Genomic DNA, 72,089 nt, shown 5'->3' on the forward strand with positions numbered 1-72,089 from the left:
GTTTAATCTCTAACACTGCACACACGCGCGCTCCCCGGCTCCTAAGGAGTCCTCGGGGAGCCATGGCAGGCGCCTCATGCTCTTCCCTCTTGAGGCAGGATCGGCGGAGCCGTCCGGCGTCGGGCGGGAGCCGGCAGGGCAGTCCTGCGCACGCGCGCACTCCCCAGCTGTTAAGGAGCACTCAGCAGCCAGGGAGTGCGCGCGTGTGCAGGACTGCCCTGCCGGCTCCCGCCTGACGCCGGACGGCTCTGTCAATGCTGCTTCAAGAGGGAAGAGCGTGAGGCGCCTGCCATGGCTCCCCGAGGACTCCTTAGGAGCCGGGGAGCGCGCGTGTGCGCAGGACTGCCCTGCCAGCTCCCGCCAGACGCCAGCCTGCCCTGCTTCCTCCACAGTGAGAGGGGAGGGCGTGCCTTTCCGGGCTCACTGACTTGCAGCCAAGCCGAAGCCGAAAGGGGCTTTTCCTTCCACCCACCCTTTGGAATAGACGCAAGAGCGCCCGGGGTCTGGCATTTGCAAGGGGGAGGGGAAGGGGCTGAGAGGCTCTTGGGGGTGGGAAGGGAGATTCACGTTGGAGGGGGGACTGGACTAAGGAGGCTTGAAGTTGCTTTGCAAGAACGGGGGCGCTCAATTGATTCATGTACTATTTTCCGGCGTATAAGACGACTGGGCATATAAGACGACCCCCAAACTTTTGAGATGATTTTCATGGGTTAAAAAGTCGTCTTATACGCCGGAAAATATGGTACCATGGTTAAAGGTATCAAAAAACCACTAGGATATCAAGGGCTACAAGGATGGCTGCACCATCCCCACGTCAGCACAGGTACCAGAGAACTAAGAAAGTATCATTGCCATCTCTTGGTTGATCATATAACATTTTGTAAGCCAAATACAATAGCCTCACCTTAATGATTATCACAAACACATTGTATAGATACTTTTCATAATTAATCCAGTTGATTATCTTCCTGCTTTACACAGCCAGCTCAATGTGGTTTAGATCTGCGGCATGTTACAGTGATTGAGTTGGTTGGGGTTTATCCAGCACAACTGGGAAGAATAGGATTAAGACTGATGCCTCCTGCCTTGGCTGTACAACTCAGGTAAATTAACACAAACTCTAAATTTCCTCTGGCTGTTTGCCTTTAATGTCTCGATTATGTTTTTAGAGCAGGATTTGAGATTTTTTTTATTCAAGAGGACTCCTAAATTGAACACCTTGTTTAAATATTTTACCCAAATTTGACAAATAAAATAAAGTAAAATTTAATGATCCCCACATTCTAGTAAAATTAACATGTTCTTTAAAATATATTCTTCGCTTCATTAATTTGTGACAAATTGTTATATTCTGTTCACTGCACAGAGTATGATTGCCTGCTGAACTGTGCATGAGCATACGTCTCTCTTCCCTGCGTTGCCAAGCAGCCATGGGAAATACTAATAGTCTAAGTTTAGGTACTTTTCAATATTTGCTGCTATAAATTGTTCACCTGATTGAATTTCTTTTAGTTAAATGTCATATTTCAAGGTCATAATGTGAAAACCCTTAACATTATGGATTGATCCTAGTGAAAAGCAAACAGCTTCCTTAAACTGTAAAACACCAACAACTTTTCCTATTTTGTAGTACAGAGTTATATTTCAGCATAAGGGCAACACAGGATTTGTTTTAAAAATGTTCTCTGACCTTTAGTTACATGAGTGTACAGCTATCCTGGTAATGTATACCAGTTAAGAGTACCAGAGGCATGGAGTGTCTGTGCAATGAAATGCTTTCTAAAGCAAGAATAAAGTGAGCATGCTTACTGTCTAAAGACAAGATGGAACTTTGCTACATTCCTTGGAATTTTAAACGTACTAGATCAGACATGTCAAACACAAGGCCCGGGGGCCAGATCCGGCCCGTGAAGTGGTTTCATGTGGCCCGCGAAGCCATCCTGGAAACAGTGAGGGAATGGCCCCCACTGCCTTGGCCCTGGCCCAGAGACCCTCCTCCTGCCAGAGACCCTCAGATCTGTCCCACTCCTGCCCAGGCCCCCATAGGCACCCTTGATGCGAACGATGTAGAGCTGGCCATGCCCACCCAGTAGGCCATACGCACTCCAGCCACGCCCACCCAGTAGGCCACGCCCACCCAGACCATACCCACCCGGCCCCCTGAGGGCAACCGCAATGCTGATGCGGCCCTCAATGAAATTGAGTTTGACACCCCTGTTAGATATTCAAGGTATTTATTGCAGTACTAAGTACTTTAAATTTATTTCTCCGTTGGAGGTTTTGGCCACAGCAAGAAAATACATATGGTCAAAAATGCAGTGTGAGAACTGGATTACCTTTGTTTGATATTTAACAATTATATCTGGAATGAGGATTATTTTCCTTTTCAGATGTGGACTAAATATTGTATTCTCTAATCAAAAGGGAATATTACTGCACATAGGAATGAAGATCAATTTCACCCATACATTGACTGGAGAAGCAGCTACAGCAGGGGTGTCAAACTCAATTTCATTGAGGGCCGCATCAGCATTGCAGTTGCCCTCAGGGGGCTTGGTGGGTATGGCCAGGGTGGGCGTGGCCTACTGGGTGGGCATGGCTAGAGTGCGTATGGCCTACTGGGTGGGTGTGGCCAGCTCTACATCGTTCGCATCAAGGGTGCCTATGGGGGCCTGGGCAGGAGTGGGACAGATCTGAGGGTCTCTGGCAGAAGGAAGGTCTCTGGGCCAGGGCCAGGGCCAAGGCAGTGAGGGCCGTTCTCTCACTGTTTCCAGGATGGCTTCGCGGGCCACATGAAACCACTTTGCGGGCCGGATCCAGCCCCCGGGCCTTGTGTTTGACATGTCTGAGCTACAGGAAGCTTGTTTAGTCACTCCTTTCCAAATAATGGTCAGCTCTGTTGATGATTGGTTTGGGTAGAAGAGAAAAATATTGGGGTCTCCTGCATCAGCGAGAAACCAAGGGCAACTAAGGGAATTGCAGAAGGAAGGAGGTGCACATGAAGGACTGTTCTTTTTTCCTGTCCCACCCTTTTCTTTGCCTGCCTTACATGTTTAGTTTGTAAGCTCCAGATATGGACTGATACATGCTGCTTTGGGATACTTTTGTCTAGAAACAGATGTTCTTGAGAGATCCTTGAATGGCCATGAACATGGGCAGGAGTACTAATCAGGAGTGTTAAGGTAACTGTTTAGTGAAAGACAAAGGAGGTTGTTAACAAACTTGTCTCTTTTCATACCTTCAGGTTGTTACTTCGTATCCCTCACTACAACTTTTATATGGTAGTAGTTGATAAACACGGTGTGGACAAAGAACGATATCCCTTTCCAGCAACCCCTGCTGAGCTCTTTGCACTCATTGACACTTTCCCTTTGAGAAAAGAAGAGATGAAATTGCAAGCTGAAATTGGCCGGTCTTGTCCCTGATTTCAGACTATAGACGTTCAGATGCCAGCATTTTCGCTGCCTAAATTTTTCTGGTGCTACACAAAGCGTGAGATTATGAAAGTCACTGCTGTACAGAAGCCTTTTTCTTGTATGTGTGTGTTTAGGCTATGAATGTTGCAAAACCTCTCATTTAACCTATAAATGATGCCTCTTTATCTTGTCAAAGATGTGAAAGGTTCTTGTAAAGATATTGAATTGCTTTGGTTGACCCTCCCATGTAAATGTTTTCTTTCACAGATCTTTTATTAATAAAACATTTTTGCATTTTACAGGTTTAGTATTTATATTAACACCATGTTACAAAGCTGGTTGTTTTTTTCATTCAGCAAAAAGGCTCCAGACTACTCTAAGTTTAAAGGAGTCTCACTGATTTCAGTCAGACCAAACATGACTGAATAGGGATTCATCGTTAGGCAGCCCACAGAATTTTCTCTTCTGGTTGTATGGCCACATTGAGATACAGGCAGTCCTCAACTTACAGCCATTCATTCAAAATTACAATGGTACTGAACAAAGACTTTCTACTTGTGCCTAAACTTACAGCTGTTTCAGCGCACCCACAGTTACACCAGGCCTTCTTACCAAGACTTGACTTGCACTGTTCCCCAAGCTTTGCACGATTTGGAGAATTCCAAAGCCGCCAGAGTCACCTCGCAGCTGGATAGGCGGCAAACAAATTTAATAAATAAACAAAGCATCACAAGAGCAGGCTCCACTCTCATGGTTGTTTGGAAGCCTCATTCTTCCGAGTGTGGAATTTGGAGAAGGAGGTTTCCAAAGGATCATGAGAAAGGCGTCCACTTGGAGAATGGTGCAAGGCGGCCTTGGCAAGCAGGCCTAGTGTGGCCAGCAGCTACCTTGCATATGTAAGCAGCTGAAGAAAAATGGTGAAGTGGGATGCAGCAGATCCTGTGCAGCTGAGGCTTGGCAGAATTCTGCTAGCCTGTCAGGATGCAGTGTGGGGCTTGTGGGGCTTGAGGCAGCATAGATCAGGGTTGGAGAGACAGGCAAATGGCAGTTGGCCAGGTCAGTGGCTCAGACATCCTGGGCTGTGGCAGCTCTGCGTGCATTGGTGGGCTGAATGGTTGGCTGAAGTTTCCAGGGGCAGCTGCAGGACAGACAGACACAGACACACACAGACACACAAACATTCTTAATAACCGCTTTGTTCAACAACTGACATTCTGGTTCCAATAGCGGTCATAAGTTGGAGCTTTAATATAAAGGATGAGTTTTTGTCTAAAACTTGTGGCAAGTCATTTGAAAATTATATTACAGCATATACTTGCAAGTCAGTTTTCAATAATAAATAGACCTAAAATTCTAATATTCTAATCTGGATGAAATAATTAACGCTATAGAATATTTGAAGATGATGTGGCTAAGAATATTAGATACTTTTAGGCTCACTTGTATGATTCCTGGAAAAAGTCATTCTTTGTAAGACATGAGATGCTTGGTTAAATACTCTATAATTAGGGTTATTATGAGTAATGACCCTTATAAACAAGGTAGAGTGGACTTACTCCAAAACACAATACCATTTTGTGGTATACATATGACAAGTGCCTTTTTAGTTCTGGCTATTCAGATGTGTCTTAGAGATCAGAATTTTTTCAGTTAAAGTATCTTGACCATGAATTAAAATATACATGATGAATTTTTAACTGCATATAAAACAAGACTTTACTATAGCTACACATAACAACCCAACTTTCCATAATTCATGTATCTCAGTGTATAAATAAAAGAAGTGCAATATAAAACATAGATGGAAAAACAGTTTAGTGTGTTTCAAAATTATTATTTAGTTATTTATCATAGGATTTCTTCAAAACTGCAAAACATCAAGCCATTTATCTTAATATGGAACCTGACTATTGCTTTATAAACAGAAAAATAATATTGTGAAAATATATTTACTATCCCATATCTTAAACTTTAATGAGATTCAGGAGCTTATGTATAATGGCAGATTATAAATGAAGTTTATGTTAAGAAAACATAGTCTGTTTTGATGTTTATTTGTGGATGTAGTAAGCCAGTGGTGGCGAACCTATGGCACGCATGCCAGAGGCGGCACTCAGAGCCCTCTCTGTTGGCATGCGTGCCACTGTCTCCAGCAGCAGGTCCATCAGGCCACCACCACCGCCCAGAGCAGGAGCCCCACCCAGCACAAAGGAGGCGAAGCGGCCGACTAACAAGCTCGAGCGGTGGTAGAGCAGAGGTCACCAACCACTGTTAATTGGTGGACTGGAAGAAAAGGGAGGGGGAAGCATTTTGCATGCATGCATGCGTGCACGGGGCCGTAAGCATGCACGTGCTGCAAATGGAGTGGGGCTAGTGCCTGCGTGATACTCACTAGCCCTGCCCCGTTCTTCCATGGTGCAGTGCCTTGTATCTGTACCCTGTGGCGTGGCAGAGGCCGTTTTTGTGCCTTGCAGCATGGTGGCCCATTTTTGCACCCCCGGTTTTTGCATACCAGAGGCAGCACTCAGAAGCGCCTTCCTGCCCCACCCCCCGGGCACCACAATGTTGATGCAGACTTGGCACTTGGCGATAAATGTGAGTTTTGGGTTGCGGTTTGGGCACTCGGTCACTAAAAGGTTCGCCATCACTGTAGTATGCACTGAAAATTCACTTTCACAAAAGTATGTTGATACAATCAGTAATAAGATTCTTAATTTTGATTTAAAGCTTATTAAGTGAGAACATCCATCTAAGTCTTCAGCTTCACTGAATACATTCAAGCTATTCAGAATATTGGTGTTTCATGAAACATAATTTAAAGATTATTTATATACACTGTTCATACCCAACATAAATATTTCCAAATGATGCAATTATAATAGAAATGAATAATATAGGAAAACATCTGACTGCTTTAACGCAAAAAAGTTTTTGTAAAAAAACCAAAAGCTTTCTTCCAATACCATTTGATGAATACTAACAGAATCAAATTCTGCAGGGTAATAGGTAAAACAAGCAGTGAATGTAATTTATTGCTACGGTTGAATTATACTAATGAATTTGTTTAAGAATTATGTATGAAAAATAAAGAGTCCCTGATTTATTTAGAAGCTGTATTGTTACAGGATACATGGCAATTATTCCATATTCTTCAAGACAGCTACAGTAGTCCAAAGACAGTAAGCCAGTAGGCCAGGGGGTGTCAAACTGCTGGCCCGGGGCTGGAGCGTCAGAGAAACCGCGCCCATCCCTTTGCCGGCAATAGGAAAAAGTTCCAATACGTCGCACGACATCGCGGGTTTGACATGTCTGCAGTAGGCAGTTGGTTCAAGTTAAACAGTGTCTATATAGCAAAATGCTCTGGAGATTCTGCATTTGAGAGATGGAAGAAGGTTTCGTCACTTTCCCCATGTGCTCTCTCTTGCACTTCTGTTGTCTTTGTCTCACCATTGCCCTTCCCCAAGGCAAGCAAACTTGAAATATCTATACACTGTGCACTTTAAGCAGAATGAAACAGTTGTTCCAGACCACAAACTGTATGCCCCACATTCTGGTCTATTCTTTGAAACTACTATCCTTAGTCAGGTAAAATGACTAACATTCCATCTATATATACTATGTGTGGTTTAGAAGATCTACCGCTGTTAACTCCTCAACTTACATTTTATTGTTTTAAAATGGATGTACATATCAGAAAGAGCAGAGTACATGTTAAGTTGGTTACAGAGTAAATGATCATAGCCTTCATTTAAATTTTTTTCCTCAGCATTTCTGTGAATCACTACACAGAAATAGACTTGCTTTAAAGTCCATTTAAAGTGTGCTGTAGCTGCTGAAAAAGCTAGTGCAGTTCTAGGCTGCATTAACAGGGTAGAATCAAGATCACATGAAGTGTTAATACCACTTTATAATGCCTTGGTAAGACCATACTCCAGTTTTGGTTGCCACAGTATAAAAAAGATGTTGAGATTCTAGAAAGAGTGCAAAGAACAACAATAAAGATGATCAGGGTACTGGAGGTTGCAGGAATTGGGTATGTCTAATTTAATGAAAAGAAGGACTAAAGGTGCCTTCATAGTGTTCCAATATCTGAGGGGCTGCCACAAAGAAGAGGGAGCCAAGCTAATCTCCAAAGCACCTGAAGGCAGGACAAGCAGCAATGGATGGAAACTAATCAAGGACGGATCCAATCTAGAACGAAGGAAAAATTTCCTGACAGTTAGAACAATCAGTGGAACAACCTGCCTCCAGAAGTTGTGAATGCTTCAACACTGGAAGTTTTCAAGAAGAGAGTGGACAGCCATTTGTCTGAAATGGTATAGGGCAGGGGTGGCAACGTCACGTGATGTGTCGCGACGTATTGCGACTTTTGCCATTGCCGGCAATGCGGTGGGCACGGTTTCGTTATGATGCATCCGGCCCATGGGCCAGCAGTTTGACAACCTTGGTATAGAGTTTCCTGCCTGAACAGGGGATTGGACTAGACAACCTCCAAGATCCCTTCCAAATCTGTTATTCTGTTAAAGAGTTTATAATTTTAGAAATATTACCTGATGTCAAGATTTTAAAAACAAAATATACATTAAATCTATAAACAGGAGGAAATGAAATAGTTGCAGTAAATATCAGTAAAATGGTTGACTGCCTGTGTAACAATATGCAGAGAAAAACAGGAAAAGAAATATCTTAAAGCTACCAGCTTTATTCAACAATAGCTCGTAGCTTCTATGAATTAAATTCTAGCAAAGCTGACTAACTAAACTAGTCTTTCTTAGCCTTCTCACCTTCGTATAAGTTGAAAATAATAGTACTTTTTAATCTTATTTTGAATTAAAATACAAATAGCAATCTGAAGACTATATAAAATGGAAACAGGCAAACAAATCAGAATAATTTGAAAAAAGTAAAAATAATTCATTGTTTTACATATTTGTTTAAAATACAACATTTGTGAAATAAAATCATTTCTTCACTCTGTAGGTTGGTGCTAATATAAATCTATGCTCACTCACTCAGCCCAGCTTTTTGGGTGAAAGCTGGTGTTTCACAGTATTTTCATAAAACATCCAAGACATTTCATGGGGAAAAAACAATAAATTTCAAATATACTGTATATTAATACAGTTCCATGCTAAAAAAATATGACTCAGAAGTCATTTTTGTAGATTTACAGTTTTAGATTACTGAAATATGAGTTGAATCTAAATTATGATTTAATCAAGCCAGATTTATAAATAATATTAAGCCAAAAACAAATCAGTTTATTGGCAATTTATATGTTAACCACATTTTTTTCTTCCTAGCTTTTTTTTTTTTTTTTTTGATCAACCAAGTCATTGGGTCAGGTATTGACTGACTGGCTTGTTACCCAAACCTGACATCATGGACTATGAGACAGTAATTGACGTAAAATCATCCCGCTGGCTTTCATGCCTAAGGTAGGACTAGAACTCACCGTCTCCTGGTTTCTAACTTGGTGACTTATCCAGCAGACTAAATTGGATCTCACTTATGTGTTAACCACACATAATCTATTACATGTGGCTTTAAGATTGTTTTTAAGATCCATTGGTTTCCTTGTGAATTATAGTACAATATAGTATAATTTGTATGCTATGGTGGTATGGCATGGTATAATTCATTCTTGATGCCGTCCGTTTAGCCATGGAAAGTTTAAATATATAGTCTTTCCAATATCTAATATTATTTCAAAAATATTATTATACATAATGTCGCATCACTGATTGAACTTTAAAAATTCTTACAAGCTGGGGGGGGGGGAGGGAATGAGTCCCTTTGCAAAACGAACCAAACAGGATCATGAAACCTGGTTGATTGCTTACTTTTCTGTAGAACTAAGACAGCAACAGGACAATGAGATGCCACCTGAATAATTTAGGTAGCACACTTTTTAAAGATAATCCTTATAGTAGTGACAAGGGGTTTTTGTATAAGTGCACAATAATAAAAAAATCCCGAATAGAATCAATAGTTATACACAAGAAGTTTCCCTACCTGGAGAGACAATGTCTCTATGACTCTGGACACACAGAAGCAACAAAGCATTTGTGTCTTTAATGTCTGTACTCACTGCAGAAATATTTGTACTAGCCTTATCTCCCCATTACTGGATAAGTATCCAGGGCACATAGGTCAATTCTACACTCCCTGTTGCTTTCAGATACCAGCTATAAAAGGTTGCTATGACCTGTACTACAAAGTAGACTTAATGATAGATTTATGACATACTGAAATGCTCTGTCATTTCATACAGTCTTCCATATACTAACTTTTATGTTCCCCTACACCCATTTAATGGTTGACCTCTTTTATATTCTTGTTTTTTTATATATACTTTGTTGTAATGTATTTTTATATCTTCTAGCTTTTCATCATTACTAGACTGGTGTATTTTTTGTGCTTTTTAATTGACTACTCCATCCTCCTTATGCTGGTTTTTGACCACAATAAAGATTTAATTATTTTAATTTTAATTTGTAACTGGAGCCAAAGCTATATTTGAAAACCTGCTCGTGTCTCTGCCTGTAAAGGTAAAAAAGGTCAAGGGAGCCAGCATTGTCCAAAGACATTTTCTGTGGTCATGGGACCAGCATGGCTGTATGCCAAAGGCACATGGATTGCTGTTACCTTCCCATCGCAGTGGCACCTATTAATCTACTCGGATTTGCAGGTGGGCAGGAACTGCTGAGCCATCACACCCCTCATAGCAATGTACTGTTCATGAAAATAAAAAAAAAGGCTGAAGGATCTAGGTCTGCACTACAGAAGGAACAGATGGGGTATTATGAATAGTAATATCAACATTGACAAGTGCTTAAACAGGTTTCGGCTATATACTCAATAATTTCTGACAGGGAGGTAGTTTTACATTGAAATATTAGAAGTGATCCTAACTGAATTACAGTGCAATTAGCTAGTGAGGTTGTGGAAACTCCCTCTTAGAGACTCATAAAGCTAGGATGTCACTACTAATACCTTTTTCAGAACCGAAGTCAGATTCTGTGCTTTTCTATTTTGCAATCTTTCACATAATGTTGTATAATCTTGGTCAAAACAAAACAAAAACATTGAAGAATCTGTACAGTACAGCATCAAATATGACATCACCTATTCCTTTTGAGTGGCTATTTAATACTTTTATGCCTTCACTTTTGTAGAAAGTGCTGAAATGCAAAAGGCGCAACTCCATAGAGATTATTATTAGCAATACTACCAATACAATACCTCTTACAATACCATTCTGTTTATGAGCAGGTAACTTGAGAGTCTCTAACTCTTTATTATAAAATCTATTAGGAACCATTTGTGGATATCAGCCTGAGAAAAGTAGGAATATAATTACTCCTAGAGCATGCCTTCAATCCTGGCGCTCACTTCCCAAGCTCATTAGGCTTATTTGAAATGGGATTATAATGAACTAGCCTCAATGACTTTTCATTAATTTATCAATCACTGATATATCTCTTCTGAGAAAATATATTGAAATAATAAAGGAAATCTTTCAGACATATTCTGTAGAGGGTATTATGTGACCTCACTCTAACAACTCAGCAAATCTTGTTTTGGAGACGACTATACTGATTTAGCCTGGGTAAATTAATACAAGAGCTACAGTATGGATTTAGGAAAGTGCCGAATGCATCCATAATCCATTTCAGAAAATTTAAATTCAGAGTAAAAGTAAACTTCCTTATGTTTACATGTGCAAATCATGACAGGAGACCAGTCTCCATTACATCTTATTACAATTTAAAATCACACTACTGTAGTGTCAGTCTTATGCAAACCATACTCCTCAGAGTCTGCGTTTCCCCATGCTGGATCTCAGCATTAATACACCTTCTACAAAATCTCCAGGACAATCAATCATTCTCTGCCAAAGAAGTCGCTCTTCTCCTTGAGAATCCATCCAGTCAACTTCTTTGCCATTGCTTATACCTGGAAAATTGCAAAGCGCAGTGGTCAGCTGATCTTTTTTTTTCCAATCAGAAAAAAATCATTCCACCATTCATTCTATTCAATATTTCAGAAAAGTCTATTTCACAACATCTGCAAAGATTCTATTAGAGGTTCATAACGCACGGTACTCCAGATTCACGAGAACTATAGCAACTCTTATCAAACTGTCACCTGTAGCTCTGATTTCCACCATTGGTACAGTGTAAAATTTTGTTTCATTTAAAATGAGCAATGTTTACATTTAGACTGGGATGTTGTGTTTAGCTCTAATCACAGCAACCACATATGAAAGACTTAATATCTTAATAACATCTATGTTACAAACTGGAAGCTGTTGCCCTTAAAAAAATAATTCCTAGGCTGAATTCTTACAAGAATAGTGGTATGGAGGATGAAATACTTTGAAAAATAAATCTAAAAACTCCCATTTGACTCTGGCCATCTTATTTTTGTATTAATTATAGGACAAGATCTTAGCCGTCCTTTTTATTGGGAATTCTACTCAGATTTACTTGCTTCTTTTATTAATTTTATTCTTACTATTTATTCTTTTTAGCTTTGCCTTTTAGGCAAACATCAGAATGGGTTATCATAAATACTTTTAAATCAAAGGCAGACAACATTTTCTGGATCAGCCATCAGCCATCAGCCATCAGCCAAGATTTGTTGTTTGCAAAAGGCCTGAGGGCAATGATAAAGACTAATTTTTCCTACCTGTTTTTCATATCATTTAAGAAACCATATTGACATATTTATTATTAGATTTCTAGCCTGTCTTTCATTCAGAAGCTCGAGGCAGCATATATAGGAAGCTTTCACCTTATTTTCCTCCACAATAGAGGTCGGCCGAGAGTAACTGAGTGGTCCAAAGTCAACCTCCATGACCAAGCAAGGGTCTAAAACCTGAGTCTTCTCCCTCCCAATCCAGCACCTTATGCATGGATGAGTGCGTTTACATTCCCAGAAGCTCTGCATTTCCATTTCCCATATTTTTACAATATCTTTTCTGGAAGATATGGAAGGTTTTCCCTATGAGCTGCAAGAAAAAGAGCTAAATGGGCCTCTCAAGGGCTGCTGTCCATATCTAAATATAAAGAGTATTCTAGATGTTCCATTTGTTAGTCTTCCTTTCAATTCCCTTCTATCAAAGGGTAGATCTATCCACACGTACCACTTCCAATACTCAAGCGAACACCTCCCAGGAAAATATTGCTGGCGAGAGACTCCTTGTCCCAAACAGTGAGTTCTACACAGACATTGTGTATATCTCTAGGGTTCAAGCCACTAAAAGTGAATGTATGATTCCAGTGGGGATTCACACTTTTTTTTATTACATGGGTTTTATGCTTCGAAGATTTGTTGTTGTCAGGAAGCAAATATCTAAGAGACAAAAGGAAGGGGGGGAGTAAGAATGTGGAGGTTTGTTAAGAATGTCATAATAATTATAATCTGATTAAACTATCTTAACCCAACCCATTTTTAAAATGTGGCCACAGGCACATCACTAAACAGCTATGTGTGATCCATAGCCCTTCCCTCAAAGGAAAAAAACAACTATAAAAAACTTTTGTCATAAGAGTTGGGCACTGCAACATTCATTGAGCCCTTTTTCTAGAAGGAAAGATTATTTGGAATATTTTTACTTTCTTAAAATGAAACTCTGACATGGAGCGATATTGAGATTTACAAATAATACATAGCCATATAAGCTTATTTTGAGATTGTGGTATTAGCATGTAGTAGGAGGTGAATTATGAATTAGATCTGGACAGCAAATGCAAGATTACATCAGATAACTGAGATTAAGAGATACAATACAATCCTGATATATGAACCGGTTGCCTACTATTATTTTTCCGTTTAAAATATTCAAAATAAGGTGGAAGGAAGTAAAGTTTCCAAAATTCTAAATCTTGCCACCTGATGTTCACGGGACAGTTTTGAGGAAATGAATAGATGATCATATAAGCGATCACCAGGGCAACTGGGATCGAGAATTCCATTGCTAAGCAATGTGATCATAAAGGGTGACATCACACATTACTGGCTCACTTAGCAACCGCAATTCTTGCTGTCTCAATTGCTATCACTGAACAGCAATCTTGTTAAGCAAGGCCCTCATATGATTCCCTGCCAGCTTTCCCATTGACTTTGCTGGTGGGAACATCAGAAATCACAGTCACGTGTCTTCAAAGATGCTGTGACAGCCAGAAACTCTTGGGGACCTATCATAAATCCCTCCTTATTTAGTATCATAATTTTGAACAGTCACTGAACCAATGGTCATAATGCAAGGACTACCTGTATTCAATACAGAAATACTGAACGTCTATTAGCATACATAACCAAAGACAGAATGGGGCAAATCACCCTTTCACAAACGTATCTGAAGTGCCTCCTGATTTCACCGCCATTAAATTCTTGGCTTCTTTGATGACAATTTCCAATATGCCTCCTGATGGTATTTGGGAGGTTGCCTTCTTTTCTTTCTTTGAACTCTTCTTTCCTTTAGAATAAGGGAAACAAGAATGGAGGAATATCTGGATATATGAAGCTTCCATATTTTGCACTGTAGCCTATCCTAAGGTTAATAATGAATATACATCAAACCATGCCTCTTAACCTAGCCACAAATATCTCTGTCCTTTAGAAGAGTATCTTCGAGTGGATTTATGTTCCAGATGCAACTTCAACATATATTTATGGCCGAAGACCAATCACAATAAAAAAACAGCAGTATATAATCTAATAAACATAAAAGGAAATTTTAAAATTGCAAACAAATCATAAAACAATTAGCCACAGTTAATAGCATGAAGGAGGAACAGCATGAAACATAAAAATAGCTATGGCTATTGATGAAATTTTCAACCTTCTTAGAGGTTTTTGAAGAATGGTTACCTAGGAGAAGGATTATAGCCTCCTGGTCACAATGGCAATTAGAGTTGTTAATAGTTGGCCCTATTAAACTTGAGATATAAGTGATGAGGAAAATGATGCTTTTCTGTTTTTACAACATTTATGTTCATTATATTTTAACTCTGGGTGGGTGTCATAAAAAATAATAAAAAGCAAAAAGGTCCACAATAAATCCTAGAGTGATTATTTAAAAATTGGTCAGCACACCCCAAACTCTCTAACTTATCCAAGCATCATTTTTTCTCCTTCCATTCAACCATGTCTGATTTGCAGAAACTGCCTGGACAGTTTTCTTGGCAAGGTTCTTCAGAAGTCATTTATATTGATTGATTGATTTATATTGGGCAATCTCTAAATTTATATATATTTATAAATTTATATACATAAATTTAGAGATTGCCCAATTCACTCACAGAGCGACTGGGTGGAGTACAACTAAAAATATGAAAATCTATGTTTATGGTTTGCCACTGCCACCCTTCCTAGGGTTGAGAGAAAGTGACTGGCCCAAAGCCACCCAGTGAGCTTTGAGCCTAAAGCAGAATTCATGATTTCCCAGTTTCTAGCCTAATGCTTTAACCACTACACCAAACTGCCTCTCAAACACCAATTACTCCATCATTAAAAATAGTTTTCTGGTGGACAGGAGTCTTGAAAAGTAGATTGCCTTTCAATCTCAGAAACCTTCTGCCGGTTTCTCAAGCCTCGGCTGAATTTGGGTGGGCACAGCTGACCGACTTATCAGTTGTTCCCAGGATTCAGACAATCAAACCAACCTTGGTCACCCCAATATATGCAGACACAAAGGAATTTTGAGTAGAAATAATTGGCAGGCTTTTGCAGGACTTTGCATACAATGAAAATGTCAAGTCTTGTTACCCAACAAGATGACATTATAAGAAAATGCTGTTGAATTAGGGAGCTAATGAATTTACAGCTAACAAATCCTGCCCTGGCTTCCAAAAGATATAGTGCTGAAGACAAATAATATAGGGAGATGAAATGATTTGTGGTTTCAAATTCTTTTAGAAAGGAGTAAACCAACTGAACAGCAACAATTTCAGTGTTTTGTAGTGCTGGATTTTTGTTCCTAGTGTCTAAAGAAGACCATGAATTAAAACAATTCAAGGGAAACATTTCTGGATGCATCAAAGGGTTTTTTTTTTTTTTACCTTGAATCTCTCCCAGGGGAAGTGTTAGGTTCCTCTCAGGTGGAGTGTACTGTAAAGCAACAATTAATTCTCCTTTGTACTGCAGCCCAACATCAGTGGCAATCTCCATCTAAAACAAGAAAGTAAAATAGAAGCCTTGTTTAATAAATATTCACTTTTAAGAGCATGTTGCACATTATTTTGAGGTATACATAAAGAGAAGTATACAGATGAAGATGAGTTTCAAATGACCAAACCTCTACTTCCTACACTCTATAAGCTTCCAGCAAGGAAGTAGGAGGGGGTTTTCTTTAAAATCTCCTTTTTGTCTCTCTCTTAAGACAGCCTGAACCACCACAAAGCTTCTTCCAAACTGCCCAACAAATGCCCTCTGTTTGCCTACTAGATAGAGGACAAAAGCGACCAACTTTTCCTCTGCAATGTGGCGGGCGCTGGTGAGACAGGCTTTCTTTTTTGGTGGCCATAGGAATGCAAGTTTAATAAAGAGCTTGGATCACTGACAGGTAAAAGTGGAGCTTTCCTGCAAACCCACTGCTAGTTCTTTAATAGGGACAGAAATGGGAAAAGGGGTCTTACGATGTTCAGCATTGTTCTAATATTTATGTAATTGACAGTAAACCTTGTCACTACAATTCCCATTTAACTCTAAGCTTTATGTAGACTTCAATAATATCATGATGGCTTTGCTATTCCTGTTTTTCTATCAAATTTATCACATTAACATATTTTCAAATTTCAACAAAACAAAATAAATCAGAAATAACTCAAGCATTAGGGTGGGGAGGAAAACAAGAAAAGGAACAAAGGTGAATACATATTAGAACAATTAAATATACAATGGTATCAAGTTTTAAAAAAATGAAACCACGACCACATGGAGACACATACGTTTGGAGAAGGCCAGATGTTTCAAGAAAGAGCCGTAACTCACTATGGTATTTATCTGACCTGAGTGGCTAAAATTCTTCATGAATCCAGGTGCTAAAAACTTGTTAGGATTATTACTTTGACAATATCGGGAGAGTGATAAGTGAGTTAGAGGGCTTCCCCCGAAATAGATATACTTGTCTTCACGTGTAGATGCCTCTTCTCAACAGTAACAAGGAAAAATATGTGATACAGGAATAATCCATTCCTTTTTGGACTACAGAAGCACAGAAGGTAAAAAGAACAGATTTCACATATTAGATCTGTCCAAGCTACAGGAAAACACATTGGCATCTAGAGTTTGAGAGCCACTTGTGATACAGCCTTTGTGGGACATACAATTCTTCCTCAGTAGTTTTACTGTTGTGATGGCTTTAACTTCAAAACTCAAAGAACACTATACAGTGGAATAGACCCATCTTTCAGCTAAGTTGCCTTCAACCTAGTGGATAATTTGGTTGCAATATAAATTTGCATGCCACTTCTCTAAACCAACAGGACCTTCTCACCTTCGGCTGAAGCGTGAACCATTCATCAGCTTGATTTTCAAAGTTCCATGAGTCCAAGGGAATCTCTACTTCTCCCAGAAAGCTGTTACGCCCAAATCTGTCATAATGCCAGACAGAAAGTTGCAGAGTGCGAGTCTCAAGCTGCGTGTGGCTAATAACATACTATGGGGTGATAGAAAAGGAGCATATTTTTAAGGGAAATATTTTTAGGACCCAGTAAATGTGAGTGTATAACTTCTAAGTATATCCAAAGGTATTAACAGGTAATAAATGATGTAATATTGATTGATTGATTGATTGATTGATTGATTGAACTTATATGCCGCCCTATCTCCCGAAGGACTCAGGGTGGCTCACAACAATAAAACAGCTATAAAAAACAGTAATACAAATATTAAAAAAGAATTAAATTACAAAGCCCCATAATTAATTACTAAAACCAATAAATTAAAACAATATTAAAAAAACTCCATCCTCAGTCCAGGTCGGCCAGTTGGAAAAGATACGTCTTTTCCCATCCTACTAGTGCAATTCAAATTATGAGGGGAAATGCATAAAATGTAATTATTCTCCTGAAAACCTGTTTACAAATGTCTTAAACTATAGTCCTTCAATCTCCTCCTGTATGCATATTGATTTTGAAACATTACTCATAATTAAAATAGAAAGAAAATGAACTGGTGATACTAAATTCTCCAAAACTGATAAACGTATTGTTATTAACAAAGTTGTTCTTTAAATTCCACAACTGTTTTACATTTTTTTATCTTTCTTGAATCATGTAATTGAAAATCCTTTTAAAAAACATTTTTGTTTTTTGTGGATTTTTTTTTCCTTAATAATTTCTGACTGTTAGTTTTCTAGCCTTTGGGAATGGGAGGCATACAAATAAGATAGATAGATAGATAGATAGATAGATAGATAGATAGATAGATAGATAGATAGATAGATAGATAGATAGATAGATAGATAGATAAGGAAGGAAGGAAGGAAGGAAGGAAGGAAGGAAGGAAGGAAGGAAGGAAGGAAGGAAGGAGTCCTTGGTGCTCTCTTGAGTTCAGAGTGCACCAAGAACTCTTCATTTCAACCCTGAGCTACAAATATTCTCCTTTAAATAAATAAATGGGAAGCAGATGCCCAGGAAGTACAAGGAAGTGTCAACTTAATGTCTACATTAAGTCCTCAAACAAATTATAAAGAACATGTCTGTGAGCACTTGAATAAGCATACTGCAATTAACAAGAGCAAGCATGGTTTTGTTGCAAACAAATTGTGCCAATGAACCATATTTCCTTCTTTAATAATAGAACTGCAGCTCAGTAGATCTGGAATGTTCTCAGGTTCTCAGCAAAGCTTTTGACAGAGTTCCTCATGACACATATTTTTCTTAATAAACTCATGATATATATATATTTCTTAATAAAGAGACCACCCAGTTATTTTGGAATTGAATGACACAAAAATTTAAAAATTAATTAATTAAAATATGGGGTAGAAGATGCAACTGTTCAATGGCCTCAGTCGCCTGAACAATCTCATTTCATCTTGGACAGAAGAATCGAGTGAAATATCAGTGATTATATTTGATCCTATGCAATTCCAATGTTTATCAATGACTGAGATGATGGGACTGGATGACACAAGGTTTTGTGGATGACACAAATATGGGAGGGTGACTTTAGATGAAACAGAAAAGTCAAAAATATCTAGACAAAGTGGACTGAAATCCCTGAGGAAAGTAGGAGCAAATCACTTACAACCACAACCCAAAAACTACTTGGACATGTCCAGAGACTCACCAGAAACAGCTCAACTCAAGGACATCAACTCAAGGCAGGTACTGTGCAGCTTATAAATAATTTAAACCAACAAACCAGTCAACCAAGAATTTCTCACTTTGACCATAGAGGAAATATTAACGTATATGGTGTAGTCCCAGTTCCTACCTTACCTTAAGCATTTCATTGAATTCTGGATCAGTGCTATTACTTTTGATTTTTGTCTTCCTTTTGCTCTGGCGAGACTTGTCTGGCAGAAGATACGCTTTGACATAACTACAGATTAAATTAATAGACTATCAATTTTGCTAAAAGTTACAATATTAATACACAAACATGTAGATGTCCATATAAAGAAAATTCTTACGTATAAGAATGCCAAAACTAAACCAGAGACATCAGAATGGTTATACTTTAGCTTTATTTGCTCTCTCATGTATTGTGGTACATCAGATGTCTTTGTTTTATGTAGCAAGAGATATATTGGAAATATATACACTTTAAATAAACATATATTTGTGGATACACACACACACACACACACACACACACAGGAACAAACAATCATATGATGCCCCCTCCTACTGTACATGCATTCTGAACACCACAACCAAATCCGAAAGAGTACTCCTGATTTCCTGCCATGCAAATCAAAAAAACAGGTGTCACCTTCCCCAGAAGGTTATTTGTTACCTAGTTCCATATGCTAACACCAGAAATATGCAGTCAGAAATCTACTGAAACACAGAATTCCATACAAACAACGTGAAGTACAGGCTGGAGAATTATTACTCTTCAAAGATTTGATTCACCACAAAATAAGGAACATCAGAGAAGCCCTGTCAGGTCCAGCTTATTCTTTGTCCCACAATGAACAAATGCATGTAGCTGGGAAGTTCACAATCCCAGACTGGAGAGTGATGTTCTTTTCCATTATTGCTTCTCAGGACCCTTGAGAAAGATGGGGCATGCAGTTCATTTTTCAGAATGTAGTAAATTACCATTGCTATGTGTAGCTTGCATGAGTCTGTTGGCTGGAACATTAGGGCTTGTGAAAAGTTCCTGCCTTACTACTCAGGGTTTTTATTCCTACCATTTGTCCTCAGGAAGATACAAGAGGCTTTAGTGTACCTAGGATTACTTTCACTTGTAGAAAATAGGGAAGGAAGGGAACCGGAAAAACCCAAAAGACTCCTCATTCTCCAATCTTAGTGCACTGAAAGAAATCTCTTCTCAAAGAGCCTTCTATTTGCCAGAGAATGTAGAAGAAAAGCTATAATCCTCTCATTTCCCCCACCATTTACTTTTTGGGCAGGAGAAGACAGAAAAATTCAGATTCTTCCTTAAATTAATTATTTTTTAGAGTTATAATTTTAGAGAAAAATTAAGGAAAACTAATTGTTCCACTCTGGTTTCTTTTTATTAATTGTTACTGAATTCACACTACACTTGCCAGAACAACATTGCAGAGAATTATGGTCAGTTGACAATCAGAATTTAAATTTGTATTTTCTAATTGGAAAGTCTTTAGGATAAGAAAAGAGAAGTAAGAATACCGGCACAAGGCATTTAGCAGTAAACCTGGGTTTTTCATTTCACCAAAATTAAATCTTTTCTCACAGGCAGTGTAGCACTGAAGTTATCAAACTGGAAATATATTCATACCAGTTCACCATCTCCAGATTTATTTATTTTATTATTAAACTTCTAGGCTGCCCATCTCCCTGAGCTGATTCTAGATTTCACCAACTGAAGCAACTGTAGATTCTCAAACTTTTCAAGGACTGAAAATGATATGGCTCTTATCTCATTTAAAGTAAAACTTCAATAAGAAGAAACTGTAGGAGAAAGTCATGCTGTCTTTCACATTTTGCAAACTCCAGCACAACGATAAGTAAATGATACTCTACTGTCCTAAACAGTAGATCTGTGGAAGGCAAATCTAACAAGCAAACATAACTAGGATAGTAAATAAATAGAAGTTTAGTTTAAAAAAAGAGATTTGCTTACGGATCTGTTCTTTGTTTCTTTTCATCAGCAATGGCCAAGTTCTTGCATTTTTTTACAAGTATGTTAAGGGCTCCTGTTTTATAGCTGTAGCTGATTTGCAGACAAATTTCACCACTAATGTTCACGTTGCCATAGTCCCCAGTTTCACTGTAAACACTCATCATACTGTTAATGCTGGTCTGAAAGAGAGGAAGCCTATATCAAACTGAGTTATATTCACATACTATTGTTAAACCGTTAATCAGTCATTTCTATTAGGGAAACATCTCACTAAAGAGAAATAGAATTAGCCATTTTTATACTGCAAATGATTCAACCTATATGATATCATGGGTTGGTTGATGGCAAAATTCAATCTCAATATCTCATTGAAGAAACATACCCATTTTACTATACTTGTTCAAATAAGTCAAAGTGTCTTACTCAGTTCTTGCGTACACGCACATCTGTAACATTAAGCTTAGAGATTATCCTAAACTCATCCAATAAACCCATGGATGGAGACTTCAGCGCCCAGTTTATTTTAATTCCAAAATAATTTACTTATGTTTTTAATTAAATAACTTCCTTAACTGATATATATTGTGGTATATCTTACCTTCAGCAAAACATTTGAACAAATACAGGTAATCCTCGACTTAACTGTTTAGCAACTGCTATGACAGTGCTGAAAAAAAGTGACTTATGACTGGTCCTCACACTTACAACACTGCAGTATCCCCTACAGTCATGTGATCAAAATTCAGGCACACAGAAATCTTATTGTATTTAAAACAGTTGGCAGCATTCTGACATCACGTGACCACCTTTTACAACCTTCCCAGCTAGCTTCCGACAAGCAAAGTCAATGTGGGATTCACATTTGCTGAAGCAGCTGTGGCACAAAAAAAAAAGGTTGCAAAATCAGATTCAATTCATTTAACAACCCACTTGCTTGGTGATGGTAGTTCTGGTCCCAGTGGTGGTCATAGGATGAGGACTACCAAGACATGCCAATTAGCACATTCTGATCTGGATGGCACTCATGAGAAGGAAATATATAGCTGGCCTGAAAATCAGTAATGACCCCTCATCAGATCAGATGAAGATATCAAGCAGTGCCAGTCCTGGATCAGTCCTGAGTCCACTACGTTTCAATATTTTCACTAATTATTTAGATTAAGAGGTGCGGGGAATATTTTATCATATTTGGAAATGATACAAAAATGGGTGAAATGGCTAACAGCCAAGAAGGGAGAAGTTATATTAAAAATAACCCTGACAGATTGGAGCAACAAGCTGAATATAACAGAAAAAATGTAAAAGAGAACGATGTGATGGTCTTCATTTCAGACACATAAACCAAATGCAGGATTATAGGAAGGGAGATACCAAACTTATTGATAATCATTGCAATACAAGTTTTTGTGATCACTAGATTACAAATGATAGCTGTATAATAGAGTGGCAAAACAGGCAAGTGCAATGCTATGTGTTTGCATCCACAGAAATATCACTTGCAAGTCCACAGGAAGTGATTGTTGCACTCTACGTCAACAATCTCAGTCTGAACACTACACTTTAACCAGGATTTAGATAAGCTGTAGCTGATCAATAAAAGGTAATGAGGATTATCATGGAATTAAAAACAAAACCCCGTAAAGAGAAATTGAAACACTTGTTTTGTTTAGCTTTGACAAAAGATGGTTAAAGGAGGATATACAGCACCCTTCAAATACCCGAAAGGATGCCACACACCACGAGGGTCCTGCCATTCCAGAATTTAGGATACAGAATAATGGACTTAATTGATAGGAACACAGATTTTGGTTGCATAATACCGTAGGAGAGGGGGAAAGCTTCCAGTCTGATATTCCCCAGAGAGTTGGTTGGTTCCCCTTCACTGAATGTTTACACGCAAAGGCTAGACAGCCATCATTCATTGATGCTTTCATTCAATGAGTAGAAGGTTGGACCGGAAAGCCTAAATGGTCCGATACAATCTATGCTTCTATGTTATCCTCCATTCAAATAATCTGAATGAACAGAAAAATTACTTCTCCGTATATGTTTCTATTACAAAGCAGAATTCTAACGTTTAAGAATATGACACTGTTATTATCAGCCAGTTATTTAATGATCGAATCCCGAGTGCCGCATAACAGAGTGAGCGCCTGTTACTCATCCCAGCTTCTGCCAACCTAGCAGTTCGAAAGCACGTAAAAAATGCAAGTAGAAAAATAGGGACCACTACAGTGGGAAAGTAACAGCGTTCCGTGCGCCTTTGGCGTCTAGTCATGCCAGCCACATGACCACGGAGACGTCCTCGGACAAGCGCTGGCTCTTTGGCTTTGAAACGGAGATGAGCACCGGCCCCTAGAGTCGGAAACGACTAGCACGCATGTGTGGGGGAACCTTTACCTTTACTTAATGGAGCAATTATGATCAATTTAAAGACATTTATTTTTTGCTATTTATCTATGCAGAAATGAAACAGAAACAGAGATGGGCTCTTGCGTGCGTCAGAAAATTGAGAGAACTTACAGTATCACCATCTGCTTCTGGAACATTTAAGTAGTTCCATTTCCTTTCAGAATTTGGAGGAGAATTCTTTATGAGGTAGGCAAAAGGCAAAGGAAAGAAGAGCATTATGTAGTACCAACAGAGATATAGAAATTCAAGGAACAGTTTGAGAAAGTAAAAATGGATAAAGAAAAGACACAAACTACTGTACGGAGAAAAGTGACTAGTAAATAACCCCCATGCATAGAGACAGATATACAAGAAATTATGTTTTCTCTCCAGCAATGAATTTAACCTTAGGCTGAACACTCTATTTTTCTTTTGCAGTATTATAGAATTATTTGGATAAAAACATTTTGTTATCAAAGGCAGATGTCTATCTACCCACACAGCAGCAATTTGTAGCTAATGTATTTTAATCAACCATTTAAAATTCCTTAGAATGCAAGATACTTAAATGCTGTAATTACTAAAGCAATTATACTACTTGCTAGTTGCCAACAAATAATTTACTTGCCAAGCATCAAGTGAAATTATCCACAGTTTGGTAGAGTGGTTAAGGTACTTGACTGGAAGGTGGGAAATTGAATTTTAGTCCTTCCAGAAGCATGAAAACTAGCTATGTGACTTTGGACTGGACGTCCTTTCTCAGTCTAACCGACCTCACAAGTGGTTGTTATGAGGAAAAGAGGAAGCAGGAGAACTATATATACTGCCTTGGCTTTTACAAAATGAAGGAGGAATTTTATCTAATAATAATGACAACAACAACAACAATCATAATAGTGCTATCTTAAATGTTAAGCTGCTATTTGCTTAATATGTGTAATATACAATCTTCTTTCTAACACAAAAAGAAAATAATGATTGGATCCAGATTTCATCAGCCTGATGAACTAGGCCCTACTCTATGCCCTCCTGACATGTTGGACTAATTCGTATAAACCTCAATAACATAGCTGAAACTTCTTGTAATCCCCAGTTATAAATAAACAAAAAGTAGTTACTGGATATTCATAACTATTGGCTATATCCATCAAACTAAGTGCATAATAGTGCTTTTGTTGAACAAAAATTAAAGTCTTTAAAAAATCTAAATAATGGCAACGGCATTTAATCTACTAAAACAGGAGAACTGAAGCTAAAAATCAGGCATGGAACAGAATGAAATATATTAGAAAGGAACATGGTCCATATATCAAAAATCTAATATACCGTAGGAAGAAATTGTAAAAGGAAGGCATGCATGTGCATTTAATAGAAACTTACTGTAGAAAATCCACTTGCCAAATTACTTTGCCTTTTTGAAAAGCCAGAGGCTATAATGTCATCCATATCCTCTTCTGCTTCATTGAGGTAGTCCTAATGGAAAACCAAAGCATACATCCACCGTTAAGGAATCAAATGATATTGTATTAGGAAGGGGGTGAGTGAAGGACTAAACAGGCAAAATGTTATCTTCTGTTGCTTTTCAAATAAAACCATCTACCTTAGCTTCAGTATCTCACCCTGTTTCGCTTTTTCTCTTTAAGAACATTTTAGTGTTTGAGAGATCGCCAGTTATTGTGAACATCTAGCCTGTCATACTTAACAATGACAGCTGAAACTCTTACCTTACAAATTATACCTAAAAAGGTTTCATTACACACAGTTATTTAAACTGTGTCCCCTAGTATGGCTGATCCTTTCATAAGCCAAGCAGAGGCTCTGCTGAGACTGCAAAGATGGAAAACTGAAGGGATATGCTCTCCTATGCCTGCCAAGACTGAAAGCCCCGTGCAGTTGCTCTTGTGGTTGTTAGGCATGGAGCAGCTGCCAGTGATGTTGGAGTTCCATTCTGTATTAAAATGTTGTATTCTGCTAGGCAGCTGCCAACTGCCACCCTTCACTTCAAAAGACAAAGCAAGTGCCGACACTGGTTCCTTGGTTGATATCTCTGGCTGGGCCACAGGCTGAAGCTGTGCTTCAAGGGGAAAAACAAATCGATTACATTCACATCTTTACTTAATTGTTTCATGCACTCACTTTTATGGTACTATGATAGAAGAAGGACAAAAAGGTGGTGGCAGGGGTGGTGGTAATAACTAAGTGGAGGTAGAAACTGAATATGAAGCTGATCCGTGTTCAGAAATGTCTTCCCTTGCGATAGACAGACAAGAACAAGTCTCAAAGGCACATTTAGCTAAGGATCTGTAAATTGTTTGGGTTGTGTCCATAGAAGGAGAAGCAAGAGATCAGGAACAGAATCCATGTGCAGATATCACATACATGAAGTCTGCAAGGTATATGTACTGCTGCCATCGCTCACTATATGAAGGCAACTCATTAGCTATTTGCATATATTTGTACTTTTGATATAAACTGTGGCATACATATGAATTACTGGAATTGGTCAAATCAAAAGTTTACTATTCCTGGTAAAATAAAAAAAGTCCAAAATATTCTAATTTATACACTTTGTATCTTTCCAGCTCACCACATCATGGTCCAGTGCTCCAGGTACAGATTTACTTCTTAAGCTTAAAGTATCTTCATTTCCTTCTGAAAAGGATCCGCTGAGATCTATCTCTGATCTACTACGATCTGCAAAATATAAGGAAAAGCCATATATAGTGTATTAGCAATCTACACAGAAGATATTGTAACTTTTAACTTTTTTGTATGATGGACTATTTATCTATTTTTCCACAACTCCTTGTGTTTACCCATCAATTTCCTCTTTGCCTAAAACCTACAGAAAAGATAAAATTCAAGAACAAAAAAAAAATAGCTTACAGCAAGAAATTTAGTGGTGTTTTCCTTTTTTTTTCATTCTTTGGAAAATCAAACAAGTTGGGGGAAAATGTATGTCATGCAAGTTGAGTCTCTAACACTCCTGCAATCTATTTTTAGTAATTGAAACCAGTTATTAAGGTGTATCTTTCATCCAATTGCTATGCATATAAAAGTGTTGAATAAAATTTAGAGAAGAAATGATCAGCAAAGGCTAAAGTTTATAAATGTTTACTTAAAAAAAACCCATCTCATCTTTGTTTTAAGAATAATGGTGACAGACACGTAGCAATTTCTTCATTAAAGGGAAAGAACCACAGTTCTACAATAAAGTGTGCATTTTAAAGCAGAACGTTCCATTCAGCCCTATTCATCTTCAGTTGAAAAAGAATCAGGCAGCAGGTGACCTATGCCTAAAGAGCCACTGGGAATCAAATAAACAATACTGCACCAGGATCCAGATCAGAATTACAAAAAGAGCAGCCCATCATCATCCTTTGATGGTCTCTGCAATCACAACAGTGTAGGTAAGCCAAAAATACAGTCAGTCGGTCGGTCTCTTGTCTTTTTTGCAGTAAAGCTTGCAGGTATATTATAGGACATCCATTTCACCCCTGAGACCACCTCATAAAATCCCATCTAAACTCCCTCCCTTTTCTCTTCCAAACTGCATTTGTCAATATAATCCCGAATTGATAGAAGTTCTGCATCTCTGATCTAGAATGACAAAAGTTGTCTGACCTAGTACAAGGCTAATTCTTAGCAATTCTAAAAAAAACAACCCAAGAGAAAAAAATAACATGGGGAAAAAAACAAGCTAAACAATGAAAAGCGGTAGTGATAGCAATTTACAAATACATCAAAGTATCAGTAAGTGAAAGCTCACCAGATGATAAAGATGTCCTAGAAATTGCCACAGAAGGTGTTCTAGATCCTTTCCTACGATGCCTTTTTGACAAATCTGCAGGGATACTTTCACTGATAGACATAACAATGTTGTTTTCTAATTCAGAATCCTGTTCACATAAACATATTTAATGAATCACACATATAAGAAAAAATTTTAACATATGAAAATACACTAGTTGTATTTGAAGCAACCCTTTCATGGATTACTGCCTTGTCGTGGCGAAGGGGCTTGCGTTATTCAATGAAGCTATGAGCTATGCCGTGCAGGGCCACCCAAGACAGACAGGTCATAACAGAGAGTTCTGACAAAACGTGATCCACTGGAGAAGGAAATGGCAACCCACTCCAGTATCTTTTCCATGAAAGTCCCATGCACAGTACCAAAAGGAAAAAAAGATATGACGCTGGAAGATGAGCCCCTCAGGTCAGAAGACGTCCAATATGCTACTGGGGAAGAGCAGAGGGCTAGTACTAGTAGGGCCAGAAACAATGAAGCGACTGGGCCAAAGCCGAAAGGACACTCAGCTGTGGATGTATCTGGTGGTGAAAGGAAAGTCCGATGCTGTAAAGATTTATTCTCCATAGGAACCTGGAATGTAAGATCCAGGAATCAAGGAAAACTGAACGTGGTCAAACAAGAGATGACAAGACTGAACATTGACATCTTAGGAATCAGCGAACTAAAATGGACAGGAATGGGTGAATTTAATTCAGATGACCATCAGGTATACTACTGCAGGCAAGAATCCCTCAGAAGAAATGGAGTAGCCTTCATAATCAATAAAAGAGTAGGAAAAGCAATACTGGGATACAATCCCCAAAATGACAGAATGATCTCAGTTCGAATCCAAGGCAAACCATTCAATATCACAGTAATCGAAGTCTATGCCCCAACCACCAGTGCTGAAGAGGATGAAATTGACCAGTTCTGTGAAGCCCTACAGCACCTTATAGAACTAACACCAAAAAATGATGTCCTTATCATCATGGGGGATTGGAATGCTAAAGTAGGAAGCCAAAAGATAACCAGAATAACAGGCAACTTTGGCCTTGGAATACAAAATAAAGCAGGGCACAGGCTGACAGAATTTTGTCAAAAGAATATGATGGTCATCGCAAACACTCTTTTTCAACAACCCAAGAGACGGCCTACACATGGACATCACCAGACGGTCAACACAGAAATCAGATTGACTATGTGCTCTGCAACCAAAGATGTAGAAGCTCTATACAGTCAGTAAAAACAAGACCAGGAGCTGACTGTGGCTCAGACTATAAGCTTCTCGTTGCAAAATTTAGGCTTAAACTAAAGAAAGTTGGGAAAAGCACTAGGCCACTCAGATATGAACTAAATCATATCCCTGATAAATGCACAGTAGAGATGACAAATAGATTTAAGGAATTAGATCTGATAGACAGAGTGCCTGAAGAAATATGGACAGAGGTTCGCAACATTGTACAAGAGGTAGCAACTAAAGCCATCCCAAAGAAAAAGAAATGCAAGAAAGCAAAATGGCTGTCTGAGGAAGCTTTGCAAATAGCTGAAGAACTATGCAAGAACGAACTTAACATCCCTGATAACCACGATGAGGTGGTCACTGTCTTCAAGCCAGACATCCTAGAATGTGAAGTGAAATGGGCCTTAGGAAAGCTGAGCAATAACAAAGCTAGTGGAGGTGACAGTATTCTAGCTGAGCTATTCAAAATCTTAAAAGACGATGCAGTAAAAGTGCTACACTCAATTTGCCAGCAAATTTGGAAAACTCAACAGTGGCCACAGGATTGGAAAAGATCAGTTTACATTCCAATTCCAAAGAAAGGCAGTGCCAAAGAATGTTCAAACTATCGCACCATTGCACTCATTTCACATGCTAGCAAAGTTATGCTTAAAATCCTACAAGCTAGACTCCAGCAGTATGTGGATCGAGAACTACCAGAAGTACAGGCAGGATTTCGAAGTAGCAGAGGAACTAGAGATCAAATTGCCAACATACCCTGGATCATGGAGAAAGCTAGGAAGTTCCAGAAAAACATCTACTTCTGCTTCATTGACTATGCTAAAGCCTTTGATTGTGTGGATCACAACAAATTGTGGCAAATTCTTAAAAAGATGGGAATATCAGACCATCTTATTTGTCTCTTGAGAAACCTATATGCAGGTCAAGAAGCAACAGTGAGAACTGGAAACGGAACCACTGATTGGTTCCAAATTGGGAAAGGAGTCCGGCAAGGCTGTATAATGTCGCCCTGCCTTTAACTTATATGCAGAGCACATCATGAGAAAGGCAGGGCTAGATGAATCAAAAGTTGGAATTAAGATTGCTGGGAGAAATATCAACAACCTAACATATGCAGATGATACCACTCTAATGGCAGAAAGAAGAACTAAAGAGCCTCTTGTTGTGGGTGAAGAAGGAGAGTGCAAAAGTTGAGTTGAAACTTAACATTAAAAAAACCAAGATCATGGCATCCGGCCCTCTCAATTCCTGGCAAATAGATGGGGAAGAAATGGAGGTAGTGACAGATTTTATTTTCCTGGGCTCCAAGATCACTGCAGATGGGGACTGTAGCCAAGAAATTAAAAGACGCTTGTTCCTGGGGAGGAAAGCCATGGGAAATCTAGACAGCACACTAAAAAGTAGAGCCATAACCCTGCCAACAAAAGTGTGTATAGTGAAGGCTATGGTCTTCCCAGTTGCAATGTATGGCTGTGAAAATTGGACCATAAGAAAGGCAAAGTGCCAAAGAATTGAGGCCTTTGAACTATGGTGCTGGAGAAGACTCCTGCGAGTCCCTTGGACTGCAAGGCGATCAAACCGGTCAGTCCTAGAGGAGATCAACCCTGACTGCTCTTTAGAAGGCCAGATCCTGAAGCTAAAACTCAAATACTTTGGCCACCTAATGAGAAGGAAGGATTCACTGGAGAAGAGCCTAATGCTGGGAAAGATTGAGGGCAAGAGAAGAAGGGGACGACAGAGAATGAGGTGGCTGGATGGAGTCACTGAAGCAGTAGGCGTGAGCTTAAATGAACTCCAGAAGATGGTAGAGGACAGGAAGGCCTGGAGGAACGTTGTCCATGGGGTTGCGATGGGTCGGACATGACGTTCTCAACTAACAACAACAACAATTTGAAGCAAATCCTCACAAATTCAATCCAATAATTCTAACTTTTCATTGTTTGTTCAAAAATGGTTATTACTCAGAATTTGCTTTAACCATGATTTGTTAAACATGTAAGAAATTCTGGCTTGACACCAGAATCAACTTACAATGCACGCAAATAAATTAAGACTATCAAGTCAATCCCAATTTGATTTCTTCACGTCTCTGTCCAATACTCAAAAGACTGGAGCAAAACAAGTAAATCCGTATTCTAGATTTGTCACTATGAAGCGATTATTTCTCAAACCAATCCCTTTTTGCATCAATCAACTTACCCGGCTGTAGTCAATAGTCATGCTGCGAGCACTCAGTGCAGGTGACCTTGGATAGAGTGGAGTGGAAGCATTGCTTTGGTTTTCAGCCTTTTTCATGTTGTCAGTTATGTCTCCAAGGAAATGAATATCTGAGGAATAAGTGTTCTCCCTAGAGAAATTGCACTAAATTAGCCTTTTAATTTAGGTTGATACAGATAAACAAAAAAGGAGAAATTACCTATCAGAAATGATGTTCAGTCAGTAGTTCTAAAGTAGTTAGACAAATACTTTAGAGGTCTGAGGACATTTTAACCTTGCATCACCTGGATGCATCTTAATGCCATTTAATACCATTTTACATATATCTATCTAAAATCAAAGAGAACAAGCTGATTAAAAATCTCAATCTAGCATCTTATATATGTTTCAAAGTGTAGTAATCAGGGTTAAGGAAAGAATAAAAATTAAATTAAATTAAATTAAAAAAATAAAATAAAATGTTTCTAAAGCCACATATTTGTCATTTGCAGAAAATCTTGGGAGTTCCAGGTGACTTTAGGAGTGCCTTAGCATGGTAGCAACAAGGGATTGGGAAAGTTGTAAAGCCCATTCTATTTTTCACTTTTTAAACACAGCTACTCAATGAGTTCTAAGTGGTCATTTTCTCAGGAAGTCTTCTAAGGTCAATTGAATACCTACCTTCTAGTTTAGCAAAAAATTAATGACTTCAAAAGTTATAAAATAAAAATCAGTTTAATTGCTCCTGGGAGAAGACTGAATATATGTTTACGAAAAGCTTAATTAAAGAAGATGTTTCATGATATTTATTGCTTTCTTCATTCAGGAAGGTTCTTTATTGATTTCTTCTCGCCCCAACATTTTACATTCATTTTCACAATTATCTGTCTAGTGATGTAAAGGGATCTAAACTATGGCAATATATTTACATTTTCCATTTCCCCAATATAAGCATGTAACGTTTGTTATAGCTGATTAACAGACCTTCATGGGACGTGCCCCATTATGTAGTAGCATGTAGCATGTGGGCCACAGGAGAGGGCATAATTGTTCTGACGCTGCTTGTGGAGTTGTCCACAACAGTCACATTCCAAAGATATCTGAAATCTTAATCACATGCTATTTAGCTGCTTCAAATACCTCCATCTGTTTGTCTTTCCCCCAAGAGGACTAATTTCCTGATGTACCCAGTTTAGTAAAGCAAATGATTCAGAACTTGACCTGCCTTACAATTCCTGCCCAGTTTGGATTCTTGTGACATTTCACAGAACTTTTGTCTACTGTTCTTTTACTCAATAATTAACAGGCCTGTATATTGATATGACTCTACACTTGGATTTCTTAAGCTGATATTTACAAAATGTCAGTCTCATGCCACAGGAAACTAATGTAACAGAAAGAGAGTGATATCTTTGCTTTATGTTTGTTTGTTTATTCATTAAATTTATTTGTCACCCAACTCAACCACAAGGTGACTCTGCTTGCAGCTTTCAATGTTAAAAAAATAAAGCAATGCAACCAAATGTATACAATAAGAGTAAAACACTATAAAATGTAAATGTTCTTTCACCTTAATTGATATTTTTAACTAAAATGTCATTTTATTTTATTATACAAATAATTTTGGGATTGCACATTTGTTTGGCCATCCTGTTCTTTCATATTCTGATTAGCTATTATGAAAAAATAAAATAGCGTTGTGATTCTTTGCAACAATGAAAAACTATAAGAGAAATAGCTAAGGCCGCGATACAATCTGGCAACTCATATTTACCTTTCCCCAACCTGTTTTCTGTCTTGCCTTTTACAAGTATGTTAGATGTGTAGATAAAAGGAAATGTTTTATTTATTCATGAGTTGCCTCCCTTACTTCCCTGCCCTTCTGTTGCTGGACTATACTATGGACTATGACACACTACAGGTTATACTCAATGGCCACACTCTGCATGTGAAATGGAATTTTTCAGAAGGTGAGTGTTGCTTTGTTTTGGGTTTTTTTTGTACTAATGCCTGAGGTATCACTGAAATCTGCCTTGTAAAGAAGAGGAAATTTCTAGAATGGCCTTGGAATGCATGTAAGGATAAAGAATTAAATGACATATGCAAAATATGTAGCTCACCAGAAATCTAGTTATATACAGCATTAAATTTGGAGATGGGATAAAGGTGACAGCCTACAAAGCAAAATAAAGGAGCCCCCCCCCCCCGACTACAATTGTTCACTACCACACCATCCTGAAATCTGGCCACCCCAAGTTTTGGTCATGAGGGCCAGATTCAAGGTGATTAACATCCATGTATTTCTTATATTTTGCTTCTTTTCTTACACTAGAGAACATGAATGCAACAATGCATATGAATAATTAATCTGGTACTTCCTATGGGCATGACAAAATCTGCATACTAATGGCATTTAACCATTAATGTGGCTAACTCACTCTGGGAGTTAGGCAAGGTGAAGTCTGTGTACCTCTCATTTTGCAAGTGAGAAAGAAAAATGTGTGTATGTACATTCAGAGAATTTGAAGAGTACTTTCTATAAAAAGGCTTCATTGAGGACTGCAAGAATTGATCACCTTACTGGTTTTAAGATCTTAAATAAGCACTATAGTGTTAAAGAAATTACAAAACATAATGGAACATTTTGAGGCCTGACTGAATTTGAAAAATATATCACAAAAAATTTAAAAGCTATTGAATTTTATATTGAAAAATGTATCACAAAAAATTCGAATCAAAATTCAACACAATTCAAAATATTTTGAGGTTTGTAGATAAATTGCTGTTGACATACAATTCAAAAACTGAAAAGTCAAAAATTGTATGTTAAATGGATGAAGAAATTAAACAGAACAATTGACTTTCAGTAATGGGAATATCAGTGGAAGAAATCTAGCATACAGTGAATTTTTCACTTGGGAAAACTGGTACAAGATTTTATTCATATACTATTCCAGTCCTGATTGCTCAGATCGATATTTCATTCTATAAAATTGTTAAAACAGCAATAATCAGATCTTTTTTTCATAGTTGGTGGAATTCTGCAAAGCACTATAAAACAATAAATCTATTACAAAACCAATAATTGAGGTTGAATTCTCTTAAATATTACTAAATCTTATATTCTCATAAAATGTATTGTACTGGGCTTATATACAGTTACTTCTGTTTCTCTCTTTTTCTCATTAGAAATTATATATAATCCCTTCTACAAAAAATAGCAAATTAAATTATGGAAATCAAATATAACTTTATATTTGAAAAACAAATCTGATGCAGAATTTAATTCAGTATGGAAATTATTCAAGGATTATAATACTATATATAATCTTATAATTTGTACTTTTGGGTTCCTTAGAATGTAAGGTTTCAACATTTAGCTTGTCTATGACTTGCTAAATAAGGACATTTTTTAGACGAGAGAGAAATTACAATGGAAAATTATCCTCATTTATAATTTATACTATACTTGTTATTTTCATTAATTATTGTATATAATGTTGATTTGAACAATTAACTAAAGTCTTAAACTGACATAAGAGACTTTGTTATGTAGAATCAAATTAATGTTACTTTGAGATTTTTATTTTCTTTTATGATGATTGTACTGCAAATTTCTGCATACTTACTTTTGGATTTCCCTACTTTTAGTTCTTCTTGATTACTGTATGTTTTTAATTTTTTAACAAAGGTTCACAATAATTATATTCGTTCTAAATAGCAAATGAAACATTAATATTACTATTTTATCTTACCAACTGGCAATGTGGTCACTTTGGACATCAGAGTCTGTGCTAATGCTTTTACCATCTTCTGCTTTCATATTTACAACTTCTTTAGTGACTGTCTTAAGAACCTTTCTGTTGAATACAGAAATAAACATAAACAATATGGTGGTAAAGCAAAATGCAATGCTACTATTTATATGTTACTTTGCTTGTTATTAAAGATATTCATCAATGATGATCTATACACTTTTGTCTGATGTCTTCCAAAAAGACTAGATTACAAATCCCACTAAATTTCTGGTCAGGACTAAGTTGGAGATTATATCATATTATAATTTTCGATAAAACATTTTCTAGATAGTATATATGCTTTACTCAAACTCTAATAAAATACTGAGTGAAAGATCATAAGTGCACAAATTATCCCAAGGTCCATTTTCTTTGCAGCCTATTAAAGTATCTATAACTCTGCTCTCATAGTTAATTTTCCTGCTACCTATGATTTCAAGATTTTATTGCAGCTGAATCAGTTATGAGTAAGACTGTTATTGCCGATATTTTTACCAGTCAACTTCGAAACTTGTATATCAGGCAATTGGAAGAAATTATTTGTAAACTGAACAATTTATATGAGAAAGATGAGAAATATTAGAGGAGAAAAAGTTAGTGTTTAGGTTTTAAAGTAGAATTTTACTTCAATCATGTAAATAAAATGAAATGACTATAATTTTTATGGAAAAGTTTTAAGTGCTTATAATTGAACTAAACTGAAGATTTGCAACAATTTTTTATTCATAATAAAAAAACCCTTTACTTTCTATTTGGAAATATAGGAATATTTTACTACTTCATAAAAGGATACTTTACCCTATTTTCCTAGGCCCAGCGAGAACTAATTTTGTCCCACTTGTAAATGAAGCTAACATATCTTGCTTTGATGTATCCTCTAGGGTTTTTGGAGAATGATCTTTGGATCTGCCTTCTAAGAGTTCAGAGGAAGAATCTTAAAATGAAAGAAACACATTATCTTAACAAAATTCCTACACACTGAAGAAAAAAATTAAGCCAATTTCAGAAATGATACATATTCACTAAATCAAGCTGGGATCACTGAAGGCAAAAGCACTCACAATTTGATATGTTTTTAATCGGTCTAGATATAGGTATATACCATATTTCTCTTTTATGTATACTGTAATACTCTGGCCAACTAGCATAAATGAAAAAAAGGGGGTGAGGGACGGGAAATACTCCCCATAAAATCCTTTCACCATATGCCTATCAATAGAAAGCCAGATAAGAGGGAGGAGGTAGGTAGGGATATATACAGCAATAGGACACATTTTTCATAATCTTAATCCCAATCGATTTAAGCTTTAAACATTATTCACAGATATGTTGTGTTAGGCTCAAAGGTTTATCAGAAATCAAAGAGAAGTCAAGCAGGGGGAGGTCCTTCTCTGTGGGCGCCCCGGATTTATGGAATCAGTTGCCGGTTGAGCTCCGGATGGCACCCGACCTTCGCTCCTTCTGACGCGATCTGAAGACTTATTTGTTCGAACAAGCCGGCCTGGCATGATGGGGGATGGGTTGGGATTTTATTGTTGTTTTAAATATATTTACTTATTGTTTTAGCTTGGGCATTTTGTTTAATTATTTTTTAACTTTTGTATCTTTGTACTTTTATATGCTTGCCCTGTTCACCGCCCTGAGTCCTTCGGGAGAAGGGCGGTATACAAATAAAATTATTATTATTATTATGTAACACAGGAAAAGTAGAATCATTGATAAGTATCTATTTCTTGGTACCAATAGCTCCCTGTGATTATTCTAAGGCAGCCTTACTCAATCTGATACCTTCCAGATACACCTTGCAGAATCCCCAGCCACTTTCAATTGGGAATTATGGCCCCAACACATCTTGAAGACATCAGTTTGGGTAAGGGTACTGCAATATATGTAAGAAACTATATTGAATGAATAACCTTATAAAGTGGGGTCTTTGGTAAAATCTTCCCTGGGAAGATGACATTAGAGTGTCTTACCATGTAAGACAGAAAGTTAGCTTATTCTTTATTAGGCCTGACTATATAATTTGCTCTGACTGGCAACAGTTTTCCAAGATGTTGTGAAATGTCTTCCCAGGGTCTGCATTTGCATTGTTATATAGTACTTGGCTTGAAGCATCTTATTTTTTACCAATAAGATGATGGGATAAGAGACTAGCATTCATTGCAATGTATTGTACTGATAATATATTTGGAATGCTCTAGATTAACTATGTTTGCAAATTGCAAAGAATAATTAAGAAAGCAGCAATACTTTAATCAGTTTGGGACAACTGTGGTCCTCCAAAGTTGATCAACTACTGGTACTCTTCCCAATATGCAACTGCCCACTGGCCATACAAGCTGGAGCTGTTGGGAGTCTGTAGTTCAGCAATGCCCCCATATGTCTATTTGGAAGTACATATTTTGCTTTTCTGTTTTTTACCTGGAGCTTTGCGAAGAATGGACTGCCGAACAATATCAGTTCCAAGGAGCTTGGACTGCTTGAAGCGTTTTGCTCTCTCTTCAAAGAACCATTCACCTGTTACTACCCTAAGCTGCCTGTATTAAAAAAAAAGAAAAGAAAAAACTGTGAAGTCACTCTAACCATTAGTTGGTATTAACAGAATAAAAGAATTGGAAGGGACCTTGGATGTCCTCTAGTCCAACCTCCTCCTTGAGCAGGAGATCTTATACAATTTCAGACAAGGGAATTGTCCAGTTTCTTCTTAAAGCCTCCAGTGATGGAGCACCCACAACTTCTGCAGTCAAGCCGTTCCACTGGTAAACTGTTCTCACAGTTAGAATAGCCACTTAGTCCTCTGGTTACCTCATCCATCCAAGGTATTTACTAAGACAAAAAACCTCGCCCCACGCCTATGTAAATACAAGAAAATGAACTGGACACAATACACTAAAAATTTGTGCCATTATTTACACTAAGCTACAATGTTTCATCGTCTATTTTAAGAGGTCATTAATACATTATAATGCAAATATATGCAATTAAAACATAAGAGTAAAAAAGGGATGTAGGAGAAGAGCAGGCAGAGCTGGGGGGCGGAGTTAAACAAGCTATCATCTTAAGAGTCCTTATGTTGCTACAAACGATCCAAGTCTAGCCCTCCTTGAATTCCTTTGACCCTTATGTAGTGCCAATTTAGTGCTGTTAGTTGACTAAATTCTTGTGTATTGGCTTCAATAAATCTTCTGCGCTGCAACTTAAGGTATGGTCCTCATCCTCTGCATCCGACAAAGAATGAAAGCTTAACACTTCAGTTCTTTATTTTAAATATATCTCATCCAATGACTCCCCTCTGCTAGGCTTCCAAAAAGTATATCTTAAGACTGAAAAGAGATAAAAACAAAAATAAACAAAAGTTTAGTTCTACAATTGTAACCCAACAGCCTGATGCTCATATCAAACAAAATTTTGCTGGCATGTTTCAAATACAAGGGCAGTCACCAGCACCAAGAGGCTTAGAAGAATCTCTCAGATGTATATCTGTTCCTCATCCGTTTCCTGAATTATGAAGGCCCATGGCCATAGTACTAGTTCTAGAGTACTAGTTCTAGGTTTTAGAGATTCTTGGGAAGATAACGCTTTCCTCTGTCTTGTATCTATGTCCTTTGCTTATTTTTTCTACCCTAAGGAAGTGTACAGGACAAATGTCAGGTGCAAGGAATCAGAACAACACTATGAGCTGCTTCTTTATTGTTGCCTTCTTATTTATAAGAATCTCACCAGACTGCCTGCATTCTCTTGGAAACAGCCAGATAAAGGCTTCAGGAATTCTCAAAGATCAGATCTCTGTCACTTCCTTTCTTGCAAGAACTCCAAGCCCACCAGTCTTTTCCTTTCTTCCCCCACTCTAGTTGGAGATTCCAAGTTACACCAAGTTATTCCCTCACCTTCTCTCTTGAATCACAGCATGCATTTTCAGAAAAACAAGGCAGCAGAATAAATAGCAAGGAGCAGTAGCAACAGAGCCAGGAGGCTGTGCCCACTGATGCCAAGGTTTGGGCTGAGCCCCACTAGTCAACAATTGCTTTCCATGGATTTTATTTATCAAAATAAATATCTTACTGTGAAAGGACCTTAGTGTCTCTCTTCTATTAGAGAGCTAAAAGAAATCAGAGGTTCATAATACCAAGATGTCAAGCAATAAAAGTCGTGTGGGCATGAATATAAACAAACTAAGGTTTCAAATGGGTTACTTAAGGTAAATTGATACCAAGATGAAGTAGTTAATCAAATTTGTGATTGCAAGGGGTCCTGTCAGTCTGAACAAGTAGCCAAATAAACCCATTATAATTAAACGGTTGCATTCAGGGTTCTTGTAAAGTTCATCATACACTGTTATTAAAAGATTCTTATGAAGCTGAAAATTAGTCTCTGAGTAGAAGCCGGCATTTTTTCCCCCTGTTGATTGCTTCAAGTCAGCTAATGAATGAGTGGCATTTTTTTTCTTTTAAAACCTTCCCTTCCTTCCTCCCATGAACCAGGCTGTAAAAGATGGGAGCTGTTTCCAGAGATCTGATCCCTTACAGTGGTTTTTTGGAATTAGACCTAGAACCACAAGTGACCCAAAGAAATAAAAAGCTGTGGAGTATGGTCAGAGCCATCGTGTTGACTTTATTAGCCTCTGGTGGATGACTACTCTGAAATCATCAGCTGGCCACTCTTGATTTAAGAAGGATCCCTTCAAGAAAACACTGGAGCAGGGAGATTAATATTTGCGACTATAAAGCATGCAATATATATATCTTGAATCATGACTAATCCATCCAAGCTGCTGCCTACTCAAATATATCTCATGTATTTTTATGGAACAAGGAAACCCTCTGGTATAATTAGGTTTATTTACTAAATAGGGAGAGGCATGTGAAAAGCCAGAGTTTCAATTTGTTTGCATACAAAGTAAAAATGAAATCTTAAGCTGTTTATTTATAGCAATAAACAAAGCAGACTTAATAAAGATTTCAATCTAGACATCTCTTATAGCTGTAGGATAAAAAAAATAACTGGAATCACTGTGATACTCAAACTTTGGTATTTTCACTTAACCTGCTAATTCTTAAAGCTTATACTAAATGGAGTTTTATTTGACTAAGCTAGCATTTTAGGACCATGCAAAGCCTGACGGGCACTTCACCTTCTGTTAGTTCCTGAAACAATGTGGCACAGTGGTTAGAATGCAGTATTGCAGGCTAATTCTGTAGACTGCCAGCTGTTTGATTCTCACCGGCTTCATGTTGCCTCAGCTTTCCATCCTTCCGAGGTCAATAAAATGAGGAGCCAGATTGTTGGGGGTAATATGCTGACTCTGTAAACCTCTTAGAGAGGGCTGTTAAGCCCTATGTATAGGTATATGAGTCTAAGTGCTATTGCTATTGCTCAAAATATTGAAGTAGCTGCTTTGGAAAATATCCTTGATTCTCTGCATGTGCATGAAGAGACATTTCTTTGGAACTGCCCTGTATACGTATTGGATGGACCTCTGCAAGGGCAACAGTCTTGAAAGAAGCCACAAGAGCCTTTCCAAGGACACAGATTCTTTCATGGTTCAAAGACAGATGCCTCATGCTTCGCCTAACTGAACTGGGCCTGCCCCAACTGTGCACAAAACAGGGATGAATGCACTTTAAAGGGGGTCCTCCACATATTACCACATTTGGGCCTGAAATCTTGGTCGCTGAGTGAGGTGGTGGTTAAGTGAAGAGCCACATGAATGCTTCATTCAATGTCCGCAATCCCAGATTTCCCAGCTGCAGTTAGTAAGTGACTGTGCAGGTTGTTAAATGGCCTATTAGGAAGAAGGCCTGAGTCCTCTGAATCTTTCAGTGAGGAGGGGAAATCCTGGCGAGTGCCAGCATTCTGAAAGGCTCAGAAACTTGGCATTCACTGGCATTTTTGCCAGATTTCAGGTCTGTTCCTCCAATACACGGGAGGACTTCCCCTCCCTGCACGGAAGGGAGGGGAAATCCCTCAGTGCACTGGGGAAATGGATGTCAAATCCAATGTCACCTCTGCTTGCAACCTTCTCCGTTGACTTTCTGGGAAAGCCATAAAAGAAAATCGCAAATGGCAATCACATGATCCCAAGGCACTTGGCAACCAATTGTAAATCGAAACAGGTTATCAGGCGCAGGAAATGTGGTCATGTGATGGGGGGGGGGTGTTCAGCACAACAGTTTACAATGGCCAGAAGTCCTTTCTTGGCCCCTAAATCACTTGTTCCAAGGCTGTTGTGATGTGAAATGTCATTCAAATGCTGGTTGTAAGTCAAGGACAACATCTATTTTGAGTCAATCTTGCTATATCAACAAACACCTGAGTGAAATTAGTTTGTTAGGATGCTGGAGAAGGATGTCAAAATTGTCTACCCTAAAGATCTCTCTGATCTGAGCAAATATAGAGAGGATAGCCAAGAATATGCTGTGTTAATTTCTGCATCATTCTGAGTTTCCGTTGCTAGGATCACATGAGCAGTTAAAATTTCAGTGAAGACACTGAAAACAACAAAGCAATGAGCACTAGACATTTCAAGAATGGAGATTTTAATACCAGCAACTTTAATTACCTGACATAATTTGTTAAACTTCAGCTATATTTAAAAATTAAAATGTATTGCAATTACCTTACTATACATTAAAAAGTTGGCAGTATTTTTTCATTTTGAAGATTCATAGGTAATATCTTGAGGCAGAACCATGTCATTTCCTCCTCTAATTTTAACATCACTTCTTTGTAGACTATGGTTAACTGAGAGATGTCATTGGTCTAAGTCCCTCAATAAGCTTCTGTGGCTGAGTATGAATTTGTCTTTTCTCATCTAACCTCCCTCCCAAAGTTAAGAAAGCTTCATATGAGGATTTACTAAAACGTCTTTTGCAAGTACGTTATAAGTAAGACTTGATCTTTGGTAATATGTCATTCTCTTCATGTTCTGTTAAAAGATGTTTACAAGTTCCATTGTTTTATATTTAAATATACAATAACACTAATAATACGTAGTAACATCAAAACTTAATTTTATTTCTGCACACTCCAGAATTTGAGCAGCTTTTTATTCTGGAGATCTGCTACATCAACCATTCACATGTCATCTAAATATATTAAGAATGCATGACATGCTTTGCTTTTCCGTTTAACCTTTTTCCTGGTGCAGGGAACCATTATGTTATGGTACAAGGTATTACAGATCACCAAATGTTCTCGGTATTACCACTGCAGTCTGTAAGAGGTTCTGAGTCATCACACCCACAACAGTTCTTGAATCCTTAAAGCAAGGTAATGTTTATTAGCACCTCCCTGGACATTTTTCACTTCAGTTCCCTGTTAACAGGAAATGGCTGACCTCTTGGTTCAACAAACTAAGCCTCAAATGTCTTTACTTTTCCTACCATCCCTAGCCCATTGATAATTATATTTTCTGGCAAAAGTAAGAGAAAATGAATCTGGTATTAGAAAACAAGACTTACGTAATTTTATCACACACTGTGCACTTCCAACTTCTGTCAGTTGCTAAAACACGACACTTGTTACACACTCTCAGGCCGCATATTTGGCAGTGGTCACCTCTGTCAAAAATTAAGCCCAAATTTTTCTGACAGCGAGTGCAGACCCTGCTGTTATCTTGTTGGTGATGCCGTCCACCTTTACGTTTCACTTCCAATAACTCATTCTTTAGTTTTCTAGGAAAGAAAAATCCAGAAGGTTCACAAAAATATCTTGAAATATATGAATTTGCTGTTTCATTAATAGACAAAGCAAGACACAATTTGAGACAAGCATCAAAAACTGATGTCACTTAAACAGTCCAGACTGTTTGTTCTGTCATGGGTGCTATAAAATATTTTATCCATTATAAAACAAGCTCTGCTCAAAAGCAGTTATAGGCAAAGGGATGAAGCAAATGGATGTGGAGTGTGAAATCATATTAACACGGCTGGGACATGTATCATAATTTGATTACCTTATAGCAAGAGACAAAGCTTTGTTCAATTTGGGTCAATAATTCAAGTGTGATACATTAAAGTTTCACTGCATTAGATGGAGCTCTCTCCTGAATCCCACAATGCAATTTTAGCCAAACAGCCTGATATTCTGCAATTATGCAGATCCTGCAAAGATGCAGTTGTTAAGTATATACAGCAATTTGTGACTCATTTGTACAGCGTGATATGCATTTCCTCCAGAAAAGGGAGATACAGAAGATTAAACCTATTATGAGCTATACAAAGGCATCATATTTGCTCCAAAAAAGATAAGAAAACCTTCTGAAGAATAATGCTAAAATACCCATTCTGCTATTTTTTAGCACCATCTCTTTCAAGTCAATACTGTTTTACACTTTTGTTCTATCTAATCCAACTCTGACATACTAGCTTGGCACTAGCTACAAAAGTCATCTTTTTGTCCTCTAACATTTGTACTGGCACTGATAAGGCACTCTGAGTCAACATACATTCATATGTTAAGGCCCAATTCACTTGACAAATACTGCATTAGTGCAGGAACAAGAAACTGTTTTAATATTATTTTTTGCTAGCTAGTAGCTAGTAGCTTCCATAACAAACCAAAATGGTACCAAAATGATGATAGATATGACTTCCTCATGCAAATGCTACCAATACTCTGTTGTATCCCAACTTTTGACATAAGTATTTGCATGATAACATTAATGTGCAAATTTTCTTATTTCTCCCCACTCCCAGCCCCATGCAGATCCCCATCCTAAGGGGCAGAGCAGAGACATTGTGCAGGTAAGCATGAATAATCTGGGCAAAGAGCAGATGTCCTAAAGAATATGACTTTAAGCAGTAGCCCATCATCCATACACTTTTTCCACATTCCAATACAACAGTGGTTCTCAACCTTTTCTTCGCCCACGGACCCCCTTTAAATACCCTAACCCCAAAACCTATCTCAAGATTTAAATCATAACATTTCTTCCAGCCTTCACAGACTCCCTGTGACAACGGACCATGAACCACAGATTGAGAACCACTGCAATACAACATAATTCAGAAGTGAATGGCAAATTGGAAATTCCAAATAAAATAAAATGCTCCCTTCTCTCTCATACCCTTTTGACTTCCATAAACTGCAAGTATATGTAAATAGCAGGCAAAATTACAGTTTGATAAAAACAAAGACTTCAGGAGGGACTGAGGTTCACCAGTATAAAGTCTGGATTAATAATAATTAATAATTAAGATCCCAAGGAAATAATGGCTACAATTTTAATTCAGTCAACAACCCAACATGGAACAGATTCTGGTACTCCCAAGGAGAAATATTAATTCACATTAATCCAGTTAGACCATTAATCCACCTGTGATACAATAACTATCAGCAACTCTCAGGGATTGCAAAACAAGACAGTTCCTCAGGCCAATATGAAGATGTCAAGAGGCTGCAATTTGACTGTTAATATGCAAAACACATATGCTACCATTTAGCAATGATTATGCCCTGAATCAAATTATTTGATTAACCAATGTCATTAGTCTGGAGCTGCTGTTCCAAATCTCTGCTCAAATATGCTTCTCCTTTATTCTTCACTATGCAGCATAATTTATTAAATAAAAGACAGGCAGCTCTTCTAACGCTTCAGCTCTGTTTTCCGCAAAAATACAACTTTCTCTATCGAACTGAAGTACAACCAGTGGAAATCTAGGACTATTAATTTTCAAAAAAATATACTGAAGTGGTCTAAAAACATGCAAATCCAACTATTCCATTTAACTTAAGTACTGTAGGTCTGACCTTGGCCAGGATATGAATGAAAAGAACTCTCCAATAATCTCAAGAATTGAAGAAAAGAAGAATAGAGATGAGATGAACCTTGCTGCCGCTTTAGTTCATTATAAATTCTTGCAGCTGTGTTTTGCATCTCCCTCTGGCATCTTCAAAACTGAATTGTTTGATGATTGTCACAATATACCCTGATTTCAGAACTGAAGTAATTAAGAGTTTCTGAAGAACATGCAGTGGAGGAGGCAAAGGAATAAGCTGAAGGTCATTTACTTTCAATCCAATTTCTAAACTAATACTGTCTCTTGTATAATAATGCCAAATAGAGTTTTCTACATCAGAACAAACTCAATAGCAACACAGTTACAGACACGGAGAATAGGAACAGTTTTTGTCAAAAAGTGGGTTTTAAAAAGTAAAAAAAATCTAAGTGCATAGGTAAATCTTCACGATGCTCAATTAAAATACTGTATACACTTGGCCTTCTTTCCTTTGAAATCAGTGAAGCCTAATGCTTAAAAGAGAGACATTTTCACTGATTTGAGCTAATATGTGAACTTTAGTATAAGATTGCTTGGACTACAAAAGACTGCTTTAATTCAAATATTATGAACAAGGTACATATGATGCAAATAATGCATTTTACAGCTCTATTAATTCATCAAGGGATCTGAAGTAATTACGGTATCAATATATTACCATTCCAAAGAAAGACATTAGCATATATTATGCGTACATTATCCTAGGCTAGGAATATAACCAATTATCTTCACTACATTATAACATATTGGCAACACTCAAACCTAAACAATAAAATAGCAGTTTAAAACAGAAAGCCAAATTCTGAACAGTTTTATATAGGTAACTGGGAGAACAATGGTTTTGTTATCTAAGTGTACATTGGATATGTACAGGAGAGACATCCTGTACAGAGAGCTTTGCAAAGAGAATACTATAACAGAAATTTTTTCCCTTCTGGATTTACAAAAGAAGCTTGTTAAAGTTTTTAGGAATTCTGCGGGATGAGACAAAGAAGAAATGAAGAGAAATCAAATTCTACAACAGTATTTGAAGGAACTAAAGATTAAGACTATTAGAAGTAAAAGGAAGGAATATAAAGTTTATTTATTTGATCAAATTAAAACAAGATACGGTGTTACCTTTGGCAACATTTTAAGGACTATCTGCTGACATCAGAACTGAAAAGATGATATGGATTCGTTTTTAGATAAATTATGGGATATGGGATGAAGAGATAACATTTTTAACCTTAGAGGGGATGAAGAGTTATTAGATTTACTTATACTTGTTATGATTAAGGTTGGGGTTACAAGTTACTTCTTCATATATTTATTTTCCCTTTCCTTATTTTATTCTTATTTTTCTTTCTCTTTTTTCTTGCCCTTTTTTCTTCTTTATGTTCTCCTTTTTTTAGTTTGTATTAGATTTTACTATTACAATAAAAATTGTCACTGAAGAATCACAGCCTGCATTCTGCTCTGCTTGTTCAATCATCTTTTTGTTACCGGTAACAAAAAGATGATTGAACAAGCAGAGCAGAATGCAGGCTGTGATTCTTCAGTGACAATTTTTATTGTAATAGTAAAATCTAATACAAACTAAAAAAAAGGAGAACATAAAGAAGAAAAAAAGGCAAGAAAAAAGAGAAAGAAAAATAAGAATAAAATAAGGAAAGGGAAAATAAATATATGAAGAAGTAACTTGTAACCCCAACCTTCATCATAACAAGTATAAGTAAATCTAATGAACTTGCAGCTAATAAAGTCTGCCCAAGATCATGCAGTCAGCTTCTTAGCTGCATATTGATCTTTAAGATTTGAGTGGTATGGACTCTGGGCTGAAGATTTCTCCCTCTACAGAGGCTAATTTGTGACTGATTTCCTCTTCTATCCTCTGCAAGAGATTGATTTGATTTTTGGCCAATTTTCTTGCTTAGAACCAAGACAAGTACAAATACAAGCAAAGTACAAAACTTTAAAAATAGTATGTATTTTGAATACTAACCATTTTCTTAAATTGGCAACATCAGTTTTGCTCATGGCTTATTAACGCTTATTGTGCACCAGCAGCTTCATTTGTGCCATTTGGGTTTTAAACTGAAGCACATTAATTGTGTTAAGAGAAGGCAAGTGCAAAATTCTTTCCTTACTATGTACAAAAATGTAAGGAAAAAAATACCGAGATTAGTTAATAGCCTAAACTATTTTAAAATGTACACAGAAATTAACTAGTGTGCTTTCTATAAAATACTGAAAAACAAAGAAATAATGATAGCCCATACTATAGATCAATAGTTAATATGAAATGCATTCCCTGAGCTAGATAGTGGGAACTATAATACACAGTATTAGTTAACTTAGAAATAACAATAAAAGAAGAATTTGTATAAGAACGTATAACCTGTGAATATAAGTATACTATATATCAGCAAAACCAGAAGATATAACCATATTCAATAATTTCAACAAAGTATGAAATGTTTGTGCTACAGTACTGTATAATTAATTTGTATATGAATATAAACAATACATACACAGAGAAATAATGTTAGTGCTAGACACAGCTATTATTTTGGGCAACTTATCCCAATTTCTGTGAAACTATGCAGGACTATATTGTGCGTATGTACATGTATTTCATACCAACAATTTCTAATTAGGCTCCAGTTATCACAAAGAAGAATCTTTTTAAAAAGTTTGAGGCCAAAGCTGTGCACGTGAAAATGGAGCAAAATGTAACATATATAACTATCGCTACAAACACTGATAACAGCCACACATTTCCAAACCAAGCTTTAGTATTTCGAAGTTTAAATAGTATAGATATTTTTTTAACGTTTACCTGATTCGTTTATCTTCCAATTTTTTCAAGTATTCATCTCTTTTTAATACTCCCAATATTGTTTCTCTTTCATTCTCTAATAAAAATGATAGATTGATTATTTCTGCATTGTTAGACATGTTCCTTCAATTGTTATATTCTTTAACAGAGGTGTTTTCTGGCAGGCAATAAGATACAGATTTTAAGAACACATCACTGGAAGCATCCAAGTGCTATAGTTTCTTGTCAGGAGCTAATTCATATATTTCATATCAATACCAAAAGAGATTTTGGTCATTTTAGTGATTTGAATGTTCGCTGGAACTTTTCCTTGAATTCCTGAATGTGCTGTGAACTTCTTTCATAGGTTATGCTCAAGTTAATAATTGCCCCGAGTCGTTTTACCTGAAATGAAAACAACAAAATTAAGAATTAAAATTAAATATACATTTACTTAAGCGGTTTCTTGAATGATTTAATTGCTTAATAATTTCAAGACAATAGTGAATGCCCACCTGTTTGCTCAACTGGGATATTTAATTAATAGAAATAATAACTGAAATTGAATGACAATTAAAAATAATAGCAATGACAATCAAAATGAAACAGACACCATTCATAACTCACACTGCCCCTTCCTCAAAAGCAATTTTCACCTTGGTGACTAAAGTTCTGCTTAAATCCAGGGAAAATCCAGACTTTAGGTATTTGATTCAGTATCATGTAGGCATTTTAATGTCATGATCAGCACTTTGAATTTTACCAGGAAACAAAATAGTTAGGGAACAACTGAACAATGTCTTTCTGCAGCATTCTGAACCTGCCGAAGAGAATATTTTATATGATTCTAGCTAGATTTTTCATTTCCAGGAACAGACACAGTTGAAAAACTTGTTTTGACTGAACAAACTAATACTGATCCTTGGAATTGAACAAGGAATCCCTAGACTCCTGGATTCAGGCTGACTTCAGCAGTCCAGCTGATATGTGCTTCTGAGTCTTCACAAAGATAACTCTAACAGAAGTTGAATCATATTTCCTGATCTTCCATCTGACTAAATAAGATTATAGTATTTCTGTCTCCTCTGGATCAAACTTCAGTTTGTTTGCCAATTTTCAACACTGAATATTGATTTAGAACTTAAACAGTCTCTTGATTTTGACTGAAAGAAGAAAAAGGAGTGTCATTAGCATGGTACCTATTGTACACCAATGCTTGTACATATACAGGATGGATTTTGTTTGTGTCTGTGTAATTCAAGTGTTATGTGGGAAGGTGAAATCATAGATGTTGCATATCCACAACAATACTGGAACCATAGTTTGTGAATAGTCTCTTTCAGTACCATGTACAGGCTAAATAGTAGACGAGAAGATGGACACCTAAAGGACATCACAAGCCAACAGGTTTTGGATGAAGGGGAATCTCCTAGCACTACCTTTTGAAATGATCCCTGCAACATAACAAAAGCCATTAAGAAATCAAATAGAACCAAGAGAACTATGTTTCCTTTGTCTAGTTCTTTGTGGAGATTATTCAACAAGCCTTAAAGCCAGCTTGAAATAGATCTAGGTAACTGATCCACTTTTCTAGAATACTATAGAGCGATAATACTCCACTATACATTTCAAGACCTTGCCAAATTTTACAATAGTGAATTCTGTTAAAAACTTAATAATTTACAGTACAAAATTTCACCACTACATTTTTACAATGAAAAAATCATTCTCTTTCACAAAGACACATTCATCTGTTCTCCCCAGCCAGCAAGGGTCAAGCATGATGTAATACATCTCACCTCTGAAAAGAACCTGTCCATATTCTCATGCTACCTACATTGTAAGTTATCTATTTTACCTGGACAAGAACAGACCAAATTTGCATCCAATGAATCTATAGGATATATGCCAATCAGTCTGACTTGAACTGGATTCTCCAAATTGGCATTTCAGGTAGTCCTTGAGTTGCGATCACAACTGAGCCCAAAATTTGTGTTGCTAAGTGAAACATTTGTTAAGTGAGTTTTGCCCCATTTTACAACCTTTCTTGCCACAGTTCTTAAGTGTATTACTGCAGTCATTAAGTTAGTAACATGGTTGTTAAGTGAATCTGGCTTCCCCATTGACTTTGCTTGTCAAAAGGTTGTAAAAGCTGATCACATGACCGCAGCACATTGCAAGGGCCATAAACGTGAAACAGTTGCCAAGCATCTGAATTTTGATCATGCGACCATGGGGACGCTGCAACAGTCGTTAAGTGTGAAAACTACTCATAAATGACTGTTTCCAGTGCCGTTGTGACTTTGAACAGTCACTAAATGAACTGTTGTAATTGGAGGACTACCTATGTTTAAAATTTAAAAGCCACAAGACTCAAAAATGTGATCTGAGAGAAGAAGGAAAAGCATCCAAACTTCTGCAGTGTTTTATGGTTGGTGCATGTCCGTGGGTTGGCAGCATGGGATGAAAGTAGTAGGCATGGTAGATCTTTCCAAAGAAAGTAATTCTGCAGAGTTTCAACCTAACAGTTGTAAGACCACTGTTGTAATTCTTTTTCATAACTTTCATAAATGGGTTGGGGAGAGGAGGCAGTACACTATGGGGAGAAGCAAAGCTGTCCCAGCTTTATTTCTCTGCACAGTGCCTTGCTGCCAAGCATCCCTTGGCGAGGAGGGGAGCGGGAGCACTGCCCAGAGAGATAAAGCGGCTTGCAACTTTCCTTGCTGGCTTCCCTGTTGACTTTCTGAAGAAGCCAGCAGGGAAGGTCGCAAGTGGCGACCACATTGTGGGAAGTCAGCTCCCCAGAGAAGGAAATATTAAAAGGGCAGAATATATTTCCCTAAAGGATTTTAAAAGCAGAAACCAACCCTGCCCCCAAGTCTCTCTGTCCCAAGCACAAACCAACTCTATAGAAATGCAGATGTGATGATCTTGTCAGGAAACTGGGATTAGGAAGAACGATCTCTAGAGTCAACATCAGCCACAGCCCCGGGGAAGCAGGGGACATAATAGGACATACCCACAACCATCAAGAATCCTAGAGGGGCACACCTAGGCTAAGAACAGAATACGTGACAACGGAAATACAAAGCTTTAAACAGGAAATAACAATAGAGTCCAGGGGGTATAAAAACCCACTACCCACATGTGCTCAGGCCTTCTTTTCCTGTTGGATCCATCATTCTGTCTGGCTTTCCTCTGCAATAAACTACATCCTTCTTCCCAAAGCAGTTGCCATGTTTATTCCCAGCTTGGAGGAACCATGATGAAGACTTTTCTTCCAGCAACATGATGACGGAAGTCTTGCCAATCCATCATAAGTGCAAACAGGTTGGAAAGACCCCAGATTTCTATTAGGTAACCACAGGGCTGCTGCTGTGACAATCATAAGTCTGAGCAACAGCTGTAAGTCCCTTCATTCAGCACCTTTGTAATTTTGAACAGTCACGGAACAAACAGTCATAAGTCAAGGACCACCTGTATTTTATTCCTGAAAAGTCTAATAGCAGTACTTTCATCAAATACAGAACTGACTTTTCAGAAACAGAACGGGCTCATTTCTGCTCAGATTTAAGCAATAAGGAAGGTAGATCAACAGACTTTGAGTCAATCATTATCTCTAACAACTGACACAGAAATTTCCCTTATTTTATTCCTAAAGATCTATCAAGAGCAGCACAGTAGCCCAGCACCCCAGTATGGTAGCACACACTTCAGTCTGATCTGTTGAGATTATAAAGTTACTTTAAGAAGCAAAGAAAAAAAGTATTATTCAATTACATCATTCTAGAATAAATCTTTGATGATTTTAAAAAGTGAAATAATTTCTTATGCTGTATTTCAAGCGGCAGTCACAGAAATTTTTAATTTTGGAGCATCTCAAGTTTTATTCACTGCTCCAACAGGAAGTTAAAGTAGCAGCTACTATGTTAAACAAATGGCTTAATCAAACCTCATTTCTTGCTCTCATGTTCCAGGATTGCTTTAAAAAGGGAAATATACAATTACAGGAGTCTATGAATGTATGTGGTTTTAAATGAGAATAATCATGTAAATGGCATTCTGATCAATTAAGCCTTACCATATCCAGGATATAATAGCTGAAACGTTCCTTCTAAGCAACTTTACAGGGTAGTGATACTGGTTACTCTATCCATTACCTGAAAAACCAGCCGTTCTTCTATCAGGAAGCTATTTGCACAAAAGACACACCCAGTAGTATGATGCAGTATTTATCACCAGCAGACAATTGTCAAACTACAAGGAAATACCTGCAGAATTTCAGGTATTACATTCCAAAGGAAAAAGGAAATTCTATTTTCCATTGTAAAAAGAAACTAAAATGAGTATGTGAAGTGCCAGCCTTTTAAGAGCAATTATTGACTACCATTTCTAATCACTTAAGATGATTTTACTCCTATCTCTGTGTAAGGATAAATAACTAATCACCAATCCTACTTCCTCCTGGGATCTAATATATACTGTACATTGTGAGTAGAATTGTTAAGAGTATAAGTTTTGAGAAACAGATTCACCATACCAAGTTAGAGCACTATCTCTTCTTCTTCTAGTATTTCTTACATTAATTAGCACTCTTTTCCCACTGGCATCTTAAATTCTGGGTATTATAATCCAACATACCCAGAGTGCAGCAGATCAGAAAAAGCTAACTTTATTGGTATAGTAGCAGATGTTGTTGTTCAATGAATTAAAGGTATCCTGGATGTAAGTTGTTCCAGTAAAGCTGCCTTTTTCAATTGAACAGTGGGGATTTTGTCAATGCTGATGGTCTTCAAGTGGTGCTCCAGATGTTTTGGGACCAATCATGTGATCAACAGCCGTGATTTGCTTAATAACTATGGCAAAAAAAGTCATAAAGTCGGACACAACTCATTTAACAAGTGCCTTGCTTAGCAACAGAAATTCTGGTCCCAATTTATTACAAGCCAATGCTCTAATCTAATCATATTAATTTAAAAAAACCTACACTATAGTATTATTGTTGTTGTTGTTGTTGTTGTTGTTGTTGTTGTTATTATTATTATTATTATTATTATTATTATTATTATTATTGTTATTATTATTGTATTACATTTTTGTGCCATCCATCTCCCCTATAAAGCGACTCTGGGTAATTTACACATCATAAAAAGATAAATAGAAAAGTAATTAAAACATTAAAACTATGCAGATTAACATTTTAAAATTATACAACCCCCGCCCCTAAGAGTAAAACAGTCTTCTTACCCTGTCAACCACCTCCAGCAACCTCTCCTTGCACTGTGCACACTGCTACATTCTGCACCAGCTGTTGATTCCAAATACTCTTCAAGCGTAGCCTCACATAGACTGTCGCAGTAATCCAACCAAGAGATGACTTAGGGCATGAGTGACTGTGCGCAGGGTCTCACACTCCAGGTAAGGGCGCAAGTGGTGCACAACACAAAGTTGCACCAAGGCCTTATGTAGATATTTGGCAACGAGCTTCTCCTAAATCCAGTTGACATTTATTATATTTGTCACAATTTATTATTAAGCTACACATGCTACTCTGTAGTACTTTATTTTGTCAAGTTTTGGTGCTTATTATCAGATTAATAACTTTATCTGATTATGTAATAACTATTCTTCAATTGCCCAGACTCCATACATATATTTCAATAGTTATGAAGAACAATGAAAATTTCTTAACAAAACAGGAAAATTTTAATAAAGCATGTGTTTAAAGCTGCAGTATTTCATGTTACTCTTTTTTTCAATAATTTCCAAGGAGACGTTTAAAACATCCTCATGGATGTTTTTCTAATGGAACCTAAAACCAACATTTCAAATTAATGTTTCATTTCGTTTCCAAGCAAAACATGTAATTGCCATCTTAAAATTTGAAAATTTAGCATCCTTGTCTTCTGCTAATTATTTCCCTCTAAATAAATAATAATAATTCTCCCCTTTTATTTAATTACCAGCTCTGGTTCAGTTATATTATTTTGGCTATAACATTTTACTCTGTCCCGGCTAGTTGCCACACAGTGATTTCCCTGTATTCTTTTTTATCTTCCAAAGCCCAGCAAATAGCATTTCTTTTGGATTTATCCTTTTCCTTCTGTTTAAGGGAGTTTTAAATTATCCCCAAAGTCTGTGAAGAAGCCATCAGGAACTTGTAAGTCCCAGTTTCAAGTGTTTTCATGTGTTTGGAAAACAAGCTTACAATATCTTAAAAGCCACATGTTGGTTCATGTGGATCATGGGTGCTATGAAACCTACCTGTGTATTAAGTCACACAGTGATGATATTTCTGGTCTGGTGTACCAAAAAAAAGATCTCTATGTGTGCTTAGTCTAAGATCATTATCTGAGCCTATTCTCAGCAGACATATAGACACACACAAAAAAAGCCCTGTCTGAATTGTGATCGGAAGCTACTAGCTAAGGCAACATTTTTGCATAGTTTCCCAATTTTTAGAATGTTTTCTCCAGGAAGATTCGATTGGGAACCTTCATTATCATTTGGTAATTAGATGAACAGATACTATTCAAATATTTCATATCCTTTCAAGCTAATCTGAACTGTTTTTCTAAGCAGCAGTTATGCATGGTAATAAAACAAGAATGTATATTATTATTTCATTAGCGTATTATCACTTTATTTGCTTATGTAGAGAGCTATAACATTTCAAAACATCTGCTTCTCTTTGCTAATTAATATTACAGATTCTTTTGCTTCATTTCCTTTTCAATTCTTTGAATTTTGGCTCATTACAGTTTCAGTTCACACAACACATTTATTTTAGATCATTTGTGATGTGTTCATGCATGCAGCCTTAAAAATTCCCACTCCTAGCTTGTCTAGATATTGTTATATTAAATGGATGCTTACATTAAAACACATAAGATTTTTAAATACTTGTATCAATATATTTACTATTTTCCACTTTTTTTATCATTCCTAAGATACTTAAATAGCTCTAAAAACTTTGGGGGGGTTAAATCAGTTTCTAATTTATGTATTGTTCTATTTTTAATTTGATATGTATTGCAATTATTATTTATATTATATAATAAAATTATAAAGAAGAGCGAAGAGATTCTTCTCAATTTAATTTAGCATTATAGTAGGCAACAAACTGCTTGATGGCTTATCTCTTCAGTTGAGTTTAACAATTCATAGGTCAAACACAGTATGAATCCAAACATTTGCAGAAAGACTCCAGGATATAGTGCTATTTGCAGTGTAATTACAATATTAATTATTTCTGTCATAAAGGAAACATCTATTGTTCCAACCATAGAAAATGACATCTGAAAGAGTTTGGAAATATGCCTTTCCTTTCCAAACACGCAACTTTGAACCGTGACAGATACCAAACAAGCATGCCAAGCAGAAATGTAAACATTGGTGGCCTAAATGGCCAATTATCCAAATTAACTAATTATATTTACCTTTTTCTAAATGTTCCCATGGATTGTGATATAGCATAGAACATGTGTTCACAACGAGGTACATTGCAAACATCTATGATCAGAGGACCTGCATATTCTCCATAACAAACCTTCCAGAATAAACTGCCCAATATTACAAATAGTTGTATCCCAATCATTGTACTTCCTACATGTAGCACTTTACCATCACCTACAGAACTAAATGTCAAGCATTTGGTTGTGAGTAAAGACCTATATACCAATTATAGAAAGTTTAAACTACCATTTATCAAACTCATTTTGTTTGCCAGCTGTGAAAATCTCAGGAAAACTCAGCTAACTCCAGAGAAGCCACAGAACAGAATAAACCTAGAATCTTTGACATGCAAAGGCTTTGCTGTGCCCTAAAATGGTATTTTTCTTCCCATGTTGTAAGGTGGTAGAATCCTAAAAGAGACAATGTGTGTTTATATTAAACAGCCTGTTAACTTTGATAGGCAGGACAGAAGAAAAATAATGAGTCCTTATCTACAGTTTTACTCAGGATGAAATCCCACTCTTCATTTTGGCACCCCATTCCTTAGCAGTAGCTTCAGCAAGTTCAGTAACTAAGGCCTGGTTAATTCACAATGCTAAACCAACATGTAGTTTGCTTAGAATTGTGTGTGAACCAGGTAATAGTCTGGTAGATCACCAAACAAACAGCTCTCCTGCGCCAGCTGCACTGGCTTCCGGTTGCCCTCCGGGTGCGATTCAAGGTGCTGGTAATTACCTTTAAAGCCCTACATGGCTTTAGACAGGTGGATGATTTCATGACATTTCTCGTCAAATGCAGTGTTTTTTCCCCAGAGCCAGGTCGGTGACTTCATGGAGTTTCTGGTCACATGCAGAGAGCTTTTCTCCAAAGCCAGGGGGATGATTTCATGGTATTTCTGGTCATGGACAGAGTGCGTTTGGACAGAGAATCACAGCAATGTTGCCTCAAAGCTGACACCAATGCTATGAAAAGAGTAATGCTGAGAAGAGGGTTTTTTTCAGTTTGGACTCCAAACATTCCTGCCCATGCAGCCCCATTTCCATAGTGCAAGAGATTTGCAAAAAAAAAAGTAGCTACAAACTTTGCAATCTGCTTGATGGGCAAATATTTGAATGCAACTCGAAACAAACCTTTTTCGTTTTTTAAAAAAACTGACATCCCACCCCATTGCTCCCCAAAGCTGCCCTTTCAGAGCAAGATACTTTCATACATTAAGCAATGTGGCTTAAAAAAACACCTTACAGGGCAGCAGGGGCCTCCCATTTTGATATCCCCCCACTCGCTTCCCATCTGGCACAGCCCCGCCCATTGCCACCCCCCTCTGACAGCCTGCTCACTCGCCCACCCGCCCGGCTCTCCATCCAGCGCCCGCAGCAAGTTATCCCCACAGCGAATTTATGGTACTGAGATGTCCTGCAGAGATGGTGGCAGTGAGTTGGCAGTGAGGACTTGGCGGTGGCAAGAAGGCCGCCATCTGCTGGGCATGTTGAGGTAGCGACGTCAAGTCATTGTAGACCCCAGTTTTCCTTCCATGTGTAATAGAAATTGTCTACTCTGAAGCCATTGTGGATTTTCAAAATTAACCAGACACTATGAAAGGTCATATAGGCTCCTACTTAATGCCAGAAAGTCATACTACATAAACCACATTACTATTCTCTATTTTATAACAAAATACTATTAACACTTTTTAGACAAAATATTACTGTTGAAAGCAACATGAATATAATCTAAATTTCAATAGGGAGAATTCAACAAAAAATATCTCCTATATGTTTTTTTCTAAAATGGGCATCTAGGAAAGCAAAAGTTTCATCATGAGCTTTGTTTAAACTATGTTGTTGTTAGTTGCGAAGTCGTGTCCGACCCATCGCGACCCTATGGACAATGTTCCTCCAGGCCTTCCTGTCCTCTACCATCTTCTGGAGTCCATCTAAGCTCACGCCTACTGCTTCAGTGACTCCATCTAGCCACCTCATTCTCTGTCGTCCCTTTCTTCTATTGCCTTCAATCTTTCCCAGCATTAGGCTCTTCTCCAGTGAGTCCTTCCTTCTCATTAGGTGGCCAAAGTATTTGAGTTTTAGCTTCAGGATCTGGCCTTCTAAAGAGAAGTCAGGGTTGATCTCCTCTAGGACTGACCGGTTTGATCGCCTTGCAGTCCAAGGGACTCGCAGGAGTCTTCTCCAGCACCATAGTTCAAAGGCTTCAATTCTTTGGCGCTCAGCCTTTCTTATGGTCCAGCTTTCACTGCCATACATTGCAACTGGGAAGACCATAGCCTTGACTATACGCACTTTTGTTGACAGGGGGATGTCTCTGCTTTTTAGTGTGCTGTCTAGATTTGCCATGGCTTTCCTCCCAAGGAGCAAGCATCTACAAAAATTGCTAAGTAAGTAAGTATGAAATGTTTGCAAAGTAAGAAAGTGAGACTACACGTGGCCTCATTTAATTTCATATAGGACCATTTTGCATCTGAAAAACGGTTAGAATAATATTAAAAAACTTCCAGTATGGCTGAGTTTTTTTTATTGCCAGGGTTTTCCTGCAAGTGAATATCTGTTTTAAACTCAAAACAAGCTCATTCAAATTACAAAAAGGATGGTTTATGTTCAAAACATTTTAATTTGAAAACATTTTTTCACATTTCTGGAATAAAATTATACTTAATCAAATTTACGGTATCTTACTAAAATTCTAGATCACCTGTCTAGACTATATATTCTTTCCATTAAAACAGGGGTGTCAAACTGCTGACCCAATGGCCGGACGGGTCACAAGGAAACCACACCCACCCCATTGCCAGCAATGGGGAAAAAGTTCTGATATGTCGTGCGACATCACGTGACAACGCAAGTTTGACATGTCTGCATTAAAATGAGATAATGAAGCTTGCAATGTGTTCTCATCAGATCTCTCTGTATTATTGAAAGATGAGTATCTTTTGAAACTTCCTATTTTTGTGATTCAAATGCAGACCTGTAGTGATATAAATGTATTTGGAACAAGCACTTTTGAATTTGTTTTGCCAAGTGACAAAAATTAATTACCATGAGTAAGTGTTGCACATCAGCTTAAAACGTGACCCTGAGCAGAAAAATGTTAACTGGAGTCTGCTCATCTATACCTTCCTTAAACACGTGCAGAAACACACACAAATACATGCCATGTGAAATAAAACGTACCAGCTTTGAATTTGCTCAGAAAAAAATATTTTCTTAATCAAATGCTGTGACTCATACTCTCTTCTTGAATCATTTTCTAAGATGCAATTCTCCAACCTTGAATTGAAAATAGAAGAGACCTCTTCAGTAGGGAACAGAATCTCATGGCACATTAATAATATATGCCGAGTACAATATACCGTAAATATTATACATTATAGTGGAATGACAATGAATGGGCATACCCACGTTATTCCATTTTGGAGTAAGTAGCTTCAAAAACGGGTGGGCATCAAGGTTTAGTGATTGTGGTCTACATCAGGGCTTTTCAACCAGTGGTACGGGTACCACCTGTGGTACATTGGCACCTGGCAGGTGGTACGTGACCATCCTAGAAAAGTGGTAGCAGGGCAGGGGAATGAGCTGAACCGGTGGCAGCACTGCACAAGCCTGAGCGGGAGATGGCTGGAGCTGCAGGGCTGTCAGGGCTCAGCGAAAGGGCCAAGATCAGCGCTTCTTTGGGGCTGTCAGGGCTCAGTGGAAGTGCCAGGATCAGCACCAGGCTCCAGCTGGAGCTCGGTGCTGATCCTGGCGCTTCTGCTGAGCCCAGAAGAAGTGCCGATCAGCTGGAATGTTGCAGCATCTCCAGGGTCTTGTGACTTACATTCAGATGCTTGGCAACTGATTCATATTTATGACGGTCACAGTGTCCCATGGTCATGTGAAGTGACCAAAACCTGCTGCAACCTCCCAGCAGATGGGGGGAATAAAAACCAAACACCCCCCACCCCACCCTTGCTGCCAATCCTCAACAGAAATGCTCACAACAATGAAAACCTTGGACAGGAGGAAGAGCGCCACCGGGCAGGCAGGCAGGTGTCTTGCTCGGCTGTGGCTTGGGGGGGCACTTTTTTCAGTGCCACTGTAACTTCAGTCACTAAGCGAACTGTTGTAAGTCGAGGACTACCTGTACTTCATTACTTTTTTCCTTTTTTTGTCATCAAGTTTTTGCTAGGTGACTGGTGGTACACGGATGTTGCCATATCCTAAAAGTGGTACAATGGGCGAAAAGGTTGAAAAGCCCTGGTCTAGATTGTGGTCCTGATGTTTTGTCAGCAACTATCGCTGGCATCTTTAAAGACAAGGTGATCTGCATAACCAGCCATTTAATTAGGAGCTCTCTAATACAATGTTACAGGACTAAACCCTGCTACAAATTTATTTGCTTGTCAATACCTTTCATTATTATTATTATTATTATTATTATTATTATTATTATTATTATTATTATTATTATTATTATTTATATACCGCCCTTCTCCCGAAGGACTCAGGGCGGTGTTCCATGCTGTTCCATGCCTACAATTAGAATAAAGAAACCATGCTGGGAGCCATTTAGAATGGAGAAATTATATGTGGTACAATCATTATCTTCTAAAAGAATTAAAATAATCTATGAGACTCCCATTTAGCTGGATTTCCCTATTATACACCGAATTAAGAGTTAATCTTTGTTGTTTTCAAAGTATAGAGTACACCTTTCCTTCGGGAGAAGCTGAGTAACATGATCATGGACAGGTGCTTTTTGTACTTAATTCAGCAAATTTGTAACATCTCCTTTAAAATTAGATGCAACTCTCAAGGCATCATGTCTAAGCCAATCTGTTTGAACAGGTGTCAGACAAGGCTGCATCTTAGTTCTACCTTATTTAATCTCTATTTAAACTCCCTAACAAGCAGATTAACCAACCCAAGTTTGCATCTTTCCAAGATTGCCTGAATTGATATTCCACTATTTTTATATGCCGATAGTGATGTTGCTACCCTTTAACAAGCACCTGTAGAATTTAGAACAAGCACTCACAGCTTTCACTTATTTGTGCTGAAAGCACAACGAACAGAAATCCAAAGTGGTTTTTGCTAAAAACCCCACAAAATTTAAATGGACCACTGAAGGAAAAGAAACTGAGCAGGTTAAAAGCTTTAGGTACCTAGGAGCAGTGGTCCAATCTCAGGTGCCTGGAAGATGCACTAGATGTGCTAGTTGATAAGTTAATGTCCAAAAGAGCACAGCAATTTTTACACTTTATTTTTTGGACTTTTTTTTCTCTCAAATAAGGAACTATTTATCACATAAAACTAGAATTTGCCTGGCAAATTTAATTCACAAACAAATAACGAAGGGTAATAATCAGTGATAAGAATTCTTTTATTTCTTTTTTTTACAATTTTTCTGCAGCTTTCAGAGGTCCCCTTAAGTTTTAGTATTAAGAATGTTACAGATACAGTTTGTTTTAATTTTACAGTATTGCATTAGCAATCCTAGCATTTAGTTATCTTTTTATAACTTATACATTTCATAGAATTACTGAAATGGATATAATTTTCCTTAGTGTATTTTATGCTAGTCTATGACCAAAATGAAGTTTGTTGTTGTGATGGTGTGGAACACTTGAAGCAGGATACTGCTTTTCAAGATTATTTTTTTACAAGAATACTTGTAAATAACAGAGATACTTGTTTCAGGATTAAGCTAAGAAGGAGATGCTGCTGCAAAATTTTTATATTCGTCTTTCCCTCACATTCTTCCAAGACAGAAGCTTGCTTTAAGAACTGGTAAATATCAATCTGTATAGAGTCACATCTTTATTCTGCAAACAGTATTCAGCCATTACTATAACGTATAGCTAAGGACCTTTCCCTGCTAGTGAATTATACTATCTACCCATCCTTTAAATGGAAACTACTGGCCAATTCCTATCCTGTCTCAAATTCCTTTGTTTCCAGTCACTGAAGTCCCCTGAAATCCTACCATAACAATGTTTCTTAACCTTGGCAACTTTCAAATGTGTGGACTTCAGTTGTCAGAATTCCCCAGCCCAGACAGTATGAGAACGTAAAGGAAAGTGACATGTAACATCTTAACAGATTTCAGTCCTAGCAGTAACACTAGCAATAGCACTTAGGCTTATATACCACTTCATAGTGCTTTACAGCCATCTCTAAGTAGTTTACAGAGTCAGCATATTGTCCCCAACAATCTGGGCCCTCATTTTACTGACCTTGGAAGCATGAAGGCTGAGTCAACCTTGAACTGGTCAGGATCAAACTGCAGGTTGTGGGCAGAGTTTGCCTGCAATACTGCATTCTAGCCACTGCACCACCACAGTTCCTCAGGCCACTGCAGAAGGCATTGATTTAAAGACTAACATACCACTTTAGTACTATACAGCCAAGGGCAACCTAAGATCTTACTTAAGAGCTGGCTATAAAATAAAATGAGACCTTTGTTACATATAGATTAGTATACGTAGCTGTATATTAATTTACAATTACCCAAGTGTTCCACTTTATCACATTCCGGTTGATTAGTGCATAGTTAGGGGGATGTTCTCATAAAATGACTGCATGGATATATGAGTAATATGAGCTCTAATATGAGCAAGAAGAAGAATATAAAAAATAGGTAATAGATTGCAGGGCTGACTCCAAATAACTGCATTTAGAAGCAGGGATGAAATTTAGTACTCCACTATAGCAGTACAGTACTCCCTTGTTTCTTCCATTTCAGCAAATGGTTCCTTATTTGCTCCTTTGGGAAAAAGTAAAAGTGCTACTACTTGACATTATTATGTTGAGAGCAAACCTATCCTTCATTCCTGATGCTGCGGGGCATTCTAACAGAAATTCTATAGGGAAATTCAGGGTGTCAACAGTGTGCATATGAACTGGCGTATGAATTCCCTACTCTGAATAGCAAAAGATACTGTAATATAAATGATTCCCAATCTACATAACCTTCTTCACCATCATAAAACTGGAAACACTGCAAGGGGTATTTCAGATATTTTAAAAAGGGTGATACTATCTTCTTGGCTATATGCTGCAAATGTTAACATACCTATTCAAGCTATCTGAAGCTTACAAATTTTGCCAAATACAAGACTTAACATACTCCATCAAATTACTCAAGTTACCATTATTTCATATTAATAAAGTATTTTGAATTATTTATTCATTGGATTTTTATCCTGCCTGTATTATTTTATAAGTAACTCAAGGTGGCCAATGTACACAATACCCCTTCCTCCTGTTTTCCCCATAACAACCACCCTGTGAGGTGGGTTGGGCTAAGAGATAGTGACTGGCCCAAAGTCGCCCAGCCAGCTTTCATGCCTAAGTAAGCACTAGAACTCACAGTTTCCTGGTTTCCAGTCTGATGCTGTAACCATTAGACTTCTAAATATGACACTAATATAATTATTTTTCCTTCATCTGCATAAAATCAAATGCTCCAAGGCCTGCACAAAACAGCCTACCAGATAAGCAGTATCTTATCTAGATACCTACACAAAATTTAACCCTGTATCTCAAGAAGACTTTGGAAAACATCCAGACTAGATTGAAATCTAAAAATTCCCACACATAAATGCAAATTATGGTTGAATAAGATATTATCCACTATAAAACTAATATTTGGTTTTGAGCTCATGTAGTGTAGTGGTTAAAGCGCCAAGCTAGAAACTGGGACACCCCGAGTTCTAGTTCTAGGCCAGTTGGGTGACCTCGGAGCAGTCACTCTCTTTTAGCCCTAAGCAAGGAAGCAATGGCAAACTGCTTTCAAAAATCTTACATCTGGAATTAAAAAATGCTGATCTGAGTACTAGCGACCCAACAAGATCTCCTTTACAGCCGTCAACACTCCATATTAGTGGGTTGCCTCTTTTCTTTTCTTTTTTTCAAAATTTGCTGCATTAATTGGAATTCCGCATGGGGTTTTAAATGGCCATAGGATACTTTTAAGTCTTCCAGAAATGTAAAGGATCTACTTTACTCCTTATAACCTTCCTTCCAAAATAAAACATGACTTTCCCATTTTTGGCATCTAGCCCTTGACAGGGCATGCAAATTCCTACCTTAAGTGAAAAATTACTTAGGTAATTCATAGATGTACACATAAATTAGTGGTATTCATTGGCTGCCTTCTGAGCATGCTTTCATGGAATTAGACAGTATTGAAAATACTAAGTCTTTCTTTAAATGCCTGTATACAATTGGACCAATTAATATTTTCTTTGCAATTCCTTGTTTATTCAGTAACATTTGCACTGATACTTTGCAGAAAGCCAAGGAGGCTCCATTCTGAAGTCTGAGGAATTTCAAAGGCAATTTATGAAATGGGTGGCGATCCATTACTCAAAGTGAAAAATTCCTTGTGGCATGTCAATTAATTCTGCCATACTACAGTTTCTATACTACAGTTCCTTTGAGCTCAAAGACACTTTGGCTTTCAGAAACAAGCCAAAAAGAGTACAGCACTTTTATTTTAGTGCTCAGTAGGAGATTTTTCTTTCAGTGTTGAGCTTTCAGATTGCAAAATCTGCAGTTTACTTTCCAAATTCAGTATGCAGAGATTGGGGGGCGGGGGAGAGAAAGGGGGGGAGATAAACAGCATTGTGAAAAGGAGTGTAATTAATCACATATTAAACACTTAATGAACCTTCAACTCCTGCTCCATTATCTGAACAAAACAGCTACTGAATTCAACCGGATCAATTTTGGGAGAAATGAGTATCTTTGCAAATGCATAAAACGTTGATAAAAGTCCTATTAATCAGGGCTTTTTTTCTCACAGAACGCTCAGAACGGAGTTCCGGCACCTTTTTTTGGGATGGAACCTTGTAGGATAGGCAAGGCGGGTTGTATGACACGTGTGAGTTCCCGGCACCTTTTTCTTTTACAAAAAAAAAAAAGCACTGCCTATTATCTAGCCATATTGGCAGAACGAAGCAAGGATTATGGCTGGGTGGTGAACATATTGTAGCACATTCTGTCCTTGTTTCTAAAGTAATCCTAATATTCACCACGGTTGATGTTTTTTTTTAATAGGCACCCGCGCTCCCTCTTTCTGCCTCAAATCAGAACCGTCCGAAGCAAACTCGGGTTTTCAAAGATGGGGAGGCGGGGGGGGGGGGAAGCCAACTATACTTGTATTCGGTCCTTCTCGACTGAAGGCAAGCCAACAAGCACCTTCCCCTTCCCGCACAGGATTACTCCAAGTCGCCTCCTCCCCCTCGCAGAGCACAATCTCCCCTCGCTACGTGGAAGGAAAAAAAACAACCACAAGTCTAAAACGGAAGCGTCGACGTCGACCCTCCAGCCTTTCCAGAGGCCAGCGGTAAAATTCTTATAGAAGAGGGGAAACCGCCTGCAGGATATGAAAAAGGTGTGCTCGTCCCAGATCATCTACCCTCACTCTTGCCCTGGACTTGGTGAGGTACCCGTCAGCTTGCACCGTCCAGGGCGCGCGAGGGACAAGCGGGCGACATTCATAATCCTCCGAACGTGGGAAACCAGCCGGGGGAGAGCCAAGTTGCGTGAAGTCAGTCCCCGCTTACCTTTCCCGCGGCGGTGGCTGTTGCTGCTGCCGCAGCCGCCGCCGTCACGGTTGCCGGTTTGCCTTTCTGCACCGCCGCGGGCTCGCAAAAGGAACCTTCCCGGCCGCCCCTCGTGGAACGTCGGGAGAGTTTTCCCGCTCTAACTCGAGGAGGAACAACGAAAACGAGCCGCCGCTGAAAAGAATGGATGCCTGTGAAACACCCTACGGAAAACCCGCCGTCCCAGTCCTGGCGCAGATCTTCTTCTCGTCCTCCTGGAACGGGGACCCAGTAGAGCCTCCTGCTGGCTCCGCTCCGGAAGCGCAGGGAGATGCGAAGGGAGGCGACTCGCAAGAAAAGCCAGCTGCATGCAATTCCCCACGTTGCAGAAGGATGCGGGAAGCAAGTGGGAGAGAGACTTCAAAGGCCATATAAGATAATGAGAGAAAAAGGGGACCGGCGTCCAGACTGACAAGCAGCCTCAACAAATGCGTTTGCCCCGTTTCTGCACATGCAGTATTTATTTTATTTATTTATTAATGGGATTTATATCCCGCCCTATCTCCCGAAGGACTCAGGGCGGCTAACAACAAAACATATAATAAGTACAGAAATTAAGATAAAAATAAAATTAAAATCATCTGTGCAATAAATTAAAATTAGAAACTAAAAATAAATTAAAAATTGTAAATATAATTAATTAAAATGCCTGTCAGTCCAGGTCAGCCTGGTGGAATAGGAGTGTTTTGAGGCCGCGGCGAAAGGACTGGAGATTTTGGGCCATCCGAAGCTCAGGGGGGAGTTGGTTCCATAGGGCTGGCGCTCCCACAGAGAAGGCCCTCCCCCTGGGGGTCGCCAGCCGACATTGCCTAGCTGACGGTACCTTGAGGAGGCCTTCTCTGTGTGAGCGTACTGGGCGATGGGAATTCATTCCCAGCAGCAGATGGTCCTGCAAGTATCCCGGGCCTAAGTATGTTTACGGAGCAAGGGTGCTGTTTTAATGGTAATAGAGGAGGGGATGAGGACTGAAAGAATAGGGCAGGGGTCTTCAAACTTGGCCCTTTTATGACTTGTGGACTTCAACTCCCAGAATTCCTCAGCCAGCATTGCTGGGTGAGGAATTCTGGGAGTTGAAGTCCACAAGTCATAAAAGGGCCAAGTCTGAAGACCCCTGCAATAGGGAATACAGTCATGATCTGCCACTGTTGATACTAAATGGTTCCCGAGGCTGCTATTTAATTGCGCTGATAAAAATGTCTGAAATGCCACTTCAGGTGTCTCGTATAAAATAGGCAAGCAGATGCATAAGGCTGTATATAACAGTTTCTGAATCTCTTGGAACAGTTTGCTTCTGCTTTTTTGGGGGGGGGGGGCGTCATGTTTTTGAATTATGTGGAGCTCCATGTGAAACTGGGATGTTGCTTGATAGAAGTAAGTGAAAGGCCTTCAAAAATTTTAATATTGAAAGAAAAATTTAAAACTGAATATGCTGCAGTGGAAATTTACTAGGTGAATGGAGATGAGAACCAGGAAAGGAGAGCACAAAGAAAGGTTGCTAAGTGAAACAGTAGGCAAAAATTATCTGGGTCTTAACAGTGGGAAAGGAAGAAGACAAGCTATCAATACATCTGTAAGAGAAGATAACTAGTAAAACAGGAAAGAACCTATTTTTTTCTAAGAGGTCACAAAAAGGGGACCAGAACTCAACCAACTCAGCATGCGCAATTAGTTGGTTAATATTAACTGACACACCTTGCATAAATTATCACTTAATTTTAATGTACATGGGATGTATGACTTAGTATGTAGCAGGAAAAATGTAGGAGGCGGTCGGAAAGAGTGTAACCTCATAGTACCTCAGCCAATGGGGAAAGAGGAGGGATGGGCGGCCGGGGCCAGGGATCTATAAAAATGGGAATAGTTTGGGTTAAAACTTTGGAGAGAACCAAGCTTTGATAACTTCTCTCTCCGCTTATTGCAATAAACGAAACAAAAGGGGCCTTCACTGTGTCTTGGCTGGTTATTGGTCAGGCGAGCTTGTCTCTGGTCATGAAGGAAATTAGCCAGGAGCGCATAACATTGCTGATGGTCCAATTTACATTTTGTACTATTTTATATTTTTTTCTTAACACACCATAAACCATAATTGAGTAGATTCACATTATTTGCTAAATCATATGCCACAGTACATGCTAACTCCAAACTAAAGTCAAGCTCAGCTTAATGGAGACTTGGCCCAGTTATTTTAAGGCAGGGGTAGGCAACCTTGGCTCTTTTAAGACTCGTGGACTTCAACTCCCAGAATTCCTAAGCCAGCATGGCTGGCTCAGGAATTCTGGGGATTGAAGTCCATGAGTCATAAAAGTTCCAAGTTTGCCTACCCTTGTAAGGGATACAATTATATGGCTCTTTTTTGCTTTGCTGTAAAATGTACCCTGTTTAAAATAAACATAATCTCACTCCTGGTGATGCAGAGCTCATCAATTCAGTGTCTACATTTTGTGTGTGTGTGTGATCACAAAACACATTGTATCAAGGATAGACAAGTATAATGGACAAGCATAATGAAACTCGGGATTTATTTATACAAAATACAGTAGGTTAAGCAAAGCACTATAGTTATATACATGTGGTGATGTATTGTTATCTAGTTTGGTAATGAAATATTTGCAAACTCAGCACCAAAGGACCCACAGTTCAACCTTGAGTTACAAATATTCTATTAGTTATACATTGTGTTACAAATCTATATATAAAAAGGTAAAGGTAAAGGTTCCCCCGCACATGCGTGCTAGTCGTTTCCGATTCTAGGGTCCGGTGCTCATCTCCGTTTCAAAGCCGAACAGCCAGCGCTTGTCCGAGGACGTCTCCGTGGTCATGTGGCCGGCATAACTAGATGTCAAAGGCGCACGGAACGCTGTTACCTTCCCACCGTAGTGGTCCCTATTTTTTTTACTTGCATTTTTACGTGCTTTTGAATTGCTAGGTTGGCAGAAGCTGGGACGAGTAATAGGCGCTCACTCTGTTACGCGGCACTTGGGATTCGACCCGCCAAACTGCCGATCTTCTGATCGACAAGCTCAGCGTCCTAACCCACTGAGCCACCACGTCCCTTAAATCTATATATACTTGCATAATATTTGCATCAGATAAATATATGTAGAACAGCAACTGCTTCTGTTATAACAATATATTACTGTATAGTTTTTCTTTTTTCCGTTGGATTTTTGTCACCTTTTTAAAAATCACTTGTAATGCATTTTGATAATGTATGTATTTCGTGATTATCTTTGTATTTTTCTTTTCTTTTTCTGCTTCAGCCCCATTTGCGGAGCACGCGTCCTTACAGTCCCGTTTGCACCCACGTGCATGCAGCCACATTTACATGTGTATGAATGTGTGCATAAAGGTGCCTGTCCCTCCATTTCCCTCTGGACCACTAACCCACAAACGTTGGCAACTCCTGCTTTAGAACATCTCTAGGGCCAGTACCGGTAATTTGTTCTTTTGCAGATTCTCTTAATGGGAGAACCAATATACCTATTTATATAAATAAGGAAAATCGTAGCAAGCTTTCAGAAAAGCTATGATTAAAAGAAACAAATGGACTGTAATGTGATTGATACATGTTTAAAATATAAACAATAAAGTTTGAAATATATGACTATAGCTTTAATTATGTAGATTATTTGAAATGATTTATTATTTAAATTAACCACAGTTAACCAGGTGGGTTATGCGAACCCAGGTATGTAGCATTGGGAGATTGGCCTGGAGGCAAGTGACAAATGTTTGCTTGTTACAATTTTGCAATACAAACCCCATTTTTTATAAGGACTGCCAGTCCTCAGCTTAGAACCATTCATTTAGCATTCATTCAAAGTTACAATGGCACTGAAAAAAGTGAGTTAGAAGTGGGGTTCTTGCACTTATGACTGTCGCAGTAACCCTATGATCATGTAATCAGACTTTGTGTACTTAGAAACAGGACATGTATTTATGACAGTTGCAGCATTCCAAGGTCATGTGACCGCCATTTATGACCCTCCCAGTTTCTGACAATCAGAAAGTCAGTGGAGGAAGCTGAATTTGCTTAACAACCACAGCGATTGCAGTGATTCAATGATTTGCTACAACTGTGGCAAAAAGGTAGTAAAATCAGGCATGACACTCTTAACAACTGCCATGCTTAGCAGTGGAGATATGATCTCAATTGTAGTCATAGGTTGAGGATATATCCACAATGTTGGGATGCAAATACAAAAGGTGGGAAATTGCAAATGATGTAATTGTCCACTTTTCCTCATTTTTGCTTCATTTTCCTTAGCAATGGACTCCAGTGCTGGGTGGGTTACGTGCTATGCAAAATCCCAACAACTGGATCAAGTAAATCAAGTTTAAGAATTTTGCGAAAATAGTGTGAGTCACCCAGTATTTTTAAGCATGATTTTTTTGAACAAGCCATTGCAGCCCGAATTGCACATAACATCAAAGCCAAAATGCTTGTTATGCTGAAAGCAACTCAAGCCACTTCAATTGAATGATATTTGAATCCAGGCCTTCCCTAAGATGGGAATTGCCGTTTTTCAAAACTACTTTATGTATATGTACAAAAACCCACATCTTTGTTGTTGAAGGAAAAGTCTTCATCATGGTTTAGTCCATGGGTCGGCAACTTGCGGCTCCAGAGCCACATGTGGCTCTTTCAGCCGTCTCATGCAGCTCCCAGTCCTCCGGCATGTGCAGTCCAAAAAAAAAAGTGGGACTAAAAAAGTTCAACCAATCAATTCAAACTTCTCATGGAAAAAAAAACTTGCAAAGCTTGAATTGATTGGTTGAAGTTCTTTGGTTTGTGGGACTTCCCACAAGCTGTTTGTGGGACTGCCCACAAACCTTTTTTCTTCCTCGGACTGCACATGGCGGCAGCAGAGGAAGAGACAGGAGGACTGCTGGAAAGGTGAATGGGTCGGTCAGATGGGGTGTGCCAGTTCTCTTTCGTGTGTGTGTGTGTGTGCGCGCGCGGTGCCTCCAAATCTGTTCATTGCCAAGGTTTCTTCCCAGTGAGGAGGGTCCGCTAGAAAGGGGATTTAGCAGCTTATTTTTATTTTATTTTTTATTTTAATCCCATTTATATCCCGCCCTTCTCCGAAGACTCAGGGTGGCTTACAATTTAAGCACAAACCAATGTTAGTTGGTCAACCCACAAGCTTTCTCTTACCAGTTTTGCTGGATGAGGAAAGACACAATCCCCTTTCCCGATCTGTACCCTCCCCTAATACCCATTGGGCACCACTCTGTCCGTTAGAAGGAAAGAAACCAAAAGCCACCCCTTTCACGTTCCTCCTTCCAAGCAGGGAACCTTTTGGGGGAGGAAAGGGTGAAGCAAACGCACCCCTCCCCCAACCATTCCTTGCAGAAGAAACTAAGACTGATCAGCCGCATTTATTAGGAAGTGGCCCCTCTATTCTGGAGAGCCAGCAGGGCCCCTGCTTCACTTTTCCTACATCAGCAGGGCTGGCACTCATCCTGGAAAAAGAAGAGTAAAAAACTCAAAAAGATGGTTCTTGCTAGCGGAAGGGAGCTGTGAAGGTTGGTGACTCGGGAGAAATGGCCGGGGGGGGGAAGGTGGTGTCGGAAGAAAGGGATAAAAGGAAAGCTTTTATTTCGCTCTCTCATTCACTCACACGTTCCTCGCAAAAGCTTCTCTTGCTCTTTTTCTCATATTTTGTTCTAAAAAGCCTCTTTCACACTCTCATTCACTCACGCTTTGCTCAAAAATGCTTCTCTCTCGCTCTCATTCACTCACCAGCTCGAAAGGCCAGCCATGGCGCCTCCATTGACTTCCATGGAGACGCTTGGCAATGAAGGGGCTGATCGAAACCGCTCCCGGTAGTCCTGCTACTGCTAACTTTTCCACTTGCTGCTTGGTTCCGATGAAACCGGAGAATCCCCAGATGCCACTGCTGTGGGTGGAGGAGGCTGCCCGAGTTCGGTTGTAGCGAAAGACAACGACAGTAGTGGTGGAGACGGCGGCGAGAGAGACACTGGAGGTCTGCTGCATCTCCGTCAGCCTCCACCTCCCCTTCAGAAACAAATCCCCATGCCGGCCCCCATGGCAGCAGCGAGCCCCAAGGACCGGGCAATTGCTCCGGTGGCAGTGGCTGCTGTTGGGGTGGCCTAGTGCGCTCACCAAGAGACGCTGGAGTGTCTTTGGCGGCTGTGGTGGCAGGAACTGCACTGCCTGCCTGCCGGGTGGAAGAAACAGGAAGGCAGCGGTAGTGGTGGCTGCTGTTGCGGCAGCTTAGTGCCCTTGCCAAGACACTGGAGGTGCATCGCCCATGCCTTCTTGCCAAGTACTGCCTGCCGGGCACTAGGCTGCCCCAACAACCGCCGCCTTCCTGTTTTTTCTGCCTGGCAGGCAGGCGGTGATGCTCCTACCACCACAGCCGCCAAAGACAGGGAGCGTGGTGGCTCCCACACCAGGCCTGGAGCACCTCCAGTGTCTCTAGCAGTAGCAGCACTACCAGAAGTGGTTTCAATTGGCCCCTTCATTGCCAAGCATCCCCATGGAAGTCAATGGGGGTGCCGCGGCTGGCCTTTTGAGTTGGTGAGTGAATGAGAGCGAGAGAGAAGCATTTTCAAGCAAAGTGTGAGTGAATGAAAGTGTGAAAGAAACTTTTTAGAGCAAAATATGAGTGAGTGAGAGAGCAAGAGAGAAGGTTTTGCAAACAAAACGTGAGCAAATGAGAGCAAGAGAGCTTTTCCAAGCAAAGGCGAGTGAATGAGAGCGGAGGGGGCAGAGCAGGTGCATGTCTCACCTTAGGCTCCACTCTTCTGTCAAGCCTTTTGCTCTGCGCATGCGCATGCACATGCACCCAATTTTTCCTTTTATGAGGGAACCAGTTCCGAGTGGCTCTTTCACTGTTTCAGGTTGCCGACCCCTGGTTTAGTCCAAACTGGGAATAAATAACACAGTGACTGCTTTAGAAAGAAGCTTGCAATTTATTGAAGAGGCGAGCCAGACAGAAAGATGGCTCTGGAAGAAAAGAGACCACATGTAGGGAGTGGGTTTTTATACCCTCTGGGGCTCTTGAGGTTGTTTCCTGTTTGAGGCTTTTTATGTCCTGTGTCATGTACTTTTGACCTGAGTCTGAGTGTACCCCTTTGGCATCTGTGGGTTAATTCTATTATGTCCTGTCTTAGAGTTTAAGTCGGGTATGTAGATTTTAAGTGTCTTTATCTTCCTAAGCTTCTAGCTGGGGGCCTCCAACCTTCCTGAATGGATTATTTACATCTGCATTTCTACAGAGCTGGTTTCTGCTTAGGGGAGGGAGACTTGGGGCTATTAAGAAAAAACTGGGCATGCTTTTCTGCCTCTTTCAGATCCTTTGAGGAAATATAATATTCTGCCCTTTTAATATTTCCTTCTGAGTTGGCTGGGGGGGGGGGCGCGGCTGACTTCTCACATTGATTTAAAATAGGGATCCTGTGCCCATTTATTTTACAATAAGTGCCATAAACATTACTGAACTTAGATCAGAATAAACATAATAGAGAATTGGGTAATTTCTAAATGCAATGTTGCCTATGCACAGTATATTCAGCCAAGACTCCGGAGGTTTAGAAATCTTTGTTTCTAAATATTTAAGGCTTTTTAGTATTGCAAACAAACAAGCACCCGGCAACCCCTAAAAACGAGCTTCGGAGACGAGGAACCTTGCAGCCAACAGAGGGAGTTGCAGAAAGAGGCACTCTCGTGCTCCGGGCTCGGAGGAGGAGGAGGAAGTAGAATTGCTGAGCTAATACAAGGGCGAGGCTGGGAACCGGGAGGCTTAGGCGGCTGCTGCTACCGTCGCTGCAACCATGGAGGAGTTTCAACCCCGTAACGATGAGGTAGTGCAGTTCTTCTTTCCCGCGCTGGTCTGCAGGAACCTCCGAAATCCCGTTTCTTTTCGGGGTAGATCTTGTTCGATCGTGGAGCGCAAGGCCGGCTTTCCCAAGCCCCGCCAGGCGGGCTGCGAGGCAGGCTCGCGTCACCTCCCTTCGGAGAAAGATGATAGATCTCTCGGCATAACAAGACCGGTCGAGCTTTTCAGGCCCGCTCGTTCTTGAAGCTTTGGGCAGCCCCACGTTTCTCCCTAAGCCAGTGAGACTTTATATTTAGGAGCAAAACAACAGCCCTGAAGTATCACGAGGACATGTGTGTGTGTGTGTGTGTGTATTTAGGAGCAAAGCGACAGCCCTGAAGTATCACGAGGACATACTCTGTGTGTGTGTGTGTGTGTGTGTGTGTGTGTGTGTGTGTCTGTCTCTGTCTGTGTGTGTGTGTTAGCGCGCGCGCCTTTCGGGGATGGAGGGGATTCATCAGCATTTTAATTTGTCTATGGGG

The 72,089-nt window shown here is 38.7% G+C and overlaps 3 protein-coding genes across 5 annotated transcripts in view; 2 read left to right on the plus strand and 1 right to left on the minus strand.

Moving 5' to 3' along the window:
• SRPX (sushi repeat containing protein X-linked) overlaps positions 1 to 3,701 on the plus strand; it is a 52,727-nt gene extending 49,026 nt beyond the window's left edge. For both annotated transcript variants that reach the window (XM_083363055.1, XM_083363056.1), the window contains 2 exons: positions 982 to 1,103; positions 3,245 to 3,701. In XM_083363055.1, the coding sequence (XP_083219181.1) occupies positions 982 to 1,103; positions 3,245 to 3,425 (303 nt within the window). In that variant the 3' untranslated portion in view covers positions 3,426 to 3,701. The remainder of the gene's footprint in view (positions 1 to 981; positions 1,104 to 3,244) is intronic.
• Positions 3,702 to 10,992: 7,291 nt separating this feature from the next.
• On the minus strand, positions 10,993 to 46,914 carry SYTL5 (synaptotagmin like 5). The gene is made up of 16 exons (XM_083361743.1): positions 46,729 to 46,914; positions 41,589 to 41,801; positions 36,550 to 36,665; positions 34,924 to 35,059; positions 34,084 to 34,188; positions 30,332 to 30,479; positions 26,872 to 27,001; positions 25,690 to 25,796; positions 24,483 to 24,575; positions 20,712 to 20,890; positions 18,875 to 18,977; positions 16,924 to 17,085; positions 15,488 to 15,596; positions 13,767 to 13,902; positions 12,568 to 12,776; positions 10,993 to 11,375 (listed from the first exon to the last, which is right to left on the minus strand). The coding sequence occupies exons 1-16, from the start codon at positions 46,845 to 46,847 to the stop codon at positions 11,233 to 11,235; spliced, it is 2,208 nt and encodes a 735-aa protein (XP_083217869.1). The 5' UTR covers positions 46,848 to 46,914; the 3' UTR covers positions 10,993 to 11,232.
• A 24,566-nt stretch (positions 46,915 to 71,480) lies between these two features.
• Positions 71,481 to 72,089, plus strand: part of DYNLT3 (dynein light chain Tctex-type 3) — a 7,896-nt gene continuing 7,287 nt past the window's right edge. For both annotated transcript variants that reach the window (XM_083362916.1, XM_083362915.1), the window contains exon 1: positions 71,481 to 71,593. In XM_083362916.1, the coding sequence (XP_083219042.1) occupies positions 71,564 to 71,593 (30 nt within the window). In that variant the 5' untranslated portion in view covers positions 71,481 to 71,563. The remainder of the gene's footprint in view (positions 71,594 to 72,089) is intronic.

The sequence above is a fragment of the Vipera ursinii genome, assembly GCF_947247035.1.
Source record: "Vipera ursinii genome assembly, chromosome: 4".
Classification (NCBI taxonomy): Eukaryota; Metazoa; Chordata; class Lepidosauria; order Squamata; family Viperidae; genus Vipera; species Vipera ursinii.

What these genes read in the sequence shown, in the direction of transcription:
- SYTL5 (XM_083361743.1), bottom strand. Translation starts at nt 46,847, where the DNA reads ATGTCTAACAATGCAGAAATAATCAATCTATCATTTTTATTAGAGAAT. An exon ending in AATTCAATGAAATGCTTAAG is followed by an intron (nt 17,086 to 18,874) that starts GTAAGGTAGGAA and finishes ATCACCCCATAG; the next exon opens with TATGTTATTAGCCACACGCA. An exon ending in TCCCCTGGGAGAGATTCAAG is followed by an intron (nt 13,903 to 15,487) that starts GTAAAAAAAAAA and finishes CTTATTCTAAAG; the next exon opens with GAAAGAAGAGTTCAAAGAAA.